Source organism: Macaca mulatta, chromosome 6 (assembly GCF_049350105.2).
Source record: "Macaca mulatta isolate MMU2019108-1 chromosome 6, T2T-MMU8v2.0, whole genome shotgun sequence".
Taxonomy (NCBI): Eukaryota; Metazoa; Chordata; class Mammalia; order Primates; family Cercopithecidae; genus Macaca; species Macaca mulatta.
The window spans coordinates 182,639,391-182,711,479 of NC_133411.1; the positions used below are offsets into that span (position 1 = coordinate 182,639,391).

General features: G+C 46.5%; 2 long non-coding RNA genes across 2 annotated transcripts; one reads left to right on the forward strand and one right to left on the reverse strand.

Moving 5' to 3' along the window:
• Nucleotides 1-10,613: 10,613 nt before the first annotated feature.
• Nucleotides 10,614-28,517, reverse strand: LOC106999043 (uncharacterized). The gene is made up of 4 exons (XR_001445666.3): nucleotides 28,151-28,517; nucleotides 25,025-25,081; nucleotides 15,289-15,393; nucleotides 10,614-12,825 (listed from the first exon to the last, which is right to left on the reverse strand). It is a non-coding gene; the product is annotated as an uncharacterized LOC106999043 (long non-coding RNA).
• On the forward strand, nucleotides 25,269-31,204 carry LOC114678974 (uncharacterized). The gene is made up of 3 exons (XR_013395007.1): nucleotides 25,269-27,008; nucleotides 30,171-30,307; nucleotides 30,997-31,204. It is a non-coding gene; the product is annotated as an uncharacterized LOC114678974 (long non-coding RNA).
• Nucleotides 31,205-72,089: the final 40,885 nt, after the last annotated feature.

Below are 72,089 nucleotides of genomic sequence, written 5' to 3' on the forward strand. Positions count from 1 at the left end.
TGGGCAGGAATCAGGTAACAAGACGTCTTGGATGTCAGGCTGAGGCATTTGGATTTTATCTTCAGGAAATGTAGACTCATGGGAGAAGTTTTAAGCATGTGGTGATATGGCAGGCTTTGTGTTTTAGAAAGTTCTTCTTGGGCCAGGGTAGAAGATGGGCTGGAGATAGGGTATCAGTGAGGAGCCTGGGACAGTCATACCAACAAGGCAAGGCAAGGTGAAGCCTGCACTGGGAAGATGGATGGGATGTGCAGGGGATAAATTCCCATATTAGAGGGTAGGGCTGGCAGGACTGGGTGTCTGAGGGGATGTGGGTATCCAGGGCAACTCCAAGTCCTCTAATGGTGCCATTTGCCAAGTTGACAGGATGGACACCTGAAGAGATGGAGGTTGAGGTTCAGATGGAGTGGCTCAAGCCTGTAATCTCAGCACTTTGGGAGGCTGAGACAGGAGAATTGCTTGAACCTAGGAGTTTGAGACCAGCCTGGACAAAATTTCTTCTACTCATCTATATAACTAATTTTTAAAAAAAAAAATTAGCCAGGCGTGGTGGCACACCCCTGTGGTCCCAGCTACTCGGGAGGATCACCTGAGTCCAGGAGGTCGAGGTTGCTGTGAGCCCTGATTGCACCACTGCACTCTAGGCTGTGTGCCTGGGTGACAGAGCAAGACCATGTCTGGAAAAAAAGAAAAGGGTTGGGAAGGAGGAGATGGTTGGTTTAGTCTGAAATCAAGGCAGGAGCCAGGATCCCATGGATAAGAAACCTCTCCATGCTGCAGTTCTCAGCAGAAGGTTCTGGAGGAGAAACGCCCAGATTGGAAGTACATGCGAGAGGCAGCTGTGGAACTCTAGTACTTCGCAATAGTTGCCATGGATGGTGGTCAATTGGGATGTTTTCAACAAAGAGGAAAAAAAAAATGCAGCTGACAATGGCCCAAATAAATAAGGCACTAAGATTCACTGAAGAAAAGAGTTCCAGGGCTGGAGTCAGCAGCTCGCTATCCCATCAGGGGACCCACGTTCTTTCTTTCTTTCTGCTTTGCCATTCTTAGCTGCGGGCTTTTGGTCTCCTTGCTAGCAAGATGGGTGGTGTGTTCTAAATTTCAATATTTCCATGAAATAGACCAGTGTTTCCTGAAGCATTACATTTTTCTGGGTCCTACCAGTGTATTAGCTTTGGCACTTGAGCGGACACTTATCTGTAATCCAGATGCAGACACAGTGTGGTGCCTTGCGGTCTTCTTGTAGGACCGTAAAGTATTCAGGAGTCAGCAGGGATATGTGGAAAGAGTCTATCGACGCCACATACACCTCCATTTGAATCTAGCCTTTCTGTGACTATTCAGGAGGTTGTGTCCCCTCTTTGAAATGTCCCTTTCAGTATCTCTGAAGAGTTAGGGACCGTGGGTGTCCAGAAGATGAATTTGTCAAGTGCCTGGCTCGGGCCAGCAGTAGCTCTCTCCTTTATTCTGTCACCACCCTTTCCCTCCATCTCATCTTACTCTTCATAAGGGTGTAGTTTAAAGAACATCCCAGGAGAGGGCTAAGTTCAGTCCCATGAAGTGAACTGCTAATGGGGAATTTCAGGTTGCGGCTGGTGGGGAGAGGCATTGGAGGTGGCTAACGTAGGGAAAATGTGGGCCACTTGGTTACTGCTTTTAAAGCAGCGTTTAAAACTCTGCTCTGTTCATGCAAGGCTCCCCGGTGAATAGAGTTTGCAATTGGGAAGCAACAGAGCGATTTTTTTTTTTTTTTTTTTTGAGATGGACTTTCACTCTTGCTGCCCAGGCTGGAGTGCAATGGCATGATCTTGGCTCACCTCAATGTCTGCCTCCCAGGTTCAAGCGATTCTCCTGCCTCAGCCTCCCGAGTTACTGGGGCTATAGACACCTGCCACCACATCCGGCTAATTTTTGTATTTTCAGTAGAGATGGGGTTTCTCCATGTTGGTCAGGCTGGTCTCAAACTCCTGACCTCAGGCGATCTGCCTGCCTTGGCCTCCCAAAGTGCTGGGATTACAGGCACGAGCCACTGTGCCAGACCACAACAGAGTGATTTTTTTAAAAAAGTGATAGACAACAACCTACGTCATCTTTGGGGTCAAGCTCTCAGAAATAGAGCCTCCCTTGCCCTCAGATGTCTCCATGCTTAACCTGGCAAAGCTATGAGTACGTGTGGAGTTCATCACAGGAGGAGCAGGAGACACTGTCCCGCTCTGCCCTGAGTCAGGCCGCCTGGTGTCCTAATGATTCACCACCGCCTGCCTTGGCCCCCTGCCCACCAGGAGGCCACTACTTTGGGACATTTTTATTTTCCTATGTGGGGAAAGATTGTGACCTCTGTGCTCTGCGTCTCTATCCATTCTGCCTGCCCCAGACAGAGGCAAATGTTCTCTGCAAAGCCCTCCTTTCTTCAGGGAAACTGCGGGGCTGAGGGGGCAAAAGAGGGGAATTCGAGCAGGTCTCAGGCATGCGGAAGCACAGATGATACAGAGGTAGGAACCTCGGGATTCGCAAGGTGCTCAACCAGGCACCATTCATCACTGCCAAAAGCGGCTGTTATGCAAACTAGCTTGACTGGCCTACGGGTTGGTTGAGTTTTAAACCCACGGATTGTACCAAGGCAAAGGAAATAAAAACATTTGACAGACTCTGGGTGGGGCTGTGTGGTTTACACAAACATAGAAGCAAACCATCTAGGGATAGAATGGGTCTCAAATGACAATAGTCACATATATAGTACATATAATACACAGACACATATACAATATATATGTGCTCAGCTTTTGGATATATATGTGGATATCCACTCTATGTATCTGTAAATGTAATGTAATATGTTCAAAATACACCACCATGGAAGGCTCCAAAGGCTGGAGACCAAGCCATCACCCTGGGATTGAAGACAATGTGACGGTTCATTCTCCAGAGTTACCCCACACCTGGATAAGGCACAGCTGGCTGTGGAAGTCATCCACTGAGTTGTGTCACACAGGGAAAATATTCATCCATCCATTTCTTCGTGGAGTCTACAGTTATGTTTTGAGTGTCCATTTAGCAATCAGAGGCCTGGCTTTGAATGGCTTCCCCAGGAATCTGGGGAAACTTGGGTGACTTATTTAATTTCCTTGGGTCTCGTTTTCCTAGTCTAGAAATTGATGTCTATTTCTTGGTCTGGAGAGGATAAAATGAGGTCATAGAGGTGCCTGGCATATAACAGAACGTGGTTCCTAATTATATGTAATACACAATCATGTATTACTTTTTGACACACTTTAGTTGGGCACATATTTTGTGCCAAGTCTTGTGCTAAACACAAAGTATATAGACCTGTTTGATTCATTCATTTCACAGATATTTACTGAGCACCTACTACGTGCTTGACAGACACTGTGCTAGGCTCCCAGGTTGGCAAGGGAGACAGACATTCAAAAAACTACAAATAAGTAGTATAGGCAGTTCCTCTCTCACTGACTGCCAAATCTTCAAAGGATTCCAGTCCTACAGGTTCATCACAGTTATTATTGGCCCCTTCTACAGATGAGAAAACTGAGGCTCAGAATTCTGGTGGAGAGACTTCTCCCAGTCCCCCAGTCTTAACAATGCATATCTACCGGGGTGCATTTCTCAAGCTTTGAGATAAAGACATCAGGCAAGAAATGGGCAAGAAAATGCACATATACCAGAGGTGTTCCTTCTCCCACGTCTCCAACGTGGGAAGAACATAATTTCGGGACTACTGAGGAGGGGGTTTGAGTAGCAGCAAGAAGTGATGTGGATGTATGCATGTATGTGTGTCTGTGTGTGTTTGTGTGTCTGTACCCATTTCGGTGAGTGTGTAAATGTGTGTGTATCTGTGCCTGTCTGTGTATTTGCATGACTACACGTGGAAGAGAGGCAGGTGTGTTTGTCTCTGTGTGTGTGTGTGTATTCGTGTGTGTGTATCTGTGAGTCTGCACATATGTCTTTGGGGATGTGTGGGTGGTCTTTTGTGTGCCTTTTGATATATCTTTCGGTGTGTCTGCGTGTCTCTCTGTGCCTGTGTGTGTGTTGGTGTGTCTGTGAATGTCTATATGGGTGTGCCTCTGTGGGTGTGTGCCATGACTTGTCCCCTTTTCTGTCCTCAGTTGCTTCTGTGGAGCTGATCTAGCTTGTCCTTCAGAACAAGGGGAACTGACAGCGTCAGTGGCTTGAGCTTTATCTCCCAGCCTGCCGTCCTGTCAGAGGAAATGAAGGGCGCTTGGCACAGTCTGCTCCGTAGGATGTCATTCTGGCTGTGACCTGCACATTCCGCTCTCCTAGGTATTTGTCTTTTGATTGCTTAACGAATACCTGCCAAAGATCAAGAGAACATGAATGTGGGTTTTTTTTTTTTTTAAGAATCATAGCTGCATGGAACATTAGCTGTCCATTTTCTTTGCTGTGAACTTGGGAGCCATGGCAAAGAGAGAGCTTCGGCTTTGCAGTGGTGAGAGCTCAGTCCAAGTCCCCAGCCTGCCCTTCAAAAGCTGTGTGACCTTGGAGAGGACAGTTCAGCTCTCTGAGCCAAGATTCCTTACCTTATAAGAAGGTTCCTTGGAGGGGCCAATATAACAGTAGATGAAAACATTTTCAGAAATCCACAAAGTCCTTAAATCATAGGATGTCAAGGCTAGGGGGCCCAGAGGGAGGACCCTGGGCTCAGATGTCAGGCAGATGTGGGTTTGGGTCCTGGCTTCTTCCTTTCCTCAACTTATGACACTGAGCAAGTTACTGGACCTCTCCGAGCCTCAGATTGTTCCTCTGTTAAATAGGACAGTATAATATATAAAGCACTGAGCCAATGTGCTGGCCAATGTGAGGGCCCCTAAAACGGGAGCTGTTAACAATTTTAATACCACAGAGGAGCTGATGGCAATATGAATGTCTGCCAACTTTCACACTCGCAGTGAATGTAGCAAATTAAACCTCTGCAAACGCAGGGCATAATGAATGCAGAGTGTGACAGAAGTGATTTACTATCACTCGCTTTTACTATTTCAAGATGCAACCTCAGCACAGTGTTCTTGGCATTACCACATTCTTGGCAAGCACCTTGCGTTTCATCTAGAACTCAGAGGCTGTTCTAGTTGCAGAGAGGAGCTGAGAACAAGGTGGCCTCTAGCCCAGAGTGGTCCAGGCCAGCTGGCCGGGTGGCAGATTCCCTAGTACCTGTCCCCAGTGTCTCCAACTAGATCCTTTCTACATGATGTTCTTCACCTTCAGCAAAACCTCAAATCCCCCTTGTCTTTGAAGATGCTGTTCCCTCTGCCTGGAATATCCTTGGCTGCCACTCGACCCTTCAGCCAATCTGGGCTTGGCTCCAGGTTCCTGTGCCCAGGCTAAGGCAGACGTCCCTGCTCTGTGTCCCCACTGCACCCTGGATTCACCCCACCGTGCATGACGTCCAGGGCATTTGAACCATCTGCTTCTGTGCCTGGCTCCCTCCCAGAGGGTGCCCTCCAGGAGGTCAGGGACAGGGTATCCAGCAGTCCTCGGTGGATGTTTGCAGAGCAAGCACACCAAGATCATTCATTTTTCTGCCCCCACCCCCTACACACCCCCCCTATATTTCACACAGAAATATATTCAGTTCATCTGAACTCATTCTGACAACCATTTGGGTTAATAGAAGATATTTCAGAGAGCTGTGCCGCCTCTGTGGCTGCTGATGTTGGTTTTGAAGCAGATGGGTCTGTCTCCCTGCATCTGCTTGTTTGCAACAACTGCACCACGCAGGCCAGAGGACAAAAGATTCTCCAGCCTGAGTGTCAGGGCTAGCATGTGGGTTTGCCGTGATGGCAGTGGGCATCCATGTGGCTTGACAGCCTCCGTTTTGGAGAGTGGTCGGTAACTCAGCCTCTGGGATTGGACTGCCTGAGTTGCAAGCCTCAGTTCTGCCACTTGCTAGCCCTATGATGTGGGTGAGATATTGAACCTCTCTGTGCCTCAGTCTACTCATCTGTAAAATGGGGGTGTGTAATAGTACCTACTTGCCCTGCTGGGTTTTTGTTGGAATTAAATAAGATCAGTTCCTGGTGTAGAAAGAATATTTAATGAAGTTTAGCTAGCATTACTATTGTGTTGCATTTGTACCCAATGGTAGTATCAGACCAGGACCTCCACTCTGACTGTAACAGAGATTGAGCGTCTGACTAGACACCCTTTCTCCATCCTCCCAGGGCCAGTTTCCCCTGCTAGAAATTGCAGGGCAATTTCAGGTGGATCTTTTTATGATCATGTAAGCATCCTCAAGGAGAGATAGATAGTCCCTCTCTGTCTGAGAAGTGTTCTTGCTTTTCTCTCACCTAATAGCAACCTGGCACACCCAGTTGGCAGTCTACTTGGCACTTTTCTTACCTCATGGTATAGTACAGGGATCAACAAATGACAGTTCTAGGGCCAAATCTGGCCCCTTGCCTGTTTTGTTAAATAAAGTTTTATTAGAACACAGTTCATTTATGTGTTGTCTCTGGCTGCTTTAGCAGTAAAATGGCAGTGTGGAGTTGCTATGACAGAGACCATAGAGCTTGAAAAGCAAAAAGTATTTTCCATCTGGCTCTTTACAGAAAAAATTTGCCAACCCCTTGTGTAAAAGTAAAGGATTAAGGGTTTATTTGGTTGAGCGAGACAGAAGCCTGAGCACGATTCCCACCGCTTTGCTCTCCCTCAGCCCTGACACTGGTTGGCCACCAGGTTACTTTGCCTCGTTCTATCTCATGCAACTAATCTCCCATCGCTTCCTCAAATGCCACTACCCCGTTCAGCCCTGTCCCAACTCCCATTGACTAGCACATGTCAGGGCTACCACCATCCTGTAAGGTGTCTGTGGGTGAATGAGACAGAGACAACCCTCTGGGCAGATGAAGCTCCATGTCACACACTGGTGTGCTGGGCAGAAACCCCATGACCCTGTCGATTATGCCCAGTGAATGACAGACTTTGCACCCATTGGCCAGGTTTATTGATTACACTGTTTCCTAGCCTTGAGTGTCTCCCTGTCTGGATGTCCCTCTCCTGCTCAAATTCCTTCACACCCACTGCCCTCAGGAAAAGCCCGTGCTTTTGTGTGTGACATTGAAGGCCTGTTGTGATCTGGTCTTTGCCAGCCTCATGTGTCACCACCTGCTCAGCCTCCACCACACCTGAGCACCACTCTACAATGGGGGAGCCCTGGACCCTAGGCCTCCATGCTTGCTCATACTTTGCGGATTGGTATATGGTTGTTCTTCATGAATTATTCTGCCCTTCTTCTTCATCTGCCAAATTCCAAGTCATCCTTCAAGCCCCAACACAAGCGTCTCCTCCCTGTGACACCCTTCCTGATTCTCTGGGAGGACTTGAGCACTCCTTCCAGGGTTCACTTCAGTTTCCACAAACCATGGCTCACAGCTCATAAACGGGTCAGAAAATTGGGGTAATGGATCTTGGCCAGCACCTTTTGAAAGATGAACTAGATGAGAAAATGTAAGAACACATCACTCTTTATTGTGTGGTTCCAGCATAGGATGAAGAACACTGGCTCTGAAGCCAGACTGCCTGGGTTCCAGTCTGGCTCTATAGTTATCGGGTGGTGCTAAAGTAATGGCGGTTTTAGCCGTTTTAAAAAGTAAGGCAAAAACCGTCATGACATTTGCCCCAACCTAATATTAGCAATGACCTTGGTAAGTGACTTAATCTCTCTGTGTCTCCAGTTCCTCATCTGTAAAACAATGATAATAACAGTACTTTCCTCATGGTTTCTCATGAAGATTAAGTGAAAAATGTATATTACATTAACATATATAAACATATAATTTATATCATACATATGTGAATGTGTGTGTATGTATGTGTGTGTGCATATAAATATATATATGTATCTTACAAGAGTACCTGTTTAGATAGGCAGTGCTATAATCATGTTAACTAGTATGTATGCACACGTGTGTGTGTGTGTGTGTATGTATGTACGGTGATACGTGTGTGTGTGAGAGTGAGAGAGAGGGAAGAGAGAGAGAGAGGGGAGAGAGAGAGGGGAGAGAGGGAGGGGAGAGAGGGAGGGGAGAGAGAGAGAAAGCAGGGGAGAGAGAGACAGAGTGGGGGGGAAAGAGAGAGACTCTAGTTTATGATAAACATTATCTGGAAGCCTCTAGTCTGGCTGGAATATATTCTGACCCATATTAAAGCAATTATTTGAACATATTATACATATTGTAAATTTTGCTTTTCACTCTCCTCCACTAGACAGGGAGCTCCTGGAAGGCAGCAAGTGTGTTTTACTTATCTCTGCATTCCAAGTACCCAGCAGTATGCTTCGCAGATGTTTCTGGAATAAATGAGAAAATGAGTCCTAAATCCTGAAGCCGAAGGACCACGGGGTCTCCTCCTGCAACTGCAGGGGCCAGGATACTCCGTTCCCCGCCTGCCTCCCTCCCCCTTCTCCTGTGAGACACACTCCAGGTTCGTATGGGATGCAGACGCCTTTCTCAGGATATCTGGTCTCCACAGTGAGAATACGTGATCACATCTCACTGCCAGGGAGAGGGAGGAAAGCACGAGGGACCCTCGAGCGAGAAATGGAGGCTCCAAACTGACTGGGAGGAAAATGGAAACTCCAGCTGACCTGAGAGATTTCTATAATGAGAGAAAACCAATTTAAATGCAAATAGCCTACGGTGTCGTTGGGGAAAGGCTCCTTGCTACAGAGAAAGGCTGGGAAAACAAACAGCCCTCGTCAGGAGGCTGGTTCACCGTTGGACAGAAAGGTTGCTTTATCCGTTTAGGATTAAAGTCTAAACGAGTGACAGAGTCACATGCACCGCTGGCAGCATTTCCCGGTGCTCCACGGTGCCCATTCTCATGCCTGAGAAATGGGTGTCCTCGAAGGGACCTGGCATTGGCCACCGACATTTCCCGAGCCCCTAGCAGGCGGCAGGTGCTGTACAAGGCACGGAGAACAAAAGCTGTACCATACACAGCTGCCTTGAGGGGCTCACAGCCTAGGGGGCCGTTAGACTCTGAAGTCGATTCTGGGCTGCAAAGAGAACTAACAGTTTATTGAACATTTACTATGTGCCAAGCTGAGGACCGAAAACTTTATGTGATGAAGGCTTATCAAATTCTGACAGCAACTCCATAACGAAGAGCCTATTATTTTTCCAGTTTTTACGGATAAGGAAACTGACGTTGCAGGGGAGTAAAAAACTTAGCTGCGGTTGCTGGGTTTCAGACCCAGGCCGAACGGCTCCGGGACGGTGGCTGGTGTCTCCTTGTGTGCTAGGAGGAGAGCAGCTGCAGAGAGGACCCTGGGGTTGTGCTGCCTGACCCTGGGTTCTCTCTGGACACTGGGTGCCCGTCCAGAGAAGTCCTCTGTAAGGCAGAGCTGCCCCAAATCAGGAAGCCCTGGGACAGGGTCTACCACTGGCCTTGGCTTGGGGTAGCAAAAAATAATACTGTTGGAGGAATCAGGACGAGTGAGTTGCTCTGCCACTAACCAGCTGTGTGACCTTCACAGTCACTCTCCCTCTCTGAGCCTCATTTGCCTATGTAAGATGAAGATTCTAAAATTATTTGGGGCTACAGAATTCTATTATCTTAGGACTCCAGCTGCCCTTGAAAATAGCCATTGCCCGGTTGATACAGCACCTCCTTCCTGCCCTTCTTTCTGCCCCACCTCCTGCCCTCTACCCCGGCTGGCCCATATCTGTTGCAATGGAGCACTTTAATTTCCGCCTTTGGTTTCATAATTCAAGAACAGCACCATCTGCCACATTAAATCCACGCTCTCTGCTTGCCTCCTTCTCAAAACAAGGGCTGGATAAAGGCTTCATCCGGTTTATTTCATGGATGGAACAAGAGCTGGCAAAACCAAATGGGGACAGCTTTGGCCTTGCAAGCTGCATTAATCCCCTAATCTTCTGGTAGGGCCCCAGAGCTCGTTCTGTCGTCCCCACTGCCTGCCCCAGCCAAAACATGCTGCTGCTGCTGAGAGATGACGTTTACAGAGACCTTTCTGAGTCAGGCACTGTCTTAAGTGCTGTAGATTCGTCTATTCACTTCTAACTACATCTCTGTGATGAAGGGGCTGACCATAATGCCCCCACTTTAGAGACACAGAGACTGAGGTCTGGGAGGCTTCAGAAATTGGCCAAAGGCCCGCACAGTCAGCCGACAACAAAGACTGAATGTGAACAGGCTGCGGAAATAAACACAGACACGTGAAGACAGCCAGCCTGAAAGAAGCCGGACTTCACAGCCAAGCTCTCTGACCATTGATTTTTGAAAAGTTGAGGCTGGGCACAATGGCTCATGCCTGTAATTCCAGCACTTTGGGAGGCCGAGATGGGAGGATTGCTTGAGCTCATGAGTTCAAGACTAGCCTGGGCAACATAGAAAGACTCAGAGACCCTGTCTCTACAGATAATTTTTTTTTTAAATTAGCCAGGCATGGTAGTGTACACCTGTAGTCCCAACTACTCAGGAGGCTGAGACAGGAAAATCGCTTGAGCCCAGGAGGTTGAGGCGGAAGTGAGCTATGATTGCACCGCTGTATTCCAGCCTGGTTGATGGTGAGACCCTGTCTCAAAAAATAAAAAAGTAAAGTAAAAGAAAACTTGAGGTCATATTTCTTTATTCAACATTCTTGCAACACATTTTTACTGAGCAGCCTGCTGTATGCCGTGTGCTACTCTCCATGCGGGGGAGTTCCCCACGAGCAAGGCCCATGGGGGTCGCTCTCATCAGACCGATCTAGTCCACAAGACAGGCACCAAGCCAGCAACTGAACAAGCAGGCAGGATCATTTTAGGCTGTGACAAGGTGTCACAAAGGAAATACAGTGGGGGGCATGAGAGAAAGAAACGGGTGATGCTCAGGGAAGCCTTCCTGAACGGGAGGGTCTCTGGGCTGAGGGGATTGCGCCTTACTGCAGGCTTTCCCGACCTTGGCACTGTGGATGCTGTGGATCCCATAACTCTTTGTTGGGAGATTGTCCTGTGCATTATAGGATGTTTAGCAGCATCCCTGGCCTTTACCCACGAGATGCCAGTAGCGTCCCATTTTCCAGGGTGATAACCAAAAAATGTCCCCAGACATTGCCAAGTGTTCCCCTGGAGGGCAAAACCACCCCCACTTGAGAACCCCAGAGTCACAAGACTGGCAAAGCAGCAACATGGGATGAAGGAATAGCCAGGCGGGCTGCAAAGTTGCTCAAAGTGTTTGAGATCCAGGAAGAAGGTCGGTTTGGCTGGAGGGCAATGGGCCAGGGAAGGATGGCAGGATCATCATGGCCACGTGCTCTGTAAAACTCTCCAGAAAGTGCTCAGCAAAATTCATGGAGTCTCTTGGCTGTGCCAGGCATTGTACTAGCTGTGCCCGAGGACTCAGCACATGCTCCAAGGTGATAATAGTCAGGGTGGCTGGGTAAGACAAAACAGCTGTCAGCCTCGTGCTATCCATGGTAACAGAATATTCTGGACTAAAAGCAAGCAGAGAAGCACTCCAAGGGCAGTGACCACGGTGTAAGAGACCCTGGAGAAGGCAATGTCTGGGCCCCTTTTTGAAGAGGAGAGAGCAGGCAGCTGTGGCCGTCACCTTCCCAGCACCTGCCCCTCCATTACCCATAGCAACTGCGCGTCCCCATGCCCAGCTGCGCACGGTTTTGGTGGAATTTCTAATCATGGTGCTCCATTAGACTGGCCAAGGGGCTGGCATGAGACCCAAGCTTGGCCGTCATATACTTTCTTCCTGGAATCAGGATATTGGCCAGAGAAACCCAAGGGCATTGAATGGCTAGAGTCAATTTTTCTAATGGAAGTGGAACAAAGCATGTTCTTTTGTTCTGGCATTATTTTTTGACTATCTCAACTCCCTAGGATGCAATTGTTTCTCTCTCTTCCTAGGCCTATTTTTTCAGCTTTTCCTTCCAAATCCCTTTCAATACCCCTCTATTTAATTCACCAGAGTGGGTTTCTAATGTTTGAAACCCCAGTTAAAATAGAAACAGCATAATGTGAACAGGGACAAGAGAGTGGAGGTTTCTAATTCACTGTGCTCATCACTTCACAATAAATAAGCTGTGTGTCCCCCTCTCTCCTAGTTACAAGCAGGGTGCTTCACCAAGGCCTGACTGTGTCTTTTTCTCTTCATTTCCACAGTGCCCAGCTCAGGGTTGACTTCTCCTTTGCACCTGCCATGGTTTGTAATTATGCATTTCTTTGTCGGGTAATTTGTTTAATGTCATCTACTCTCACTATGTTGGAAGTCCCAGGAAAATAGAATGCATGGAGCCCCATTTATTAGGATGGCCAACTGTCCCAATTTGCCTGGGGTGGGGTGGGGGATTCCTGAGACATGACTTCCAGGGCTAAAATCAGGAAAGTCCAGGGCAAACAGGAACAGTGTCTGTTCCCTACCAGTGTCTGGCATACGGGAAGCCTTCAAGCACCAGTTGTCCCAGTCACTCAAGGAATATATGTTGAGATGAACGGAGGCAAACTGCAGCACAACAGAAGGCGTATTCTTTCATGCAAAAACGTTTCTTCATGCCTGCTGTGTGCCAGGTAACCAGCTTGTCAGAAGCAGAGGACTCAAGGAAGGAAATCCCAGCAGCCAGGACTGCCATAGGATTGTAGGTTGAAATTGTGTTGCATGGGGTCTTGAGCATCAGGCTAAGAAATCTGCGTGCAGCACCCAGGTGAGGCAGGTCCCCTCTGACTTTGGAGAAGGGAGGAGATGCGAAAACAGAATAATTTAGGAATGATGCATTGGCAGCTCCTCCCAGAGACTCTGATAAGGAAACCACTGCAGGAGGAATCCGCGGGGCTACTGAAACAGAGGACAGAACCTGAAGTTAGCAAGTTATTTGGTTGTTTCTTTCCAAATTCTGCACTGGGCAGAGAGAAGGGTTTAGCAACTTCCTTTTTCATCTCAAGCACAGCCATCTGCTAGTTCAACAAGCAGAAAATCCACCCCCAGGAAACGTGAATTTATTTGTGGGTATGTGATGGATCCTACATCTTTACTCCTTAGGAAGATTTAGCTACACAACCCATGCAACGGGGCCATCCCCTTGATAGGTTTCAACTCTGTTGCTCAGCAGGTGAGAACACGTGTATGTGCAGCTGCTATAGACAGCGTTTTTGTCTGCCTGCCCCTAACCCAGTCTTAGCTAACCCCCAGGCGATGGTATTAGTAGGGAGGCCTTTGGGAGGGGATTAGGTCATGAGGGTGGAGCCCCGTTGATGAGGTTAGTGCCCTTAGAAAGAGACCCCAGAGAGCGGCCTGGCCTCTTCTGCCATGTGAGGGCACAGCAAGAAGGAGCTGTCTGTGAATCAGAAAGTGGGCCCTCGTCAGATTCCGAACTACCAGTGCCTGATCTTCAACTTCCAGCTTCCAAAACCGCGAGGAATACATTTCTGTAGTTTACAAGCCACCCAGTCTATGGTGCTATGTTATGGCAGCCTGGATGGACCAAGACAGCAGCCAAACGAACTTTTGGATGGGGCCTCACAGACTTTCAGGGCCTGGAGATCCTCCGAGAAGAACATCTCTCTAATTCAGCTCCCTCGTTGCAAAGCAGGGAAAGAATCTTATTTGCATGATATAATAAGCAAGAAGCGGGGGCTGGACTGCTCTCTCTTTAACTCTTCTCAATAAAGAACTGAATCATGTAATAGGGAGCCCCTTGCCCCTGGGGAGTAGGAGAAAGTGAAAAGACAGGGAAACAAATAGATTTCACCGTGTGGTAAGAGAGTTTTTCTCCTGTGAAAATTCTCTTTCAATCCTTCTCATTACACCAAGAAGAAAATCTCACTTTGATACTAATAGGTCTTTAACACCTCCCTCAAACTTTAACACCTCTCCAAATCTCCCTTTCAAATGGGAATCAAACAGGCCTCAAGCCCAGAGTCTTCCACAGGCAACCCTATTCCTCTAGAATGAAATATTCTAGAATTTCATAGTATCGTTTTATTTTCTTGGTCTATCTTTTTATGGATAGCTTCTATTTGTAGCAGGTGGGATTGGCTTTCCATCTATGGTAGTAAGTTTTCCTTTTGAAGAAATGTATTTTAAGTTTTAAATGGGAGACAAGTTAAGGAAAAATAATGAGGGAGAGACTAGACCACATGGTATAGCAATAGCAAAATTATCAGTGGACCTTAAACCGTTGAAGTTTGAAAACAGGAGTGGAGGACAGAAGGATGGGGTGGTGACCCTGGGGCCACTCACCAGAGCAGGCTCCGCACATGTTATTAAGCAAATGTCAAGCCTGAAATTTAAAAGGTGGCTCTTTAAATGAATTAGAGTCAGAGACGCTGGAAAGTGCCAGGAAATTCTTCACGTGACCTTGAACAGACAGAAACCTCCTGAGATGAGAGAGTGCAGATCTATGATTTGACTTGGCAAAGGACCCCGCTGGTGAACAGGGGTGTCCCTTCTCTAAAAAATGATGTGCAGTGCATTTCTGTATGTTTCCTCTGAATAACCACTGAGGCACCGGCAAGGGGAGTCATGGGCGCAGAAGGGCAGCCGCAGCAGCCACCACCTATCGAGACCCCGCTCAGCTCTGCCTGTGCTGCCAAAAACCTCACCTCACCCTTTCAACAGCCCTATCGTGCTAATGCTAGTAGCCTCTGATGCTTATGGAGCACACGGTATATGCCAACACCTCTTCAAAGTGCTCATTCATTCATTTAGTCCAAACGGCAACCCGAGGAGGCCATCATGATTACTCCCACTTTACGGATCAGAAAACTGAGGTGGAAAGGGTAGGTCACAGCTAGTGGTCGAGGCAGATTCAAACCCAGACATTCTGGCCCCAGAGCCTACACTCCAACTTTGTGGAGGGAACTGACGGAGGAGGATGCACAGCTACTAAATTGTAAAGTTAGCAAAACCATCCTTCCAAAGGTAGCATTTCCCCCGAAAGCAAGCTATTGCATTAATTCAACAAATGTTTGTTGAGCATCTACTATGTGGGAAAGACCCTTCTTTTTGTTCCAGTCATCTGCAGCTGGGGGCTCTAGGTTCATCCCTGCCTTCCCCCAAGCAGGAGAGTAACCCCGTAGACTTCTTGTTAGGGACCCTGGGGTCTCTGGGTGAATCTGATGCAGACTCAGCCATCAGCCTGGCTGGGCCACAAAATCAGGAAGCTTGGACCAGTGCTGTGGAACCTTGATTCCTGTCCCAGTTTTGTCATTTCCTGCCTCAGCCTCTTTGCAGCTCCCAGCCTCGATTTCCTCACCTCCAAAATGGAGGTCTTAATTACAGTGGTCTGGCTTCACTCACAGGGTTATTGTGAAAATCAAAGGAGATTGCGCAGGGAAAAGCCTCTTCAAACTGGAGCTCCAGGTGATGGTCGTCATCTGTCTGTGTTGCTCTCTGATGAGTCCTCTAAAAATAGAAATTACTGTTTGTTTCCAATTACAGAAGTTCAAGAGTTACAGAATAGCACACAGATTTCTAAACATGGTTTATTGTCCCGCTACTTGTTAATAATCTCTAGTAACCTGTTGGTGTATTTCCTTCTGGATACATAAAGTTAAAGGCAGTTGACCCCTGAACGATATGGCAGTTGGCGTGTTGACCCCCGTCACAGTTGAAAATCTGCATACAACTTTTGACTCCCCAAAAACTTAATTACAAGTAGCCTACTGTTGACTGCAAGCCTTACTGAGAACATAAACAGTCAATTAACATATTTTGTATGTTATATGTATTGTATATGGTATTCTTACAATAAAGGAAGCTAGAGAAAAGAAAATGTTATTGAGAAAATCATAAGGAAGAGAGAGTATATTTATGTTCATTACACAGAAGTGGCTCATCATAAAGGTCTTCACCCTTGTCATCATCATCTTGAGTAGGCTGAGGAGGAAGAAAAGGAGGGGTTGGTCCTGCTCTCTCAGGGGTGGCAGAGGTGGAAGAAAAGTCACTTATAAGTGGACCTGTACAGTTCAAAGCTGTGTTGTTTGAGGGTCAGCTGTATAATGATTGCCTACTTAGAATCCAGTAGCTTTCCACAGCACTTGGAAGGAAATCCAAACTCCTTATCAACACTTCACCTTGACTTTCAGTCTCTGTGTCATTTGGCCCTGCTTGCCTCTCCTACCTCTTTTCTCTGTACTCACACATTATTTCTCTTTCGTTTTCCCCTCCTAATACACCAATGGCTTTGCCCCTCTAGGCCTTTGCCTCTTTGCCTGAAATGCTTTGGATTTCATGACTCTGGAAATCATGACTGGATTTTTTTTTTTTCAGTGTGCAAGTCATGGCCGAAATGTCACCTCCTTGGATAGTCTGTCCATCTTCATGCACACTAAACTAGTCCATCTTACATGCCTTTCTTCATGGCATTGTGTGCAATGCTCAGAAATTATCTTGTGTGTTCTTAAGTCTGTATGTTTATTGCCTGTCTTCCTCCAGACAACTTCCCACCCTGAACTTGTTCCTCTTCATATCCCCATTACCCAGAATGGTGCTTAGCTTATAGAACATCTTCATTACATAGTTAATAAGTGAATGAATTGGATTAATATACTTGTGAGCTGGGATCATACTATATTTAATGTTTATATAACTGATTTTCCCCTTACTATGATGTGACCACCTTGACTTTGAATGCAAGTGTAGCATTCCCTTGTATGGGTGGATCAAAATTTGTTTTTTTTCCTATTTTTTTGAGGCTGAATCTCACTCTGTCACCCAGGCTGGAGTGCAGCAGTGTGATCTCTGCTTGCTGCAACCTCCACCTCCCAGGTTCAAGGGATTCTTGTGCCTCAGCCTCCCGAGTAGCTGGGATTACAGGCACACACAGGCTAATTTTTGTATTTTTAGTAGAGATGGGGTTTCACCATGTTGGCCAGACTGGTCTCGAACTCCTGACCTCAGGTGATCTGCCCCCCCGCAGCCTCTGAAAGTGCTGGGATTACAGCCATGAGCCACCGTGTCCGGCGTGGATCGTAATTTTTTTAACTAAGCCCCCATTACTGACTAGGTGGGACATTTCTGATTCTTGGGTTTGTAAGTTAATATTACATTCTACAGTGACCATCTCTGTCCATACACACATTGTCTCATCTCTCATGAGAGATGTCCCATGACCATTTCCCTCGGATTAATTCCTAGCAGTAAAATTGTGGGATCAAAGGGTCACATCGTTTTAATCCTCTTTATATATATTACCATGGTCTGCAGAAAGGTTGTATCATTTCTGAGTTTGCTGTAATGACCCTTAGCTTGTGGGCTTCTTAGTGGAATGCTCTGAAGACCATGGAAATATCATTCTCCTCTTACCCGGGAGAGTAAAGGTTGAGGCTCTCCGGCAAGACAGACCATGCCCACTTACTCTGCAGAAACTTCCTCCCTTTCCAATAACAGGAACAACTCTCAGCTCTGCTGCTGAGGCCCAATGTGTGATACACAGGAATCCCCTAAGCAGTGATGTTCCGAAGCTAGAAGTCACTCCGGCCAGGCTGAGGAGCTTATCATTCTAGAAGCTAACACCAGCCAGCCAGACTGTGCCAGCTCAACCCTCCTCCTTTTGCTCTCCAAAGCACACCTTGCCTTGGTCACCTGACCTCCACTGAGCTCGGCCCATATTTGGCCAAGCCAGATGGGCCTCTGCTCTACGTGCCTTTGCTTTGTGACCTGCTCCACATCATTTTTCAAGGTCTAGCTTTCCTCCCCAACTTCATTTTCACATTCTAGAAAGCCCCTTTTCATGGTACAGGTCTCAGGGATCCTCTCCCAGCCCAGAACTGCCCATAACTATTATTACCAGCCTCTCCATCAGCATTTGACCGTCTCACCACTTTGTGCTGTTTATATACCTTCGTGCGTGAGTAACTCTAAATTTTCAACTGAGTGTTTTTCTCTCTCTGGGAGCTCACGCATAGTGTGACTGTCAGAACCTTTGAGAGAATCAGGGCTGGGATTGAGTCTCGACTCTGCCACCCACTAGCTCTGTGCATTTGGGCAGCACAGTCAAAGCTTCTGAGCCTCAGTTTCTCCATCTATAAAATGGGGGTTACTATAGCACGAATTTGAAAAGATTACTCCAAGCATTCAATGCATGCAAAGTACTTAGCGTAGGGCCTCCCACAGAACGATTATTAAAAAATCAGCAGCATGCCGGGCGCGGTGGCTCACGCCTGCAATCCCAGCACTTTGGGAGGCTGAGGCGGGCGGATTGCCTAAGCTCAGGAGTTCGAGATTAGCTTTGGCAACACGGTGAAATCTCGTCTCTACTAAAATACAAAAAAATTAGCCATGCATGGTGGTGTGCCTCTGTGGTCCCAGCTATTTGGGAGGCTGAGGCAGGAGAATTGCTTGAACCCGAGAGGCAGAGGTTGCAGTGAGCCGAGATGGTGCCACTGCACTCCAGCCTGGGCGACAGAGCGAAACTCCATCTTTAAAAGAAAGCAACAAAATGGAGATATTCGTCCTAATTTTGTTTTTCTAGACCTCTACAGAGACTGAGCCAGTAATGTGTACAATGCTAAAAGAAATATTTGCGGAATGGAATGAGCGGATGTTGTGTAAACACTCATTGTGCGTGTATGTATTTAGTTATACTAACTAGAACCCTGGGGGACCAGAACCAGTTACCCCAGTATCTAGAGAAGAAGAAAGAAATCTCTCTCCTTAGCTGAAACCTTACTAAGAGCTCAGTCCAGAGCTTGCTTGAAAGTAAAGATATGTCATCCAATTTAATCCCCACACCAACCTCACAGAAAGATCTTTTTATATCCCTATGCTAAGAAGACCTACCACTGATGGTGCCAGATCTGTGCAAGATGCTTTGGAAAAATGTAATTCCCTTTAAGCCCTCACACTATCTCAATGAGACAAGAATTATTATTACTGAAGAGGAAACGGGGTCAGGAAGTTTAAGTGAACTGCTCAAGGGTAAATGGGTAGTAAGAGAAGAAAGAAGATGAGTCAGGATTGAACAGAGGTTTACTCTGTTCAAATAAATAAAATTAAATTAAAACGGTTGCCCCTTCACCACCTGATTCCCTGACATTCTCACATGGGTTCAGTTGGTGCTTAATAGGAGCTGAACTGAAATCTCATGGTGATCTGTTAGAGACTTGGATCTTCTAATAGATGCTTCAAAGGGAGCAGTTTCTATTTCCGGTGCCTACGGAGATCTCGAGGGAGATTTCTCCCCACCCCTGCTCTGGCGTCACGATGTTCTTGTTTTTCTCTGGGCCCTGTGACTCAGCACATGGCTCCAGATGGCTTCCTGCATTTCCAGCCTTGTTGGCTGGGGTGCCCAGGCCCTGGTACAGTAAGCAAACCAAAACTAAGTTGCAACAAAGCGTCGACGTCTCCCCGTCCCTGCCCTCTGTTATGAAGACTTTGTGGTCCACAACTCATGGTGGCCGGTCCCTCCATGGCTGCCCTCCCTGAAAAAGTCCCCCTTCCTCCTTGCCCTGAGATCCCCACAGTTGGCCCCAGCGCATCTGATGCCTGAAGATGAGATCCGGGAGTGATCATTCTCCCAGCAACCAGTGAAAGGGCGAAGGCCCGGTTCTTTCACCCTTTGATCCATTATTGACTTTAGGCAATTTACTTTCTCAGCCTCAGTGATCAATTGGGGACGCTAATATTGTCTACTTCTGAGAGTTGTAGAATTAGGGTTGCCAGACAAAACACAGAAAGTCCAGTTACATTTGAATGTCAGATAAATGATGATTTTTTTCAGTACAAGCATGTCTCAAATACTGCTCACATTTAACTGTGTGTCTCATGATTGTATTTGTTAAATCTGGCAACCTTATGTGGAGTGTGGCCTGAGATAACAAAGGCACAAATGCTTTGTCACCTACGGAGAGCTGTGCACTTCATGATAACTTTTCCATGAGACGTATGCGTGTGCACCCACAGCAACCAGCTTTGTCTGGAGCATAGAACAGACAGTTTCAGGCAGGTGGTGGAGAATGTGTACCACCTGAGTCTATGAATTGAGATCCCTGGGTCTTGTTTGCCAATGGACTGATCTTCGGACATTTCACTTCTGAGCCCTCAATGCTTTCATCTTGAATTCTCTCAAATGCTTGAATTAAAAATATAGAAGCAACAGACACCCAAAACGTTGCCTATTACTGATTAACTGGCATGTGTCATAGGCCAAATCTCCTTTTGATTTTGTGGTTAAAGAAGAAACAAGTAGAATAATTTATAAGTGTAAATTCTTATTTATTACATCCTTTATTATGTAATAAAGAATGTATGTGCACAACATTTAGCTCTAATATGTTCTAACAGCCCTGCTTAACATAGAAAAACAAAGGGAACCAGCATACTATAAATAGACTACAGTGTTTATTTTTGATTTGGGGTGTCGCCTCCTACTAGAAATCTAAATTCTGTGAGAGGAAAGATTTTTGCCTGTTTTGTTCCCCAGGACTGAGAACAGTGCCTGGCCCAGGAAGGGTGGATATTTGATCAACTGAAACCAGTTTAACTAGCTACATTAAAGAAAAATAAATGCAGTGAGGCACAGAGGTTCATGCCTGTAATCTCAGCAATCTGAGAGGTTGAGGCGGGAGTATCGTTTGAGCCAAGGAGTTCAAGACCAGCCTGGGCAACAAAGCAAGACTCTGTCGCTGCAAAAAAATAAAAAAATTAGCCGGGTGTAGTGGTGCATGTCTATGGTTCTGGTTACACAGGAGGCTGGAGCGGGAGGATCTCTTGAGCCCAGGATGTCAAGGCTGCAGTTAGCCATGTTCATGCCACTGCACTTCAGCCTGGATGACAGAGCAAGACATTGTCTAAAAAAAGAAAGAGAGAGAAGGAAGGAAGGAAGGAAGGAAGGAAGGAAGGAAGGAAGGAAGGAAGGAAGGAAGGAAGGAGAAGGGTAGGGAAGGGAAGGGAGGGAAGGGAGGGAGGGAGGGAGGGAAGGGAGGGAAGGAGGGAGGGAGGGAGGAAAGAAAGAGAGAGAAAGAAAGGAAGGAAAGAAGGGAGGAAAAGAAAGAAAGAAGGAAAGAAAAGAAGGAAAGAAAGAAGGAGGGAGGGAGGGAAGGAAGGAAAAGAAAGAAAGAAGGAAAGAGACAAAGAAAAAGAAAGAAAGAAATAGGAGGGGAGGGGAGGAGAGGGGAGTGGAGTGGAGGGGAGGGGAGTGGAGGACAGGGGAGGGGAGGAGAGGGGAGGGAGAGAGGGAGGAAAAAAAGAAAGAGAGAGAAAGGAAGGAGGAAAGGAAGGGAAAGAAAGAGAGAGAGAGAAAGAAAGAAAGAAAAAGAAAGAGAGAAAGAAAGGAAGGAAGGAAGGAAGGAAGAAAGAAAGAAAGAAAGAAAGAAAGAAAGAAAGAAAGAAAGAAAGAAAGAAAGAAAGAAAGAAAGAAAGAAAGAAAGAGAGAGGCATGGGAAAGAAACCTTTCTGGAGCTAATCCACCTCCCTTTCTTGCTAAGGTAGAGTCAGAGCCCTAAGTTTTTAGAGCGATTTACACCACTTCCTAACGGGGTCTCCACTAACCAGCGACCCGGTCACTCAAGTGTCCAGTGACCTAGGTTGCTTCGGTATGCCTTTCTCCAAACTCCCCAAAGAGCTGCTGCTGTGTGTTTTCATTTTTTAACAAATGTGCCATTAGCTCCCAAGGCAGTAACGAGTGCCCAGTACCCAGTCTTTGGATTCCATCATTGGCTGGTGTCACCAACAAAAGAAGTGCAGGCCCCTGCAGGGACCCCTCGGAGAGCTCTTGGGGCTTGCCTCTTAGAAGCCACTCTCTGATGGGGAGCCTGACATTATCGCTGACTGGAAGCAGCTTGCCAATTCTTGCTGCTGCATTTGGGTCCCATCACCCCCGTGGCCCTCCTTCACTTTTATGTTTGTTCAGTGGTCACTGTTCCAGCATTCTCCCCGCATCGTTCTCAAAGCTGCCTCCTCTTCTTCATCCCCATCCCCTGCCCTACTCCAGGCTTCCCCATCTCTCCCAGGACTGTTTTATGTCCCTGCCTATAGACTTTGCTTCCCAAATCCATCTTCCCCACTGTCCCAGATAATCCTTTCGAGAACCATGTCTTGACAGCTGTTGACTTGTCCCACGGCTCCCATTCTATGAGATTTAGGAAGCCGGATGCTCTTCCTAAAATGTTTCCAAGTTTCTCTGTGGGAGATGGGTAGAGATGGGAGCTATATTCTCATGGACATTTCTGGCTTTGAGTGCTCGCTTCCACTGAGTTAGTGTAGTATAGGCATCAGTCACCTTGCATGCATGCTTGCACACACACACAGACAAACACGCACACACATATGCCTATCAGGTGCCATCCAATCACACATCACGCCCACCCAGATGTGGCTTTGGCCCCTTTCCCCTATTTTTCACACCAGAAAGCTCATGCTGGTTGTTTTTGTGAGCATCGGGCTTTCCTGAATATTCCTGGATGGAGAAATTCATATGTCAGCAAGATATCAACTTCAGTGTTTTCAATTATGTACTTTTAAATAAATATAACATGCATGGATTAATTCTCTTCCTTAAAAAATAGGGAGAAGGACAGGATAGAAAGAGATTTGTTAAAGGATACAAAATTACTAGATGGCTAGATAGGATGAAGAAGTTCTAGTGTTCCCTAGCATTGCAGGATGACTATAGCTAGTACATAATATAGTATATAGTTTCAAATAGTTAGATGGAGGATATTGAATGTTCCCAACACAAAGACATGATAAAGGTCTGAGATGATGGATATGCTAATTACCCTGATCTGCTCACTATATATTATATGTATCAAAACATCACTATGTAGCCCATGAATATGTATAATTATCATTTGTCCATTCCAAAGACAAAAGAGTTAAAGCATCAGAGATAATGCCGAGGAGGTGGACCAGGAAAGAGGAGCCTCGTTTCTTGACATCACCGTGGAGTCTCCAGCCAGCCCGGGACTGCTTACCTCTTGGGCTTCCTGTTGCAAGATATAAATAACCTGCTACATGCTGGGTGGCTGTGAGCAGGTTTTCTGCTCCCTGCAGCTGACAATGCTATCTGAGACACCCCCACCTGCCACTGAACCTCCCTTGTCTTCCGCCGTCACTTTAGCCTCTTACCAGTCTTTATTTTTCTACCTAGCACTTCATCACTGGCTGACAAGGTATTATTTTTGAATTGCTTACAAGTTGGTCTCTATTTTCCCATGAGAATGTAGGCTCCACGTGCAGAAGGAGTTGGTCTTCTACCCATGTTATCCGTAGGGCCTGATGCAATGCCTGGCACATAGCAGGTGTTTGATAAGTATTTGTCAAATAAATGAATGAATGCAAATTTGATCACCTTCCTCCTCTTTCAGAAGATAAAAATCCAAACTACTCAGATGGGTAAACAAGATCATTCCTGCCCTGGACACTACCTGCTCCACCCACCTTGTACCAAGCTCCATGTCTGTACCCTCTGCTGGGCCTTTGCACAGGCTGTTCTCCTACATGCATTAATTGAGCATCTTCTATGTGTCAGCTGCCATTTTTGGCATGGAGATAACTCAATGAACCAGCCGCTGTGGTGAACACCCGATGGAGCTCAGCAGAAAGGAGAGATGTAGGCCGGCAGTACAGTGTGGCCAGTCACAATACAAGGTGGGATACGGGGATTAAGAGCTCCTCAGTGTCTAAGTAGCAAACTCCTATTCATTTTTTAAGGTCCAGCTCCAATGTCCCATCTTCTAGGAAGGCTTTTCCCAGACCCTGTGTTGGAGCAGATGCTCCTGGTGCTCCCTAAGCCCCTTGGCCTTCTGCTGCCACTGAACTCAGCCCACTCGTTTGTCTTTGCCTGGGTCCTTGTGCACCTCTCCAGGCAGCCTGTGAGCCATAGGGCCAGGAGCCCTGTCTTATTGTATCCGTAGCCCCACGGCCCAGTGCAGGGCTAGACATGGCAGTTTTTACTGGGTTCAGCTACTGACTTGTCCCTTCCTCGGCCTGCTGTCCTCCTCTCCAGCCCCCTTCACTTGCTCAAGTTTCAGGTTTCAGGCTGACTCTGTCTCTCCTTTTCACACTCAGGTCCCCAGACATTTCTTTATCTTGTTCTGAATTAATCCTTCTTCTTTCGAGGGAAGCTTGGGGTGGGGAAGTGACAGCTTTCTCTTGGACTGGCTAGTAAAGTTTAGATGAAAGGCCAGAAAAAGGTATCCAAACTCTTAGCATTCTTTATTCCTCAGGCTAGGCCCCTCCTTCCCTCCTTGCTTTCTCTGTCTTGCATTGCTGCCCAACCATACTCCCTTCCCAGAATGTGACAGATTCCTCACGCCTCTGCACCTCTGCACCTGCTGCTTCCCTCCGCCAGAGATGCTGTTCCCCCACCATCGCTTCCTGATGAAAGTTGCCACACTCTGTGAAGCCAAGTACCCATGTTACCTTCTCAGTACAGCTCCTCCCATGTCCCCTTCCCCATCCCCAAGCACAACAAATCACTCCCACGGTGCTCTGTGCTTCCTTGGCTGTAGCTGGATCCCATGGCATTCTGGTGGCTCATCCATGGTCACATACTCTCAGATGTGAGCTCCTCATCACCTGGTCAGGGAGAAGTCTGTGCCCAGTCTCTCTTTGTTCTTCCAGTGCTCAGTATAGAGCTTGCCACACTATAGAACCACATAGATGACTGTTGCTTTGGGTGGCTGAGGTCTTAGGCAAGGGAGTGAGAAGGAGTGGCCACCCTTCCTGGTAACAGCACCTTATTTGCCTCTGGGGAACCATCTTCCCCACTTTCCATCCATCTGGCTTGAATGGGACTGACCGAGATGCAGGCAGGGCATATGACCTAAGGCAACCCCATCGGACAGCGCATCCCCTGACCTAAGAGACTGCTCAGTGATGGGCATGTCACCCAAGCCTGGCCCATGAGACCATGGCAACAAAATTAAAGATGAGCTTGGAAATTGAGTGGAGGGCAGATGAGGGCAGGAGGAAAAGGATAAACCAAAACTAGAATTTGTGCCCTTATAGTGTGTCCGTGAAGTCTAAGACATTTGACAGAGTCTGGCCACACTCATGGCTCTGTGTTTCCTAGGGACCAAAGGGTTCTTACCTCACAATCTGCTCTTGTTGTGGGAGGATCACGATTGGGCCTTATTGTTGGCAGTACCTAGAGTCGAAAGAAGCAAGACACGACAGTGAGCTGTGGAGAAAGAGCATGCCTTTTGGAGTCAGACGATCTGAGTTCAAGTCTTAGCTCTGCTACTTACTGGCTGCACACAAGTCCCTTGTCTTCCTGACGCTTGGTGCCTTCATCAGTGAGACATGAAAATTGATTTGTAAGATCACTGTCACAAATAAAACATGCATGCAAATAGCAGTTAGTCATCTATGGCAGGGATTCCGTTGTAATTCTGTGTTGGTAGTCTGTTACAATCATCTAAGGTAGGAGATGTGGAAGTAGATGAGGATGCTTAAGCTGTGGCACGGAGAGTAAGAATGGAGAGGAAGATAGAATAAATATCATCCAGGGAATATTAGTCCGAAATCTTCTGTTTGCAATTGACAGAAACCCCACTTGAAAGCATGCTTCACCGGGCGCAGGGGCTCACACCTATAATCCCAGCACTGTGGGAGGCTGAGGCGGGTGGATCACAAGGTCAGGAGTTCGAGACCAGTCTGGCCAATATGGTGAAACCCCATCTCTACTAAAAATACAAAAATTAGCTGGGCGTGGTGGCACGCGCCTGTAGTTTCAGCTACTCAGGAGGCTGAGGCAGAAGAATCTCTTGAACCGGGGAGGCGGAGGTTGCAGTGAGCTGAGATTGAGATCACGCCACTGCACTCCAGCCTGGGCAACAGAGCAAGACTCTGTCTCGAAGTAAATAAATAAATGAAATAAAAACGAAAGCATGCTTAAGCAACAAAGAATCAGTCCACACAGCTGAAAAGTTCAGAGATGCATGGCCAGGAGGCTGGATCTCTGCCTAGTACCCCGTTATGGTCCTGCTTTCCTGTGGGGTGACCTGATTCTCCACTGTGCACACGGAGGCTCCAGCTGCCTCAGGTTGGCATATTTGCACAGTGAGTAATCCCTATGGGAAAAGAGAGGGGCTCTTCCCCCAGCATTTCTTACAAAAGTCTTGGAACTGAGCCTCAATGGCCACTCTTCCATCATGCTCCCATCCTAGAGCCCACGGTGGGCACGAGAGATATTCTGATTGACTGAGCCTGGGTCCTTAGTGCTGGGGGCAGGGGGGTTGGGGGGCAGGGAGGACAGAATCCAACCTCACCTTAACTACATGGAGTGAGAGTGGAGAAGGGGCTCTCTGGGGTGCTGTCACTCAAAGACGTGGGGTATACCAGGCAAATATGAAAAACAGGTGTGTCTTTCAGGAGTTGAGCCGCTCAAGGGAGGTTTGGAAGTGGGAGGCCAGGAAATCAATGGAGTCAGCTTTAACCAGGTGGTTTTGAGCTTGCAGCCCCTGTCTTTGGTCTCCAGCAGGCCTCACAAGCATGACTCAGTGGTGAGGCTGCCGCACATGTGGTTTCGAAACCAACCTTTCCCCTTGGCCCCAGCACTGCGTTGGCGTGTCCCTGGGGCCGGCCCCAGTGCCTGCCTGGAAATGCCCTCGGTTTGGGCCCTGCCTGAGTCTCTGGGAAGGTCTTTGATCTCCTCACCCCAGCTCTTCTATTGGCTTCCTCCTCACCCTGGGACAAAGTCTGGCAATTGCTGAGAAAAAGGCCAAATGCCACCTTGCAATTTGCTGGGTCATCCTGGAACAAGTGCTGCTGGGGCTCCCTGTCCCTACCCAAGCAGAGGAAAGTTCAGGACCGTGGGCAGGTGCCCCCACCCCCAGAAATGAGTAGACCAGGAGGCTGGGCCCGGGGTGCCGGCCGAGACCCTAGTCAAGTGCTTATTTACAGTGATAAATGAGGTCATCATAGTTGCTAAGGTCAGTCCTCCTCAGGCATGTAAATAGCAAATAAGCTCATGATTGGAGAATACCCTTTGAGAGAGGAAGCTCCTGCATGCAGAAGATCTTTCCGGAGCACCTTCTGCCCTCCATGTCTGAGCTGCACACTGGAACAGAGAGGTGAATAAAATGTAATCCCTACCCCACACTGCTTGCCAGCGATGACAAGAGACAGACAAGTAGCAATCAGCCCACAGTACAGTACACAGAGTCTGTTTATAGGAGGACACTCTGGAGCTTGGGAAGTACAGAGGAGGCATAAAAGGTACAGCCGGGGGACAAGTGGGAGGGACCCAAGGAGCCAGGGACTAAGCTGGCACCTGAAGGAGAAAGCTGGTGGAGTGAAGAAAGGAGGGAAAAGGCATCCATCCTAGGTGGAAGCAGCATTTGCAAAAATGCAGTGGTTGCTTAGGGGACTGTAAGTGGAGCCCAGGGCACCAGCAGAGGCGATGGGAAGAAGGGAAATTAGAGGGAAAGATGGGACCAGTATTCACAAGTTCTTTAACGGGGGCAGCGTCAAGGTCTGGTCCAGATTCATTCCCTCCGGTGCGGATCATTTTCTCAAAAACAATTAAACAGAAACTCACGGAGAGCAAGTGTCTCCCTCCACAGGAAATGGTCTTAGCAAGGACTCGGCACTTCCTGGGAAAGCTAAAGGGATGTGTGACTTTCTGGGAAACCACATCCCAATATTTCCTGCATTCAAACCCCCAGAGCCCCCAAATCAGGCTCGTTTCTAGGAAGTCAAATCAACAGTGGAGGTTTGGACTGTAGCAGCAGCCAGGTGGAAAGACACAAGCCACACAGCCCTGCACACCCGGGCTGGCTGGACAAAGTGGCCGGGCAGATGCACAGGTAGGGAAGCCTGCAGGCACTGAAGGTGCCCCCAGAAGAAAGACAAAACCATCTCTGCTTGTCCCCTGTTTTTGTGATTTGAAACTTATCATTTAGGGGAAGGTGAAGGCCATTTGGTCGTATATTCCCAGCTGTGTGACCTTGGGACTTTCAGTTTCCCCAGCTGAAAAGGTGATGTGAGAATGACCCTAGGTCTAGCAAACCAAACACCTGTGCGAGGAGATGCCCACTCACTCTTTATTCCCAAGACCCTCCTCAGCAAAGCCCGGAGGCGCTCTCTCTCCCCACGCTGGAGACCAGCATGCTCTCCAGACAGCAGGCTCTCCCTGGCAGGGTCATAAACCAAATGTCTCAATATTAAAAGTTTTAAAGCAAGCTAACAAACTGCTAGATAAAGTATGTCATACCTCCTCACGTGATGGCAGAGCCTCCTGCTGACCTAGAAGGCCAGATCAGAATGGCTAGACTCCTCGGAGTTTCACATTGGCATGCGGCAGCTACTTTCCCCATTCTCCATGTTTTCCTGCACCGAGAGAAAAACAGATACCAGGCACTCAGCCTACGTGGCCGAGCTCTAACCAGGTCCCCCAAGCAGCTGCCCTTTGACCAGCCTTCAGGGCTGGAGCACCCACTGGCCATGTGGTCCACACTAGGGAAAATGGGAGAGGTCCAGGAGGCCTCAGAACTGGGCATGGGCATTTGGACAGGGAACCCTAGGGTCCTGGGAACCCAGCGTGTCCTCTGGAAGGGAGGCATGTGGGTTCCTAATGGGCATAGCCCTTTGTTCCCCAAGACTCCTGACTTGCAGGGAGGGGCAGTGTCTGAGCAAGACGTTCCAAAATGCAGGGCCCAGGGCTGGAGCCCCTCTTGCCCTGATCAGAGGGTGCTGGACAGGGAATCGGAGATGCAAGAATGTTAGTTTTTTTTTTTTTTTTTTTTTTTTTTTAAGACTGAGTCTAGCTCTGTCACCCAGGCTGAGTGCAGTGGCAAAATCTTGGCTCGCTGCAACCTCTGCCTCTGGGTTCAAATGATTCTCCTGCCTCAGCCTCCTGAGTAGCTGGGATTACAGGTGCACACCACCACACACTGCTAATTTTTTTGGTGTGTATACTTTTAGTAGAGACGGGGTTTCACCATGCTGGACAGGCTGGTCTTGAACTCCTCACCTCCAGTGATCTGCCCACCTCAGTCTCCCAAAGTGCTGGGATTACAGGCGTGAGCCACCATGCCCGGCTGGAAATCAGCTTTTTGATTTTGCTATTTCCAAGTGAGATCTGAAGTGAGGCCCACAACCTCTCTGGCCCTTAGTCTTCCCCAGAATCAAACAATTTAGTCTCTGCACTTCCTTCTGGCTCTGGCCGGGGTCCTAAAGCTGCTCCTGCCCTTCCTAAGGCCAGTGGGTATGGGTCATCAGCTTCGTAAAACCTTTCTGCCTGGTGCCAGCACCTCCAGGGCTACAATCAGCCTTGGTATTTAACACCTGGACTTCCCTCCCCAGCAGGCCTGGAACTGAAAAGCAAGCAAACGCGTGCAAACCTTTTATTTCTTCCACCTGTGACCTGGGATCCTGAAAGCTGTGGAATCCCGACAAGGCTCACCTGCCCCGGTGTCCAGGTCTTCCAGGCAGGACGGGCCTCCATCAGACCTGTTCACAGGTCTGGCTGGTTCTCCCGAGCTGGGTCCGTCATCAGGATCTTTAAAGAAAATCAATGAATGAAGCAAAATGAGAGGACAGAGGGCTGCTGACTTAGTGCTGGGAAAAGCTGGTATGGGCCTCTAAGTTCTGCAGTGTTCAGAGACAGATAAGGCCTTAGGCTGAATGTGGGGAGAGGAAGGGGACCAGCGGAGGAGGGGACTAATTATTACTGTTTAGTGAGTTTTTCCCGGTGCCATAGTATGTGTTGCTTTTTTTGTTTTTTTTCTTTTTTGAGACAGAGTCTCGCTCTGTCACCAGGCTGGAAGGCAATGGTGCGATCCCGGCTCACTGCAACCTCTGCCTCCCAGGTTCAAATGATTCTCCTGCCTCAGCCTCCCCAGTAGCTGGGACTACAGATGCGCAGCACCATGCCCAGCTACTTTTTTATTTTTTATTTTTGTATTTTTAGTAGAGGTGGGGTTTCACCATGTTGGCCAGGATGGTTTTGATCTCCTGACCTTGTGACGCACCCGCCTCGGCCTCCCAAAGTGCTGAGATTACAGGCGTGAGCTACCGCGCCCATCCGTGTTGCATTTTTTTACCTCTATTTTCTCGGTAATGTAAGGACCTCATAGACCTGTGAAATCCTGTCCTGTCCAAGGCCTCGATTTTGGGAGCCGACATAGGACTGCTCGCTTTTTATCTTGCCATGGAAAGACAGTGTAAAGCAAATATCCACTCAATTGTTTATTCAGTTGACAAACACTTATTGAGGGTCTACTCTGTGCCAGGCATTCTTTCAAGCCTTGGGATACAGCTGTGAACAAGACAGACAAAACTGCCTGCCCTCCTGGGAAGAGCCAGACCGTGGCCCAAGCAGGAAGTAAATCAGAGGTCAGATGGGCTCAGCGCTATGGAGGAAAAACAGGTCAGGCAAGGGAAAGGCACACTGTGGGCTTATGGCAATTTTCAATAGGGTGGTCAGGGAAGGCGTTCTTGAAAAGGAGACGTGTGAGTTAAGTTCTGAAGCTAGTGAGGCAGTGAGTCTTGTGGGTGGGGGTGGGTGGGGGAAGGACTCTAGGCTGAGGGAACAGCAGCACAAAGGCCCTCAGTCCTTTCCACTGAAAAAATCATCATCAAAGAAGGGAACTGGTGAGGTGGCGCATGCCTATAATCCCAGCACTGGGAGGCCGAGGCCAGAGGATTGCTTGAGGCCGGGAGTTCAAGAGTGTCTCTAAAAAGCATAAATTAGCCAGGCCTGGCGGTGTGTGCCTATGGTCCCAGCTACAGGCTGAGGTGGGAGGATCGCTTGAGCTCAGGAGTTCAAGGCTGCAGTGAGCTGTGATTGTGCCACTGCACTCCAGTCTGGGCAACCGAGTGAGACCGTTTCTGTAATAAAAATAGAATAATAATAAAGGAAGGATATAATCACAGAATAAGGGCCAGTCCTTCTTAAGGGAGGGCAATTGGTGACCTAGTATGTTGACATATATATACATGCATAGGGAGATACATTAATTTGTCATTAGTTTATGCTGCATAGGGTAAGAACCTGTCCCAAGTCAGTTTTCGTCTGCAGACCAGCATGTGGCAAGTTACTGTTATTGCGTTTTACAGGTGAGGAATCTGAGCCTCAGAGAGGGAGTGGGCTTTGTCCGGCATCATGACAGCGGAAGCCCACAGGCTAGGATTTGAACCCAGCTCCTGAAGACGCCAGGGCCTTGCGCCTGTCCGCTAGCCATTCCAGCCTGCTTCACAGCCACGCCTCCTGGCCCCTGCTCCAGGGCTCCACGACTACTGATTAAAAGAACAGCTTTACCATCTGGTTTAACCTGATTTTTCCTCCTCCTTTTTCTTCCCCAAACTGCATGCCCAGGAAGGAGGCTGGGGCAGTACGGACTGCACCTGAGCTGGGAGGACGGACGGGGTGGGCAGGCGGGCGGGGCCGCAGACTGCTCCTTTTGGGAGATCCATAGGCAACTGCTCGGCGCTATGCCTGCTGGGGCCTTCGTGCTGGCATTTGGCCCATTCAGGAAGTCTAGGCTAGGTGTGGCCTAGAAGACAGCATTGCCTCAAACTGACTCATGCCAGCGAGCACTGGCTAGCTACCTGCTCTGTGCCCAGCTCTGTGCCCAGCTCTGTGCTGGGAGCTTTGTGGGTTACTTCACCGAAATGAATCCCCTCAACAGCAGTGAAACGTAGGCAAGAGACCCATTCATTTGTTCATTCACTCATTCACACGTTCTTTACGCCAAACTTTGCTGAGCACCACTTCATTCCAGAGGATACTGCCTCAGGCTCTATGATGGGCCAGGCACTTGTGTTCTTATTTTAAAAGGTAGTAGATCAGGGTATGATATAGAGAGAAAGACTTTGAGGTCCATAGAGGAGTTTGATCAGAGGAGACCTGGGGAAGTTTGGAGAGGAGGTGGGATCTGGGCTGAGCCCTGCAGTAGCAGAGTTTGGGGTGGGGAAAGGGCATTCAGGCAGGGGTAACAGAGGCCAGGCAGCAGGATAAAGAAGAGCGTGTTTGGGAACCAAGTGTTGACTGACCCTCCGGAACAGGGTTACCCGCACAGGGCAGTGGGGAGAAGGGTGGTTAGGAAGGAGGCTGGGAAAGTGGGTTCCTCATCTAGTCTTTGTAAGTGGCTCCCAAGGCCACCCACCAACCTCTCTGACCCTCAATTTGCCATCCTGTGAACCAGATTTAATGACCCTCGTCCTGCCTGTGTTATAGGGAGGTTTTGAAGGTCAAATGAAACCCAGAGACTTTGTTATGCAGAGAGAGAGAGGTCACTTGCCCCTGGTTTTGCTTCTGTCCCAGGGGTGTGTGGGCCCCTGGGTTTCAATGGTTTCTTCAGGACTGGCCTCCAGCCACGCCTTGCCAGCCCTGCAACCCCCACCCCAGGTGCTCCTGAAGGTCAAGAGCGTGTCCTCCTCATTTGCATCCCGTGCATGGGGTAGGTGGTCAGAGCCCAAGTCAAGAAGTCAGCTTAACGGCAGCCTGATCCCCATTCAGGTGCACATTGCCCCAGTGCCCTTGGCAAATCACTTTCGTCTCTGAGCCTCAGTGTCCTTATAACGGGGCTGTTGTGAGCTGTGGGGAGCAGTAGGTGATACGGAGCTTGCGTTCAGCCCCTGTGAACGACTTGCCGGGACCGCTCTAACCAGGGACCTCACCACCCTTCCCAGGATATCCTGGAGCAGGAAGGCTCTTGCTGGTTCAATTCCCAACTGACAGTCAATTACTCACTCGCTCACTGTGTTCACTCACTCCATTCACTCACTCCTTCAACGAATGTTTACTGACCACCTTCCAGGCACCCAGCACAGCACTGAGTGCTTTGTTGTTGCAATATTTAAGACAAGGTTTTTAACCTCATCAAAGAACTTATAATTGAATTAAAATTGGCAAGCAACATGTAATTATGTGCCTCCTGGATGGGGCAGGTGGCAGTTGACGGAGTGCAGAGAGAGAAAAAGACACAGAAATGGTTAGGTTGGAGTAGGGTAGGGATATGCCTCAGGAAGACCTCTCAGAGGGTGTGGCCTCCAGCAGAGTCCGTGGAACTCAGGAGGGCGGGGAGTGGAAGGTGGGCATTCCAGGTAAGGGAACTACCTGAGCAAAGGTATGGAGGGAGGCATGCATGTGGCCATCAAACCTGCTTAGCTGGAAGGAACGGGTGGAACCTTGTTGTATAGCTGGCCAGGGCTGGGCAGCAGAAGGCCAGGAGACTGAGTACTTCCTGCAGCCTGGATTCCAGGGTGTTGACAGGAGGAGGCTGCAACACCAGCTAACTCAGAGGCTCTGAGGTGGTGAGGTGGGAGGGTCAGTGATGGGCTCTCCTCCCTGCCTGGCAGGCGTCCTGCCCCTTTAGATAGGACGCAGGGTGGGAAGAGCAGATCCTGCCTCTGATTCATTGTGTAGGTCAATACCCAAGTAGAAGTAGGTCACTGTGTTTCTCAGAGCCTTGGTTTCTAAACATGGAAAATTGGAGCGACTGGGCCAGATGGTCTCAATTGCCTTTCCAGCTCTGGGACTCTAGAATCTTCTTATTGTCGATCTTGCATCTGCCATGGCAGACCTACCCATCCTGGCTTCTCGGCAATCACCCTCCCCACCAACCGCATGGTTAGCTTGTGCGCTCATGCGTGCTTCACATGATCCTTCTCCTCCAACCTGACTCTGGAAGATTCTTGACCCTGGAGAGACACACTTCACAGCCAATCAGACGAATCCTTTGGAGAATTTAAACCAAGAGATCCAGGCCCTGGATCAATGAGATAGTGTTAGCCCTTAGATGCAAGATTATAAGAAGAAGAAAGACTAGTGTTTGTTGAGCTTTATTTCATTCTCACATCAACCCTGCAAAGTAAGCTCTGTTTGTACGCCCATTTTATAGATGAGGAAATCAAGTTTAATGAAGGACCATGTTTGTCAGATTATGGCATGCAGCTGGTTATGATGCATCCCAATTCTCTAAGAAAAAAGTTTAAAACAAAAATCAAAATATTTAGCTTTTAGTATATTTTAAGCTTGGTGTATATTAATATACATATTTAGTATAGTTGAGTATAGTACATATTATATATACTAAAAATATACTAAAAGCTAAAGATTTCCATTTTTAGTATATACACTAAAAATAATTGTAAGATATCTCTAGAGGAACCTATAGTATTTTGTTTATGTAAATACCATATACCATGGACTGAAATTCCAATAGGAAATTCTGAATAGGTTCTACTAACTCTGAAAGGAAATGTTTCTTGGAAACTGACACTGTAGATAGAGAATTTAAGGAGTGAAGTGAACATGGGTTTTCTATATCGGGAGGGGCCTTCCCTGAGCTCTTTCGAGCCTGTATCTACCATTAGCATCTGTTGGTTGACGTTTTCAACACAGGCCTCTTCTCGGCAATATGGACACACGGGATATATCGGTGGGGAAAGGAGCGATGTGGATGTAGTTTGTCTGCATTGCTGCAATTTGGCTGCAATGCGACTCCACCGGCGCCTGCAGTAACAAAGTTCCATAGACAGAATATGACCTGGGTCTTTATCACTTGACTTTCCTGCCTCCCCCACAGGTTGCTGAGAGCTGGACCAGATCTAAGCCCTGTACATTAAAATCCCAGGTGGGCTGAAGTTCTGGAAAAGCAAGAAGAAAACACTCAGAGACAATGCAGATCTGCAGAGAGGGTGATGGAGCATGTGATCAGAGAGAAGCAGGGCAGCACTCCGGGAGCCCCAGAGAGACACGGAGAGGACGCTTTCGTTCTCTGGAAGCCCCGCGCACGTTCTGCAGCCTCAGTTGTGAGATTGCTTTGAATCTTGATGGCCAGTTCCCATTCACGTAAACTTTTCTGAGTAAAAGTCATTTCTAGCAACCAGACAGTCCCTGATAAAGACCTCAGTGTTATGATGATGTCTATGTCCTACTAATTAAGATCCTGGGATATGCATCCTACTCCATAAACTTGACTACACAAGAAATGTTACACTATTTTATTTCCTTGAGGTCTAATTAAATCTGACCCTGACTCCAAGAAGCAAGTACTTCTTGCTGAGGTACCTGAAAAATTGATGTCAGTTGTGAGTGAGATGAGATGGGGGGCACCCCCTTATTTTATTTTATTTTATTTTATTTATTTTATTGAGACAGGGTCTCACTCTGCCACCCAGGCTGGAGTGCAGTGGTGCCATCGCAGGTCACTGCAACCTCTGCCTCCCAGGTTCAAGGGATTCTAGTGCCTCTCGTGAGGATCCAGTGAGAAAATGGACATAAAATCCAAAGTGGAGTAGCTTGGGACTACAGGTGTGTGCCACCATGCCCAGCTAATTTTTGTATTTTTTAGCAGAGACAGGGTTTCACCATGTTGACCCGCCTGGTCATAAGCTCCTGAACTCAAGAGATCCTCCTCCTGAGCCTCCTGAAGTGCTGGGATTGCAGGCGTGAGCCACCGCGCCGGGCCCAGGATCCCTCTTCTTCGGGCAGTGCACCATCTGTGAAGCCCCCACCTGAAATAGGTCTTCAGTCCAGCCTCGCAGACATGGCTACTGCTGACCTTCTCCTCATCCCTTCTGTGGGGGCCTCTATAGTAGGCATCTATTGTACTGCTGTGCCAGGGTCTCGCCTCCCTGAATCAAATGTGCCACTCAGCCACTCCTATTGGTCACCGAATTTTCCACCCCCGCCCAGTCCTGGTCAATCTCCCTGTCTCATTGCACTCAAAGGCACTTGACTCTCTCCCTCCCCTGCAGCATAATAACTCAAGTTCAGGCTTTTACTCAAAGCCAGAGGCGGCAGCCTGTCGTTGACTACCTTCTAGGTAGCATGGGGCTAGTTTGTACTGGAGGAAGGAAGACGGAGTATAGGAGCACAGAAAGGAAAGGCAGCACCCCACTGGTCATCATGACAATCAACTAGGGTGTTTCTAATGGCCATGGTACCCACTGCTTCTGGAAACCTCTCTTTTCCAGAAGGCCCTGGTGGCCATGGAACCATGGAACGTAGATCCCCCACTGACATTTGAGTGGATTCCTGAAGTTATTGCCTGCAGCACGAGATCCATTTGCTCCCAGCAGTGAGAGATGGAGAGGGAGCAACTGGGTCCTAGAGCCGGGTGGTCAGCGTGAGGCTCCAGCAGGATCCTGGCGGCTGGTGGCTTCCCCCACCAGCTTCTCCGAGAGCTGCCCCAGCCCACTGCTATTTCTCCAGGATTCTTCCTTGGGAGTAGCTCTATGATCATTTTTATTGGATGTGTCAAAATCACTTTGTTTAAGCTCAAATCTGATCTAGGTTCTCTGTTGAAATAAATTCCAAACATCTCAATGCAGACTTCAAGGCTCTGCAAAATTCAACCTCACCCTAAATTCAAGCCTCACCCTTTCTCTCCTCACATTCTCTTTGGGCTCCAGAATCACATATTTATTATTTCTCTCTTCTCCTGGCCTTTGGTTATCCTGTGTCCCCTGCCTGGCACTGGCACACAAGCTCCCCCATAGCCTCTTTGGCTGACTCCAGAGCCATCCTTCAGTGTTGGAGGGCAGAGGGAACGGTGGCTTTGAGGTGCCCAGGTCTGGAGTCAAATGCCTGCTCTGCTACTTGCTGGATGTGTGATCTGTTGTTCTCTGAGTCTCAGGCTTCCCATCTGTAAATTGATTATCACTAAAACAACTTCACAGGTAGCTGAAGTGAGGATCCGGTGAGAAAATGGACACAAAACACAAAGTGGATGTCAGCATAAAAACCTGTCTCTTCCATTCCTTCGACAAATATCCCCTCTTTGCACTCTACCCCCAGCTGAATAAAAGCAGAGTATAGTTTATGTAGCTTAAGAGGTGACTGACAGCTAGATTCTTGGTCAAGAGATTGAGTGACAGAGAGTTTGAAAGTGACAGGTATCATTTGTTAACACTCGCCATGTGCCCAGCACCATGTGGAATGCCCACAGATGTTACCCCGCTGAGTTCACACATCCCCTGGCAGGGAGGAGGTTTTTCCATTGGTCTGTTTTTATGAACGACAACAAAAAAGAGGCTCAACGAGTTTAACTGACTTATCCAATGTCACTGCAGTTAAAACACACACACACATCCACACACATGTACATATGTACGCTTATTTTTTATTTTTTATTTTTTTCGAGACAGAGTTTCACTCTTCTTGCCCAGGCTGGAGGGCAATGGCGTGATCTTGGCTCACTGCAACCTCGCCTCCCCAGTTCAAGTGATTCTCCTGCCTCAGCCCCCCGAGTAACTGGGGCTGAGGCATGCACCAGGCATGCACCACCACGCCTGGCTAATTTTTTTGTCTTTTTAGTAGAGACAGGATTTCTCCATGTTGGTCAGGCTGGTCTTGTACTTCTGACCTCAGGTGATCCGCCCACCTCAGCCTCCCAAAGTGCTGGGATTACAGGCGTGAGCCACTGCGCCTGGCCCACATATACACTTATATACACTCTTCCACCCCACATTCCTTCACAGTCTCACACATACTCACACACTTACACATACACACATGCACTCTGTCTCACACACTTTCACACACATACACATGTGAGGAAAAGGATATATGGGAGATTGGACCTTGGTTGGCTCAGAAAAAGTGAGAAGCCATGAATAGCAAAAAGAACGAGTAACACCCATCCAGTCCTAACCAAGGGTGGCAAAGCAGGCTGAATGCAGGAGTCCTGGCTCCTCTTCCTAGCACTGCTATGCTGAGGAAACAGTTTTGGGCATGATGATGCTGTTGTCTCACTGGGGCTTAAGGGGCTGCTTTCTCCCCTGAAATGCTCTTCCTCTTCACAGCAGTCCCAGATAATCAGAGGCTGGCAAAGAACATGTGCCCAAAACATGGTGGTGAGTTTTTATGAGGGAGAGGAATACCCCTCCCTTGTCTCAGGACATTCCAAACCTTCGCCTTATCTGACTTAAGCAGCACAGACACGCTCGGCGGATTGGTGGAATACTCCTTGGATTCCTACATTTAACCCTGCTCTCCCAGGCCCTGTGGCTCTGTTGATTGCACACACACCTTTCGTTTCCATGGGCCACAGGGTACATGTTACTTTTGGAAATGTTGTATTAAATTTGACAAATAAATGAAAATTTTAAAACACTGCCTGTGAATGCCTGTGAGCATTTTAGTGTTTCAGACACGTCCTCACTTAGAAGTGGTGATTAGGCTCGTGCCCAACAGGCTGGGCCATCTGCGGTGTTAGTCATCCTTCATTCAAAAATGTGTGTTGAGGCCGGGGTGCAGTGGCTCTCGCCTATAATCCCAGCACTTTGGGAGGCTGAGCTGGACGAATCACCTGAAGTCAGGAGTTCAAGACCAGCCTGGTCAACATGGCAAAACCCCAATGCTACTAAAAATACAAAAGTTAGCCGGGTGTGGTGGTGCACACCTGTAGTCCCAGCTATTCAGGAGGCTATGACAGGAGAATCACTTGAACCCAGGAGACAGAGGTTGCAGTGAACTGAGATCGAACCACTGCATTCCAGCCTGGGCAACAGAGCGAGACTCTGTCTCAAAAAAAAAAAAAAGTTTGTTGAGCACCTAGCATGAGCAGGACACCATTGTGGGCCTGTGATAACAATTGCATGCCAAACAGGCAAGGCTCCTGTATCCAAGGAGATGACCGGAGAGAGACAGAAAACAAGTCAGCAAACAAAGCAACGAGCCAAATCATTTCAGGCAGTGGTGTGTTAGAGACACAATACAAAAGCTTGTGCAATACCCCAAAGGATTGAAAGCAGGGACTCAAACAGACACATGTTCACAAGTGCACATAGCGCTATTCACAGTAGCCCAAAGATGGAAACAAACTTCCCGTTTATCAGCAGATGAATGGATGCACAAAATGTGGGTATCTACATTCACCTTTAATAAGAAAGGAAATTCTCACATAGGCTACAACATGGATGGACTTTGAGGACACTATGCCAAGGGAAATAAGCCAGTGACAAAAGGACACAACCCGTGTAATTCTGCTTATATGAGATTCCCGGAGTAGTCAAATTCACAGAGACAGAAAGCAGAGTAGAAGTGACCAGGGGCTGGAGAATTATTGTTCAATGAGTATAGAGTTTGTCTTTGGCATGAAGAAAATGACTGGAGACAAATGGTGGTGATCGTCACACAACAATGGGAATGTACTTACTGCCACTGAAGCATACACTTAAAAGTGGCTAAAAAGATACATTTTATGTATGTATGTTTTACCACCAAAAAAAAAATGACTTCTTTTTCAGATAGAGGCTCCCTTTGTTGCTTAAGCTGGAGTGCAGTGGCGTGATCTCAGCTCACTGCAACCTCTGCCTCCCAGGTTCAAGTGATTCTCCTGCCTCAGCCTCCTGAGTAGCTGGGACTATAGGTGCCCACCACCGTGCCTGGCTAATTTTGTATTTTTAGTAGAGATGGGGGTTTCACCATGTTGGCCAGGCTGGGCTTGAACTCCTGAACTTGTGATCCGCCCGCCTCAGCCTCCCAAAGTGCTGGGATTACAGGCATGAGCCACCGTGCCCAGCCAAAAAAATGACTTTTTTAAAAAAAGGTTATGTGCTAGAGAGTAACTGGGTGGAGATGGAGAGCGAGTGAATGCACCTGAGAAGGCCCCATTGGGAAGGGACATTGGAGCAGAGTGGAGGGAGGTCAGTCAGGAGAGCTAGGTTGCAGGGAGGCAGTTGCATGTGGGGCCTCGAGACCAGAGCAGGGAGCATGACTCTTATTCTAAGCAGTGCACAAATTACCAAAAGATGTAGCTGCGGGGTGACATAATCAAACTGACGCTTTTAAAAGCTCCTTCGGGTGAGGCATGGTGGCTCACGCCTGTAATCCTAGCACTTTGGGAGGCCAAGACAGGCGGATCACTTGAGGCCAGGAGTTCGAGAGCAGGCTGACCAGCATGGCAAAACCCCATCTCTACTAAAAATACAAAAATTAGGAGGGTGTGGTGGCTCATGCCTGTAATCCCAGCTACTCTGGAGGCTGAGGCAGGAGAACCGCTTGAACCCGGGAGGCGGAGCTTGCAGTGAGCTGAGATCACACCACTGCACTCCAGCCTGAAAGACAGAGTGAGACTGTCTCAAAAAAATAAAAACAAAACTAAAATAAAATACAAGCTCCCTCGAGCTGCTGTGGAGCAGAGAGATTGCCAGGGACTGACCATGGGAGCTGTGGGAAGGTGAGTGTGGGAGTCCAGGAAACAGGTGAGGCCCATCTCCTTCTATGTCTTCAGTCCACTTACCCCTGCCTGGGCACATGTTGGATCAGCAGGTCACATATTGGGAAAGGAAGATGAGGAAATCAGAGTGTTGAAATCTACTGTGCCTGTGTCATGTCAAAGGCTCTGCCCTGTTGGGGAATGGGGTGTGGCCCATGCTGCCCCTTGGACCTAAGCCTCATTCACTCAGCTTGCCATGGGAGATATTGGCACAGGGGTCTGTGGGCAGGGGCCAAGGGTGGGCAGGGTGGTGGTTTACAAGGGCATCAGCCTGAGGGTCAGCAGAGCTGGCTCAACCCCAACACTGATGCCAGCCGCACGCCTTGAGTGAAGGAGCTCACCTCCCTCAGTCTCAGTTTCTCCATCTGTGAAAGGAGGATAATAACAGTTCTTACATTGCAAGGTTGTTGTAAGGGTTCAACAGGATAATGTGTGTTAAGCTTTTAACACTGTATCCAGCTCAGGGAAAACTCTCAGTAAAGGATAGTTATCATAGTTGTCATCATCATTATTTTACTATTCTAGATCTAAAATATTTACTCCATCTGCCCTGGGCACATTAAGATCACAAGACCTTCCCATCTGAACTGGTAAGTCCCTTTGATTAATGAGATTGGCTACCATCTAATACTCTGGGAGCATCTTGGGGGCAGTGTTTGGATCTTCTTCATCATTCTCTTCTCCTTCAAGTCACACAGTAGGCATTCCTGTCTATGGTGACTGTACACCTTGGTTTTTATGGATAGCACTCAGAATTCCTGGAGTTACCTGTTCAGTGTCTGTGTTTCCTGCCAGAGGTGCTCCATTTAGGCGGGACCACCCCTCCCTTGGCCACTTTTGTGTTAATAGTGGACAAGTTAAGAATCCAGACTTGACCAGGTGCAGTGGCTCATACCTGTCATCCCAGCACTTTGGGAGGGCTAGAAGGGCGTATTGCTTGAGCCTAGGAGTTTGAGACCAGCCAGGATCACATAGGGAGACCCCATCTCCACATAATATTAAATATTAGCCAGGTATGTGGGCATGCATCTATAATCCCAGTGATTTGGGAGTCTGAGGTGGCAGGATCACTTGGACCCCAGGGGGCTGAAGCTGCATTGAGCCAAGATCACACCACTGCACTGCAGCCTGGGTGACAGAGTGAGATTCTGTCTCAAAAAAAAAAAAAAAAAAAATTCTAAACTTCCAGTATAAAGTCATCCCTTGGTATCTGTCTGTAGGATATTGGTTCCAGGATCTCCTTCAGATATCAAAATTCAAGGATGCTCAAGTCCCTGATATAAAATGGTTTGGTATTTGCTTATAACCTAGGCACATTCTCTCATATACTCTTTTGACTTTTTTTTTTTTTTTTTTTTTTTGAGGCGGAGTCTTGCTCTGTCACCCAGGCTAGAGTGCAGTGGCGTGATCTCAGCTTACTGCAACCTCCGCCTCCCAGGTTCAAATGATTCTCCTGCCTCAGCCTCCCGAGTACCTGGGATTACAGGTGCATGCCATCATGCCTGGCTCATTTTGTTTGTTTGTTTGTATTTTTAGTAGAGATGGGTTTTCACCATGTTGGCCAGGCTGGTCTGGAACTCCTAACCTCAGGTGATCTGCCCGCCTCGGCATCCCAAAGTGCTGGGATTACAGGTGTGAGCCACCATGCCTAGCCTCTCCTGTATACTTTAAATCATCTCTAGATTACTTATAATGCCTAATAAATGTAAATTCTATGTAAATAGTTGTTACATTGTTTAGGGAATAATCACAAGGAAAAGTGTCTGTGCATATTCAGTACAGACACACTTTTTTCCTGAATATTTTACATCCACAGTTGGTTGAATCCATGAATGCAGAAACTATGGATACCAAGGACTGACTGTATATCCAAAATAACTGAAAGAAGGGACTCAGACAGATACTTGTACACAAATGATCATAGCAACACTCTTCACAATAGCCAAAAGGAGGAAACAACCCAAGTGTCTATTGACAGTTCAGTTGATAAACAACATGTGGTATATCCATACAATGGAATATTATTTAGCCTTAAAAAGGAAGAAAATTATGATACGTGCTGCAACATGGATGAAAATTGAGGGTACTATGCTAAGTGAAACGAACCAGTCACAAAAAGACAAATGTAGTATGATTCCACTTCCATGAGTAGTCAAACTCAAAGAGACAGAAAGTAGAATGGTGGTTTCCAGGGCTGGGCGAGGGGACATGGAGACTTGTTGTTTAATACGTACGTTTCCGTTTTGCAAGATGTAAGAGTTCTGGAGGTTGGTTGCACAACATTGTGAATATACTTAACACCACTGAGCTGTACACTCAACAGTGGTTACGATGGTGAATTTCATGTTATATGTGTGGTTTTTTTTTAACTACAATTTTAAAAAAGAAAAAGGATCTGGACTTTTGAGAAGGGAAGCCTGAGTTACAACCTGAACTCTGATATAAATGGAAAAAAGAACGTTACCAGTCTCGTGGGGTGAACGTGAATCTTGCATGAGATACTAATATAAAATCCAGTGCCTGATACGTGGTATGTACTTAACAAATGTTGTATCTTTGCTTGTATTATCCTAAATGCTCAATAAACATCTGTTGAAATAAATGAATGAAGCAAATGTTTAAAGAGGCAACAGCATTCACTCTTCAAAGGAGGCTTTGTGTTGGGAGCTATTGTTGGGTCTCTCCAGTGCTAAATCCAGGAGTCCCTTCTTGACTGTCGGTGGCCTTTGTGGCAGTTCTTCCTTCTTTTGTTCCTGAAACCTGTTCTTCACCTGGCTTCAGGGACAGGACTCTCTCTTGGTTCTCCTTGTACCTCCCTCCCCTCAATGTCTCCATCTTCGTTGCTGGTCCTCCTCAGCTTCCTGACCTCTCAATGCTAATGTGCTTGGGACCCAGTGATTCCTTCTCTTCCCTTTTCTATCTGTACTTACTCCGTAAAAGGCCTCAGCCAGACTCATGGCTCCACATCCCATTAATGCATACATTAATACCATATATACATACATAATACAGCTCTCCACCTGGGACCTCTCCCCTGAAATCCAGACCATTATATATCCACTTCCTCCTTGATGCTTCCACTTGAATGTCTAACTCAACATTTGAATAAACAAATAGAAGAGATCCAATTTAGTACATCTAAAAAACAATCCTATCTCAGTAAACAACAACTCCACTTCCAATTGTTTAGACCAAAAATCTGGGAATCACCCTTACCTTCTCTCTCTCTCGCATGTCCCACATTCAATCTATCGGTAAGTCCCATCTGTTCAGCCTTCAGAATCTACCCACTTCATTCCACGGCTATCATCTCATTCCAAGCCCAAAACCGTTTGCCTGGATTACTGTTCTTGATTTGTGAGTGATCTCCTTGCATTTATCTTGAACCCCCTTCTCAACGTATTCCCGAAACAGCAAACGGAGTGATCCTTTAAAAACTGAAGATCATGTCCTTTCTCCTATCAAAACACCCTATGGCGTCACTTTCCACTCGGGGTAAAAGCAAAGTCCTTGCAGTGCATGTAAGTGCACATACTCTGGCACTGTCACATCTGTGACTTTAACTGCTATCATGGTCCCACTGGCTCACCCTGCTCCAGATTCTCTGCCTTCCTGTGGTTCTTTGCATATGCTTGGCAGGCTTTTGCCTCAGAGCCTTTGCACTCGCTCTCCAGGGCCCCTCTTCCTGCTGATATATCCATGGTATGCTTCCTCCATTTGTGCAGATCTCTACTCACAGACCATATTATTGGAGAGGCCTTGGTGCCCCCTCTATGAGGAGTCACATCCCTCCACTGACCTACCTCCTTGTCTACCCTTTACCTTGCTGTATTTGTCTATCACCATCTGATACATTATACGTCTCACTGACTGTTCTTTTACATTATCTGTTGACTCCCTAAAATGTCAGCTCTATGGGGTCAGGGACCTTGCCTGACTCTTGCACTGATGTTTCTCAAGAGCCCAGTGCCAAACACGTGGTAGATCTTCAATAAATATGTATCCAGTGAATCAGTGTGCTCATCTGCAAAGAGGCTGTGACCTGCATGAGTTTTCCAGCTGTAAGAGTCAATGAATGGCTGAGACTCACTGTGTTGCGTCTTTCCTAGAGGAAAGGGCATTGCTGTTGCAATTGCCTCACAATCAACTGTGCTGGGTGGATTTACTGGGTAATTGCATGGCATTGGCCCACACTACAGAAGTAGAACTTTTCCCCATTTCTTCAAGGATCTCCTGAAGAGCCTGAAGAGCCTGCCCAACAACTAGTCCCTCCAGCTAGCACCTTTACTAACAGGGATGCCATTTGGCGAGGGTGCCAGGGAGGGGTCCTGGATCCTCTGAGAAAAGGTCAGTACAAGTGCAAATGCTGGTCCCCCAGACACTGGATTTGCTGGTCACATGCAGCAGAATGAACAGCACATTCTTTGCAAGCAGAGAATAAACCTTCCCCCAAACCTCTCCACTTGAGCTGGGATTTTTCCTTCCTCCCCTATAGTGAGCTGGGCTTTGGCCATAGAATCCGGCAGCATTTCCTGATTCCCAGGCTTTTGTTTTGCATTGCCACGGAAATGGACCCCTGGACTCCCAAGACATATTCCAGTGACATTCATTCACACACCGGATTGCCCTCTCCAAGGGCTCAAACATGCACACACACATGCACACATACACACACAGTGACCTTGGTGTGATTGTTCTAATTGCCCTGTGACACCACAGACACGAGAATGAGTGGGTCACATGGCAGGTACTTAAGACTCACATGGGCCGCTCATGTGGCCCATGTGCAAAGAGGAGGGGGAAATAACCTCGATTCCCAAATGCGATAATCTTGGCAGGAATCTCTCTCGCTTTCCCCCCTTGCATTCCACTAAGAGACAAAACCAAAAGAGAGGCTTTCTGCTTTAAGGCAAAATCAAATCCTTGTTCTAGTTCTATTCAGTGGGGAGGGGGAAGATAAATACCTTGCTCTACTTCTGAGCCCGCTGTAATCTCTTGTCCCTCACAGCATGCCTGCTACTTCACATGGCCTGGCTATGCCGGGCTTCCCAAGCTGGTGAGAGCCCAAGCTCCTCACTTTAGAACGGACAGGGAATATGCCACCTAATGTTTGTTTTCTGCTTCTTGGGATCTTTGCAAAATTATCATAGAATGTTTTCTGTGGGTATATTGCTATATCAATGTACAACATACGCAAGTATATGCGTGGTTGGTGTGATATAGTCGAAGAAGGTGCTGGTGTCTGAGTCTTCATGCCTGTGGAGAGAATATGAGGCTGGGATGTAAACGTATAGATATGCACCGGCGTGCATGGTGTCTGTAGTTGTACACATGATCTCTACATATAGGCATGGTGCATGCATGCACATGTGTGTGTTTCTGCATGTGGAGTGTGTACTTGGACTACACGTGCACATACGGAACTCATCTGTAAATGCTAAACCATCCGTTGTCCCCCCGGCCCCACTTGCTGTACCACACAAGGCTCCCTCCACTGGCCTCCCTAGAGGACTTGCTGTTTAAGACGAGTGATCAAAGAAATTGTGGCTGAGTTTCTACCCCTCAAAGATTTTGTCGCAGGGGTCGGGGAGTCCAAGTGCAGCTGGCAGTTTGTGAGGACAGTGATGAGGGGAAATGAAGTGCCTTGGCACCTGGAATCTGAGGAGTTCTGCTTTTCTGCAAAGCGCTACACCTACTTACAGAGTCAGCCTGGCCGAAAGATCCAGCAACGAGATTCCTGTTTCCAACCCACACTCTCACCAATATGTATGCTCAGGCTCCTTGTGACTTTGGGTGACACAGTAATTTGATTTCTTCACTGAAAACACACACCCACACCTATTCCCCCTACCCCCCACCACACACACACACTCACCATTAACATTAGGATTGTGCTGCAAACTGTCCACAACCAACCTAGGAAAGAGGGCTCTGGCAATCACTACAAAAATACATATTCTTTTTTCCTTTAGATTTAAGAATAATACATGAAGGTTGGGCACAGTGGCTCATGCCCAAAGTGCAAATACCAGCACTTTGGGAGGCAGAGGTGGGAGAATCTCTTGAGCCCCGGAGTTTGAGACCAGCCTGAGCAACATGGCAAAACCCCTTCTCTAAAAAAAAAAAAAAAAAAAAAAAAAAAAAATTGCAAAAATTAGCCAGGCCTGCCAGCATGTGCTTGTACTCTCAGCAACTCCAGAGGCTGAGGTGGAAGGATCACCTGAGCCTGGGAAGTCAAGGCTGCAGTGAACCGAGATCGCGCCACTGTACTCCAGCCTCAGCGACAGAGTGAGAATCTGTCTCAAAAAGAAAAAAAGAGAGACAAAAAAAAAGAAAGACACATGAAAACACAGTATGTTCAAGGCCCCAAATGATAATGACTTATCTTTTAACATTTCATATCTTTAGCCAAAAATGTTGCAGTGTGACCTTGAGCTGTATATTAGGTTGAATCATTGAAATTGCAGGCACTCAACCATCTCTGACGTACAAAACTATTTCATGTGGTTCAATCTAATACATACCTTTTTGAGAGTCTGTGTATAAAATGAAGATATTAATCCATATCTAGCAGGACTGTTTTTTGGATTAAGTATCTAACAAATGCCAGGACCAAAGCTGATAGCCAAACCCACTGGTTTTCAAATGTATCTCTTTGCCACAGATTGATGGGAATGAGGTTCTCTCCTCTCCAGTCTGGTTGCTTAATTTTCCAACCTGTTACCCTCCTTAGATTCTGGAAGGGTCAAAGGCCTTTAGAATTTTTCTGTTTTATTCTTTCTTTTCACAAGAGCGCTTTCTTATTCTCTGACCTTTTATTTTTATAGCCTCTTAGTCTAATCTTAGGGATGTAATATGCAATCTTTCTTCCTTCCTTCCTTCCTTTTCTTTCTTTCCTTCCTTCATTTTCTTTCTTTCCTTCCTTCCTTTTCTTTCTTTCCTTCCTTCCTTCCTTTTCCTTCCTTCCTTCCTTCCTTCCTTCCTTCCTTCCTTCCTTCCTTCCTTCCTTCCTTCCTTCCTTCCTTCCTTCCTTCCTTCCTTCTTTCCTTCCTTCCTTCCTTCCTCTCTCTCTCTCTCTTTCATTCTTTCTTCTTTCTTTCTTTTTTTTTTGAGAGGGATTCCCACTCTATAATCCAGGCTGGAATGCAATGGCACGATCTCAGCTCATTGTAACCTCCACTTCCCAGGTTCAAGAGATTCTTATGCCTCAGCCTCCTGAGTAACTGGGATTACAGGCATAAGCCATCATGCCTGGTTACTTTTTTTTGTATTTTTAGTAGAGACGGAGTTTCACCGTGTTGGCCAGGCTGGTCTTGAACTCTGATCTCAAGTGATCCACCTGCTCCAGCCTCCCAAAGTGCTGAGATTATAGGCGTGAGCCACCATGCCTGGCCTCTGTAATATCCACTCTTTCTGAGCTTAATACTGTTATTGTTCTTGTTGGCCATTGTTCGCAGTTTTCTTCTCCTCCCAGTAATGTCTCTATCACCTTTGAGTTCCTTTTTCTCTGTTTTGTTCCAGAGGCTCTGTTTGATTGCCCAGTGTCTGTGGCTGATGTACGTATCTAAGAGCTGAAAAGCTGTTTAGAAGGTCATGAATAATCTTGTTGACTGATGAGCTTTACTATTGGATGAAAAGGTAATGATTTTCTCTTAGGTTGGCCAACTTCCCTAGAAAGCACTTCTCCAGTCTCCTGCTTGGGAACTATTACCCTGGCAGCCAGTGTCGGTCTCACTATTCAATATGAAACTTTCATTTAACACCTCTCTAAAATAGTCTTTTGCCCCTGTCCTAAGTGGAGCCCGTTGTCTTTTCTGGTTTATCTTTCCCAAATAAAAGCATCCAGTATTTTATTATGATAAAGGAGGAATACGTTCTTGGATTCACTGGTTGGGGAAGGAGTGGTGGTGATGGTGGTGATGGTGTGATGATGCTGGTAGTAGCAGTGTAGAGGTGATGATGGTGGTGGCAATGATGCTGGTGATAGTTGTGGTGGTAATGGTGGTGGAGATGGTAATGGTGATGGTGGTGGTGGCAGTGGTGATAGTGATGGAGATGATGATGGTCATCGTGGTGGTTATGGTGGCGGTGGTAATGGTGGTGGAGGTGGTGATGGTGATGGTGGTGGTGGCAGTGGTGATAGTGATGGAGGTGATGATGGTCATGGTGGTGGTGGTGGTAATGGTGATGGAGGTGGTGGTGGTGGTGGTAATGGTGATGGAGGTGGTGATGGTGATGGTGGTAGTGGCAGTGGTGATAGTGACGGAGGTGATGATGGTGATGGTGGTGGTGGCAGCAGTGATAATGATGGAAGTGGCGATGGTCATGGTGGTGGTAATGGTGGTGAAGGTGGTGATGGTGATGGTGGTTGTGGCAGTGGTGATAGTGATGGAGGTGGCGATGGTAATGGTGGTGGTGGTGGTGGTAATGGTGGTGGAGGTGGTGATGGTGATGGTGATGGTGGTGGTGACAGTGGTGATAGTGATGGAGGTGATGATGGTGATGGTGGTGGTGGCAGTGGTGATAGTGATGGAGGTGGCGATGGTGATGGTGGTGGTGGTGGTGGTAATGGTGGTGGAGGTGGTGATGGTGATGGTGGTGGTGACAGTGGTGATAGTGATGGAGGTGATGATGGTCATGGTGGTGGTTGTGGTGGTGGTGGTAATGTTGGTGGAGGTGGTCATGGTGGTTGTTGTGGTGGTGGTGGTAATGTTGGTGGAGGTGATGGTGATGGTGGTGGTGGCAGTGGTGATAGTGATGGAGATGATGATGGTCATGGCAGTGGTTGTGGTGGTGGTGGTAATGTCGGTGGAGGTGGTCATGGTGATGGTGGTGGTGGCAGTGGTGGTAGGGATGGAGGTGGTGATGGTCATGGTGGTGGTGGTGGTAATGGTGGAGGTGGTGATGGTGATGGTGGTGGTGACAGAGGTGATAATGTTGGAGGTGATGATGGTCATGGCAGTGGTTGTGGAAGTGGTGGTAATGTTGGTGGAGGTGGTGATGGTGATGGTGGTGGTGGCAGTGGTGAAAGTGATGGAAATGGCAATGGTGATGGTGGTGGTGGTAATGGTGGTGAAGGTGATGATGGTGATGGTGGTGTCAGTGGTGATAGTGATGGAGGTGATGACAGTCATGGCAGTGGTGGTGGTGGTGGTAATGGTGATGGTGGCAGTGGCAGTGGTGATAGTGATGGAGGTGGTGATGGTCATGGTGGTGTGGTGGTGGTGGTAATGGTGATGGAGGTGATGGTGATGGTAGTGGCAGTGGTGATAGTGATAGAGGTGATGACAGTCATGGCAGTGGTGGTGGTGGTGGTAATGGTGATGGTGGCAGTGGCAGTGGTGATAGTGATGGAGGTGGTGATGGTCATGGTGGTGTAGTGGTGGTGGTAATGGTGATGAAGGTGGTGAAGGTGATGGTAGTAGTGGCAGTGGTGATGGCAATGGAGGTGATGATGGTCATGATGGTGGTGGTGGTGGTAACGGTGGAGGAGGTGGTGATAGTGGTTGGTGATGGTGATGGATGTGGTAGTGGTGACAGTGGTGGTGGAGGTGGTGTTGGTTGTGGTGGTGGTGTTGATGACAGTAGTAGTGATAGTGAATGATATGGTTTGGAACTGTGAACCCATCCAAATCTCATGTCCAGTTGTAATCCCCAATATTGGAGGTGGGACCTAGTGGGAGGTGATTGGATCATGGGGGTGGAGTCCTCATGAATGATTTAGCATCATCCTTTCAGTGCCTTTCTCATGATAGTGAACAAGTGAATTATCATAAAATCTAGTTGTTTCAAAAGTGTGTAGCACCTCCCTGGCTTCTCTCTCTTCCTCCCGCTCTGGCCACATGAAGTGCTGGCTCCCCATTTGCCTTCTGCCATGGTTTTAAGTTTCCTGAAGCCTCCCCAGAAGTCAAGCAGTTGCTGCCATGCTTCCTGTACAGCCTGTAGAACCATGAGCCAATTCGACCTCTTTCCTTTATAAATTAACCTGTCTCAAGTATTTCTTTATGGCAATGTGAGGATGGACTAATACATTGATGGTGCTATCTTTTGCTTTAATGACCCCTACTGTTTTCAGTTCTACTCCTCACCCTACCTCAGAGCCACCTGATATCTCTAATTCCTGAGATGTTTCAGAGTTCTCTGGCTTCTCTCTTATGTGCTTTCTCCAGTTGCCAAAGGAATTAGTATTCACCCATCTGCTTTCATTTTTCTAAAAATTAATTGATGGCTTCAGTAAAGTTTCAGGTTAAAATAAATGTACAAAAATCTGTAGTATTTCTATACACCAATAATATTCAAGCTGAGAGTCAAATCAAGAACACAATCTAATTTAAAATAGCCACATACAAAATATAAAATATCTAAGAATACACCTTACCAAAAAGGTGAAAGATCTGCAAGGAGAACTACAAAACACTGCTGAAAGAAATCATAGATGATACAAACAAATCTAAAAAAACAGCCCATGCTCATGGATTGAAAGAATCAATATTGTTAAAATGGCCATACTGTCCAAAGCAATCTACAGATTCAACGCTATCTTTATTGAACTAGCAATATCATTTTTCACAGAACTGGAAAAAATTATTCTAAAATTCAAATGGAACCAAAAAAGAGCCTGAATAGACAAAGCAACCTAAACAAAAAGACCAAAGCCAGAGGCATCACATTACCCTACTTCAAACTATACTATAAGGCTGCAGTAACCAAAACAGCATGGTACTGGTACAAAAACAGACACATAGACCACATGGAACAGAATAGAGAATCTAGAAGAGAAGCCTCACACTTACAGCCATCTGATCCTTGAATAAGTTGACAAAAATAAGCAATGGGAAAGGGCTTCCTGCTCAATAAATGGTGCTGGGATATTTGGCTAGACACATGCAGAAGAATAAAACTGGAGCACTACTTTTCACTATACACAAAAATTAACTCAAGATGGATTAAAGATTTAAAGGTAAGACCTCAAACTACAAGAATCCTAGAGAAAAACCCAGGAAATACCATCCTAGGCACTGGCCCTGGGAAATAATTTATGACTAAGTCCTCAAAAGCAATTGCAACAAAAACAAAAATTTGACAAGTGGGACCTAATTAAACTAAAGAGCTTCAGCACAGCAAAAGAAGCTATCCACAGAAGAAACAGAAAACCTACAGAGTAGAAGAAAATATTTACAAACTTTGCATCTGACAAAGGGCTGATATCCAGAATCTACAAGGAACTTGAACCATTTAACAGGAAAAAAACAAACAACTCCATTAAAAATGGGCAAAAGACATGATCAGACACTTCTCAAAAGAAGACATACAAGTGCCCAAAAAACAGAAAAAAATAGTCTACATCACGAATCATCAGAGAAATGCAAATCAAAACCACAATGAGATACTGTCTCACACCAGTCAGAATGGCTATTATTAAAGTCAAAAAACAACAGATGTTGGTGAGGCTGTGGAAAAAGGGAATGCTTACACATTGTTGGTGGGAATGTGAATTAGCTTAGCCATTGTGGAAAGCAATTTAGAGATTTCTCAAAGAACTTAGAACTAGCATTTGACCCAGCAATCCCATTACTGGGTCTACATTCAGAAGAAAACAAATCATTCTATCAAAAAGACACACTCACTCACATGTTCATCACAGCACTTGCCACAATAGCAAAAACATAAAATCAATCCTAGTGCCCATCAACAGTGGACCGGATAAAGAAAATGTGGCACATGTACACAGCGGAGTACTACACAGCCATAAAAAGAATGAAATCATGTCCTTTGCAGCAACATGGGTGCAGCTGGAGCCATTATCCTAAGTGAATTAACACAGGAACAGAAAACCAAATACCGCATGTTTTCACCTATAAGTAGAAGCTAAACGTTAGGTACTCATGGGGATAAAGATGAGAACAACAGACAGTGGGGACTACTTGATAGAGCAAGGAGGGAGGGGTCAAAGGTTGAAAAATGAACTGTTGGGTCCTATGCTTATAACTTGGCTAATGAGACGATTCGTATCCCAAACCTCAGCATCATGCAATATACCCATGCAACAAACCTGTACATGTGCCCTCAAGCTAAAAATAACAGTTTAAACAGGAAAAAAACAAAACAAAACAAAACAAAACAAAACAATTTAACATGATAAAAAAAAAAGAAGAAGAAGATTCAACTTGGAAGAGAGAGTAAGTAGAGGAGAGAAATTTGTCTGCCAGGTAAACCTTTCTTCATTTGATGGAAGCCCCGCCCTTTTCATTACCCCCCACAACTCCTTCACCTGCATTCCTAGGTAGAAGACTCATTTTGTACCTTGTTTCTGCTGCTTCTAGTTAGAGAAATGCTGTGGGTTCCCTGGGTCATCTTTGAGCCTGCAATTGTTATTTCAGTCATTGTTGGATGACTCCGCAGTGTCCCATTTCTCCCTTCCTCCATCCCAGTAGGACCCAGTGTTCTCTCCACCCCATACAACGTGTGTGTGTGTCTTAAATAACATTTATTTCTATGTTATTGGAGGGCTCTCACCCGCCCTTAGCTTCAGAGCACGACTGTGTATGTCAATCAGCACATTCTGCAGTCTTTGGTTCAGGGTAGGCTTGTGTTGGGGGCTACATTTTGTGTATCCCACACCCCCTGCCAAATTCATATATTGAAACCTCAACTCCTAGTACCTCAGAATGTGACTATATTTGGAAACAGAGCCTTTAAAGAGGTAATTAAGTTAAAATGAGGTTGTTAGGGTAGGCCCTAATCCACTTTGACTGGTGTTCTTATAAGAGGACATTTAGACACAGAGAAGCACCAGGGATGCTCACACAGAGGACAGGCCATGTGAGGGGACAGCGAGAAGGTGGCCATCTGCAAACCGAGGAGAGAGGCCTCAAAAGGAACCAACCCTGCCTATATCTTGATCTTGAGCCTCTGGCTCCCAGAGCTGCAATAAATAAATGTTATTTAAGCCCACCCCTCCACCACACACACACACACACACACACACACACAGAGACATACACACACACACGTACACACACATACACACACACACACATACACACACATACACATACACACACATACACACACACACACACATACACACACACGTACACACACACATACACACACACAGACACACACACATACACACACACACACATATACACACACATACACACACACATACACACACACAGACACACACACATACACACACACATACACACATATACACACACACATACACACACACAGACACACACACATACACACACACAGACACACATATACACACACATACACACACACGTACACACACACGTACACACACACACACATACACACACACACATACACAGACACATACACACACACAGACATACACACACACATACACACACGTACACACACACAGACACATACATACACATACACACAAATACACACATGTACACACACATACACACACGTACACACACACAGACATACACACACATACACACACGTACACACACGTACACACACATACACATACACATACACACACACACATATACACAGACACACACACACTTTTTTTAAATAAAAGAGTAATTGACCTGCCTAATCTCCTATTCTCCTTATCTTTGTAAATTTAAACCTTTCTTTATTCCATTATCATTGTCATTTTAGTGTGGTTTGAAGAAGAAGCAGATATAAATGAATGGGTGTGATTTTCATTTTAAAATGTAAGTTCCCCAGTGCCCTTTTTAAAACACAGATTTTGCTCTTTTCATCTTATTTCCTGATTTTTTTTCCCTATTTAGTTTATTTTTAATATAAATAATAGGTTCTATCTCCAAGCACATTGAACATTCCAAAATGCGGTGAGGCATATGAGCTTGCCTCTGTCCTACACACATTCGGACATCGGGGCCTGGATTTCTCAGAGAGTGAAAGGGACCTGGGCCACTTCAATTTTTTTGTAGTTTATTTGAGTATATGTATTTTAAATGAAGACATGCTGAAACAAAATTTAGAAAAATTGAGATATATTTTACATATTTCCATTTACCAAATGTATGCTTTCAACACTGAAAAAATTACAAAGCAGCATAATTATGCACTATTCACAAGATAATTACAGGATTTATTAAAAGTATTAATTCATAACGCACAGGCAGAGTGATACAGTAATGTGATGCAAGCTTAAACCAGTGTGGTGAATATCTTCCTTGAATTCAGTCTCAATTCATTTAGAGATAATATCTGCCTTCTAAATGTTAGGATTTCCACTGCTATGGTGGCCATGGTTTAAGCTTCTGTCCACTCCTCCATGCACCCCTGCCTCAACCCAGCACACACACCCCTGCCGTGAGTTGGGGCCTGGAACAGCAACTGTGCAACTTCCCCTAAAGGCAGTGAGAGCAGAATGGCAGGAGCGGGGAGAAAAAAATTGCCCCTGTGCCCTGGGCCAGGGGGGCCCAGCTGGCTCTGCAGCATGCTACGCTGCAGCACATACTTTCTGCTGCCCAGGCCCAGGTCCTGCACACGATCGTGTCTCTGGAACAGAATGACCCCTGGGCCCTGAAAAGTGGAAGAAAGGGAGTTAGCTGACCAACATGGTTTGCCTCCCTTTAAGATGTTCAGTCTACCAGAGACAACCTCAGAAGGACTTGGAACCTCAGTGGATTCCTTTTTTTTCAACCCACCTTAACATTTCAAGAAATACGAAACAGGAAAAAAAACTCATCCACTCACCATCTCACTCCTCACCAGCCAAATAAATCATCCATTTTTATTTTTGCACGTTTTCCTCCTGTTTGTATCATCATAGGCAGATACACACACACACACACACACACACAGAGATTTATTAATCTGGAAATGAGCAGATCACTGGCTCTGAAGTCAGACAGACTCGGATTCTAATCTTGTCCCTCTACCTTAACAAATGCATGGCCTAAGGTATGCAAATGTCTCTGAACTTCAGTTTTCATTGTACAAGGGGAGTAATAACAGTATCTACTTCTTAGGGTTATTGCAGAATAAAATAATGTGGCATAATATATGGAAAATGCCAATGACAATGCCCACTGCATAGTAGATGGTTAATAAACAGTAGCAAAATTATTTCCATTGATCTTGTAATTCAACAAACATTTAGGAAGGCTTCATCACGTGCCAGACAGCAGAGGATAAGACAGAGTGTCTGTCCTCCAAAAATGCATCATCTGGGGCCAGAGGTGGGGACATAAGCAGACAGTGAGTGTGTGGTATACGAAGGACTCCCATCACATGCGTGCTGGCAGCGATGAGGCCCGAACTGAGTCGGGCCAGGAAGATAGAAAGGAAAGAGCAAATGGGTCAGGATTTGGTTAACACAGGCCGTGGATGGTCGGGAGAACTTGCAGAGACACAATTTGGTATTCTGCTTTTTTACACCGAACATCAAATTACAAGCACTTCTGATGTTGCTACATAATCTTCCCGTCATTTTTAATGACTGCATAATATCATACTGCTTCGAAGTACTGTATTTTCCTTCACCTTTTCCCTGTCATTTGATTTTGAGGTCACCAATTTGGAGCTATTATAGATACTGCTATGGTGAACATGCATGTGACAGTTTTTTCTTTCAGGAATTATTTCTGCAAGATAAATTCTAGGTCAAAGGTTATGAACATTTTTTAATAGCTCCCACAGCTCACTGCCAAATTGTTGTCAAAGGGTTCACACACTGGATAGTACCGTCATTTTATGTATTTTGTCAGAACAGGTAAAACGGGTCCTTCAACGTTGTTTTAATTTCCATTTCTTTGATGAGTTGTTTGGCAGGGAAAACTGAATAAAATGAAGATCTGGGATGGATATAAGGGCAGGAGAGTGCAGGAAACTGTGACTGCAGGTAGTGGATTTGAGAGGGGTTTGTCTCACTAAGATGCAGGAAGGGGAGGCCTACATGCTGACACTAATTGCATTTCTTAATTGCATTGTTTGTATTTTGCCTCTCGTCCATGACTGACTAAATGAATAATTAACACCAGAATCATCACCACTGAATGCATGTAACAGGGAAAAAAAATTGTCCTTTCTAAACCTGACTGCCTTTTTAGAAGGGTGGTGACTGTTAAATAGGGACCCTTTCTGAGCACTTTGAAGGGTTTGGAAAAGGAGCTAAAACCAGAATCACATTTGCGGATCTCCCATCATTGACTGGCAAGTTGATGGGTTTGTTGCTGTTGTTATTTGCCTGAAGCCTGTCTGTCAAGGGCTCAGGGAAGCAGGCAGGATGAAGGCCACCTTAGGGTAGAGAAGAGGGTTCCACTTAGAGGAAGTCTTGGGCTGAGAAGAGGCAAGAAGGGGAGCTCTGGTCCTTCTGCTCCCCTGAGAAGTTTTGCAGAGAAAATGGTGGTGGGGGGATAAAGAGATCAGCTGTATGTGAAGCTGTTTTTCCTAGATCAGGGAGGAGCCTGGAGGAGGTGTGGTGGACACATCCAGGTGGGAAGAGGATTCTGAGAACATGGGACACGGTGGCGGAGGTGGGCAGCCTGTGGTAACTCCCCTGGACCTGGAGAGCAGCCTGCATGGCTGAAAGGGAGTGTGGACAAGGCCATGTCCAGCAGGTACAGGGTCAACATACAGCATTTTCAGAAAGAAACAACTGGATAAATGAGCCTTAGGCAGTGTGCAATTTTCTGCAAGTTCCCAGGCTCCCCAGTGAGGGACATTCAGACACTGAGGAGGGCTGATGGTGAGTAGACTTCAGAACCAGAAGCCAATGATTGGGACCATGGATTTCAGCAATGGGTGACCACACGATGTCCCAAAGGCCAGTTGAGACCCGTCACCCTCAGACCAGAACAGGAAATCCACAGCAGGATGGACACCAGGAATAATACAGAGGACTCCTAGTCTTATAAGCTCCCATCCACGCTGACACCAACTGCTACTTCATGCTACCCACATTTGGGAGAAGATGCTGAAATACTCGGGATCACAAAAGGAAAAGAATTTGGAATTCCTGGGGAATTCTGGAAAGCAGGGAGGAAGTAACAGAGATCGGAAGGGAGAAGACAACATAAGAGTCAGCAAGATGGTGGAAGGCTGTGTACTCTAAGGTGATCCTCCTTCCTTTGTCCCTCCAAATATTCAGTAAAAGCTACTCAGCCAACTAACTGCTTGTTGTCAGTTGATAATTTGTAAAAACTAATAATGAAGCCTCAGTTTCCAGCCCACATGGATCTAAATTAGGCATCAGATCAGCATGGAAAAAGCTGGAGACACTGGGGACCTTGAGGACATGGCCCTGGAGAAATCACAAAAATGGATGGAAAGGGGCTGTGACTTTCAAGGCTGTGACACTGCTCCAGCCCAGAGATGCCCATCTCTCTGGGGACAGTCTCTTGAAGCAGTAAGTAATGTGGGCTCTGGGCCAGGTGTGGTGGCTCATGCCTGTAATCCCAGCACTTTGGGAAGCCAAGGTGGGTGGACTACAAGGTCAGGAGATCGAGACCATCCTGGGCAACAAGGTGAAACCCTGTCTCTACTAAAAATACAAAAATTAGCTGGGCGTGGTGGTGTGTGCCTGTAATCCCAGCTACTAGAGAGGCTGAGGCAGGAGAATCACTTGAACCCGGGAGGCGGAGTTTGCAGTGAGCCAAGATCGCACCACTGCACTCCAGCCTGGCAACAGAGCAAGGGTCCATCTCAAAAACAACAACAATAATAATAATAATGTGGGCTCTGGCAACATACAGCCTGGATCTAAATCCCAGTTTTGCCACTTAGTAGCTGAGTGATATTGGGCAGATCACATGGCCTTTCTTAAGCTCCTTCCTTTATCTCTAAGAACAATCTCTACGATTATTCTGGGAATCAGATGAGGAAACAACTACAAAACAATTACTATAGGGGCCAGCACATGGCAAAAGCACTGTTCGCTAGCATGGCAAAAAGAAGGAAGACAACCACAGTGGAGATGGTGCTAATGATTGTAGTACACACTCTTAGTCTCCTACAGATTGTCCATTCTCCCCTTTTTCTTGCTCACAGAACCATGCCCAGCCTCAGTGATAAATCACTATGAGTCTGAGCCAATTGTGACAAATATTTTCCCAGTATCCCTTAAGGCCACATGACACAGTTTTGACCAATCGGGCTTAAGAGGAAGCTTATTGTGGGGGCTTTGGGAAAGCTTTGCTTACCTGGTGTCTTAGTCCATTTTCTGTTGCTATAACAGAATACCATATACTGAGTAAATTATAAAGAAAAGAAATGTATGTAGCTCACAGTTCTGGAGGATGGGAAGTCCAAGAGCATGGCATGGACCCTGGTGAGGGCTTTGTTCTGAGTCAAAATGTGGCAGGAGACATCACATGGAGAGAGGGCAAGAGACTGTGTGTAGGTTCAGGTCTCTCTTCCTCTTCTTATACAGCCACCAGTCCCATCATGGGGGGCCCACCCTAATAACCTTATCTAGTCCTAGTTACCTCCCAAAGGCCCCATCTCTAATCAACATATGAATTTAGGGATTAAGTTTCCAGCACATGAAATTTGGAAGACACATTCAAACTATATCACCCAGGAAAAATAAAAGAAAGGCAGGCCTGTCTGTAATAATACCTTCCCTACAGCTTCATCCTGCCTTGAACACAGATGTGATGTCTGGTGCTATGAGGGCGTCTTGTGACTCTGTGGGACAAGCATGATGGAAGAGGCCAAGGGAATCAGAGTCACTGGCCCTGGCATTAACAAGCTGCAAAACCAAGGCTATCGTCTGTTCATTCTAGATTTTTTGTTATAAATAAGAATAAACTACTGGGCCTTGTTTTTAGTTACTTACATCCAAAGGCATTTTTAACAGATACAATGCTTACCTATCTCCAAGAAGCAGAGAAGTCCCAGTGGACTTCCAGTTGGCATGTCTATTCTGACCTACTAAACTCATATAGAATCACTTCCAGTTTCCCAAAGTGTCACAACATCCACACCCCTAAAACGTGGGTCCAGGAAAATCATTCCACTTTGCACCATTAGAATTCAGTTGACAAAGTGAGGCTGAGTTATTATCTAAAGCAATAAAATAAAATTTCTGCTTCTAGAGAAATCAGTGATGAAGAAATGGTTACACGAGAAAGGGGAGGGGTTGAGTCATAATCAATACTATCCTGAAAAATCCAAGCACGTGTGCTTCCCACCAAGAAATTACCACTATAACTACCAAATTTCCAATTATTCAGTTGATCCCAATTCATCTTAATCCGTACTGTTCTTGGTTTGTTTTGCCTTCCCAAGGCCCAAAGTAGCTATTCTGTAAGCTTCTTATGAGTGAGGACCAAATCCTAGTTATCTTTGCAGCTCCTGTGCCTAATATGGGACCTGGCACAGATTAGGAGCTCAATCCAGAATGAATGAATGAATGAATGAATGAGAGATTAGGACAGAGTATTTCCAAGCCAAAGACTTCAAGCCATCAGTTGGGCTGAAGTAGAAAAAGAAGCCGCATAGCCAAACAGTTACAACCATGGGAGCTTGAGTAAAGAGAACCCAATTCAAATCCTGTGTCTGCACTGTCATACGCCAGCTGTGGGGTCTGTTCAAATCACTGGCCTCCACACCTCGGTTTCCTCTTCTGTGACATGGGGCAAGTTACAGCACCCTCATCAGATTGGCTATGAGGGTCATAGTCATTTAGCAAGTGTTCACAGAAAGCACTCAGTGAAGCGCAGGTGGTGGTGGTGTTACTACCACTTTATTTCTATTCTGTGTAGAGAGCATCAGGATCACAGGGAGGGCTTGTCACACGCAGAGCTCTGGGCGCCACCCCCAGAGTTTCTGATTCAGTAGATCTGGGATGGGGCCTGAGAATTTGCATTTCTCACAGGAACCAGGTGATGCTGCTGTTACTATTCTGGGAACTACACTTTGAAAACCACTGGCCTAACTTATTGCTATGAAGTCACAGGGCAGGCTGTGCTTGACACAAGGCAGAAAAGGAGAGTAAAGAGAAGGAAGAAAGGTCACACACTCACACACACACGCACAAACACACACACACAAACTTCCAAGTTCCAGCACACAGCTTCCCAGCCTGTGCTACTATGGCTAGATAAATGTGTATCCAGAAATTGATCCCTCATCCCTCAGCGGACACCTGAAGATAGTTGTATAGGCTGTGTGCAAAACAAGGGCATCCAGCTTCAGCTTCAAGAGCAGTGGGCTGAAATCCCCAGACATGATGCCTTTTCCTAATATGCATAAAGCCTCTGAATATCCAGCCCTTAAGGGGGGGTTTCTTTTGGAATGGTGAAGAAGGTGGGGCGATGGGCACTTGGGGCATCTGGCCTGTTGCCTCTGGCCCCTAACAGGCTCGACTATTTACCCTGGGACACCATACGAGTATGGTCATTTCCTAGATGTGCTGTGACCTAAAAAATTTGGTGAATTGCACTGTCCAGTACTGTAGCCACTAGGAACATGCAGCTACTCCAATTTGAGATGGCCTGTAAGTTTAAGATAGATGCCAGGTTGCTAAAATTTAGAACAAAAACAAGAAACTCATTCATAATTTGTTTTCTATTGATTACATGTTGAAATGCCAATGTTGTACATATATTTAATATGCTACTGAAGTGATTTTACCAGTTTCTTTTTACTTTTTTTTTTTTTTTTTTTTGAGACAGAGTCTTGCTGTGTTACTCAGGCTGGAGTACAATGGCAAGATCTCGGCTCACTGCAACCTCCGCCTCCCGAGTTCAAGCAATTCTCCTGCCTCAACCTCCTGAGTAGCTGAGATTTCAGGCGCATGCCACCATGCCTAGATAATTTTTTTATTTTTAGTAGAGATGGGGTTTCATCACGTTGGTCAGGCTGGTCTCAAATTCCTGACCTCATGATCTGCCCGTCTTGGCCTCCCCAAGTGCTGGGATTACAGGCGCGCCTGGCCTCTTTTTACGTTTTTAATGCAGCTGCTAGGAAATGTAAAATTACAAACGTGACTTGCATTATATGTATGGACGATGCCACCCCAGGAAGCTGACATTTTACAGAAATCATTAGTGGCCTGATCTGTCAGCACGGGTGGGGAGTGTGTGTGGGTGTGTGTGTGTTGGGGGGGTGTGTGTGGGGTGTGTGTGTGTGTGTGGGTGTGTATGTGTGTGTGTGGGTGTGTGTGTGGGTGTGTATGTGTGGGTGTGGGTGTAGGTGAGCTGCTGAAGGGAGGCAGCACAGACCCAACAGTAGACCAGCTACTTGGACTTGACCCTGTAGAAGACAGAGAGTGAGTCAGGCATTATGAGAAGCAGATTGGCCCAATTACATTGCTTAAATAACACCTCAAAGCAGAGTCAGGGAGGGACTAGAAGGTCTCACGATAAACAAAGCATCAAGAAGCTTTGTGGTGGAACAGAAAGAGGACAGTCACTAGGCTCAGACCAGCCTAGTGGCTAAGAATGTGGGCTCTGGAGTTTGAGTCCTAGCCCCCCCACTAACTAGCTATGTGAGCTCCAGTAAGTTACATAACAACTCTGTTCATCTGTACAGTAAGGGTCTATATCATTGGGTTGCTAAGAGGTATCTTAGTTTGGGCTGCAATAACTATACGGTTGATGCAAAAGTAATTACGGTTCTTGTCATTAAAACTAATGGCAAAAACTTCAATTACTTTTGTACCAACCTAATAGGTACCATAAACTAGAGAACTTTATTTCTCACAGTTCTGGAGGCTGGGAGCCTGAGGTCGGGGTGCCAGCATAGTTTGGCTCCAGGGCCCTGCTGCAGGCTGCAGATTGTTACTGTGTCATCACAGGGTGGGGAGAGGCAAGAGAGCTTTCTGGAGTCCCTCTTATAAGGGCACTGATCTCTTTCATGAGGGATCCACTCTCATGACTCAGTCGTCTCCCGAAGGACCCATCTCCAAATATCACCACATTGGAGGTTAGGATTTTAACATACAAATCTGGGGAGACAGAAACATTCAGTCCATTGCGTGAGGCGTAAATGTAGTTACATACGTTAAACATTTGAAACAGCATGAATGGCCCCTCTTGGTCACATGCTCCTCTCTGATTTTGCCAGGAGGGTATGGTCTTAGGATTGGATTAGCCTGGGTCTTGTGCCCAGCCTCCGTGGACAGGCTATCGTGGTCTGCTAACCTAAGAAGTGGAGAGGTGAGGAAATGTGTCGGCCGACACAAACAACAGCCACCCCCGCCTACTTCACCCTCCCGGCCCTGTGACCCTGGGCAAATGACTCAATAGATCAAAAGACACTCAAGTTATGCTTCTGTCACAACTTCTGAGGGAAATCATGAGAACTGCACAATCCCTGCCCCATACAAGGTACCCAACAAATGTTAATCCCTCCATTGGGCAAATGGAAGGCAATGTGGCCATCACTGGCAGCGAAGACTTGACTTTTGGCAGAGCCTAGTCAATTACCCAAGCTTGGGAGCTATCCTCTCTGGGGGTCAGATCATACCTCAGACTTTCAAATCAATGTCAACAGGAAGTTCAGCTGGAACTTTCAGGCCAGGGTCTGGTGAGTGGGCCTAGGCCTGGCCTCTGTTTAGCAAACATCCCCCAGCCTTCCTCTTGGAAGCCTTCCTTTACTCACTAAGCAGTTTTGGTCCAACCTGTTTTCCTTTTGTAGCTGGGATTTTGTAAGAGGCCAAATTCCAGGCTGGGGCAGGATAAACAAGATCGCATGGCTAATGATTGGTGAGTCTGCCTGGAATGCAATTTGCTGCAGATTTTCAGTGAAGGAGATTTTATCACCCCCTGGACTGTTTACAGGGAGGTTGTTAAAACAGGAAGGAGGTTCCAGGCTCTGCAGGATGGCTGCCTGGCATTATTTTTCTGTACCCTCTTTTAAGGAACAGGGGCACCTGTTATGAACTAAAAATTCTCTGCCTCAGTCTGCTTTACATGTAAAATCCCCTTGGTCTAATTTTGTAATTTGTTAGATCCCCATTCATCTAACAAATTATAGCTTACAAAAGATTCTCAATTCTACCACTACCCTAGTTTGGCAGGTGGGGAAATCCGAGCTCAGAGCGGAGAAGTAACTTCCCAAGGACACACAGCCAGGAAATGGCAGGGCCAGGATTAGAAAATTTTCCACAAAGTGAATTAGGCAATAATAGTGTTTGTGCTCCATCTTCTTCATCTGCAGCTAACCCTTCCCTCTGGGTGGGGATACTCGACTTGAATATAGTCTGGTGATGAAGGGATGAGAGGAGGGCCCCTTGTTCCAATGTGAATATTACCACAGTAGAGAAAGATTTTTCTTTTAACCCAGCTCAGAAGTTTAGAAATTTGCATCCTTGACCTCACACTGTCCCTTCTCTGTTCAAACAAACCCCTAACCTCTCCAACTGCAGTGTTGGTGGCCCTCTTTCTAAAGGGATGTTGAGATAGACAGGTCAGTAAGGAGATTCGAGTCCGGTTCCTGGAATGGCAGCAATCCTGACGTCTAGACGGCCTTTGGCAAATGACTAACTGTCCATCTCTGGGCCTCAGTTTTCTCATCTGAACAAAGCGGATGTAAAGTCTAGATGAACTCAGAAATCCCATCCATGCTTCTGAATGCTGCAGCTCTGCCACTGAGGAGCAGGGGCCCGGGAAATGCCTGACTCTAGTCTGCATCTTGTGGCCCTGCCTTGCTGCCAGCATCCACAGGTCTCCCTAAGCCTCTGGTGATTGGCCCCGGCTGCCCTGTCTGGTGAGCTCAGTGCAGCATTCGTGAGAACTGATGGTGGAGATAAAGATAGGCATGCTGAAATGAGGCACGCTCTGCCTCTGCCCCCACACAGCCCTCCTCCCTCGAGGCAGCTGTGGACCAGCCTGGGGGAGGACTGGTTGCCATCCTAGAATGAACAAAACTTGGGGTGGGCAGATTCCATTAGCTCATTCTCCAGATTGTTCTGGCTGGTCATTGTTTCTGCTGATTAATTCCCAATTAGCACTGAGGAGCACAGCTTGGGTTTGATTCTGCCAGTTTTCCGGAGCCAGTTCTCAGCTATTTCTGGCTTGGCCAGACCTGCGACCTTCCTGCTTCCATACTAGCTGCAATTCAGGAATGGCCTCAGGGCCACTTACACGTTGCCACCATCAATGACAACACCGTGAAATTGGTCTCGTTGTTGCCATTTCACACATGGGGAAACTGAGGCTCAGTGAGGTGAAGAGGTTTGCCCAGCTTCCCACCACAAGTAATTGGAGCAGGTGAACGCTGCCTTGCAGATTTTCAAACATATCAGTCTTCTAGTCCAACCCTGGTCTTCATGTGATTCTCTTATGGCACCTAACTCACGGCTTTGCCATTACAGCAGTTGAATCATTTGAAAACAAATTCTTAATTTAATAAAATCAATAAATAAACCTCAGGGCTTGTCCTACCAATTGAAACCCCAGCTTCTGTGACATTCGGGCAATTTCTAAGCTAACCAGAGAATCTCCTGGTCATGTTAGAAATAAGCAAAGCCATTTGGGTTTTAATAACATGGTGAGAAAATAGTGTGACTTTAAAGTCTTTATTAGCCCTGGAATGCATTTTCCAAAGCAGGAATTAGCTGACACAGGCAGAGTGTCAGCTGGAAAAACAAGGTCTGGGTTAGGTGGCCCAGAAAAAAACCCGCTTTGGTGCCCAGAGCCTCCCATTGATTTCAATTGCTGGTTAGCATAGGCCAGCAGAACGATTGTCCCATCGGTGAATGTGCCATTAGAAATGACCCCACCAGCTAATGGGGGTTTAATAGTGGCTTGCTTGGTTCTTGGTATGGTTCCTGTTGTCATTTTTAGTAAGAAAATTACCTGTCTGTCATTCCCTTTAAACTTGCATGGTAATAATTAACCAGGCCCCAAAGAGAAGCTGGTTACCCTTAACCTTGGCTAGATGAAAGCTCAGTGACCCATTAAAGTCTGTGAAATCATTTAACTCTGAGCAGCTAGGGAGGTAATGTTGTAGCAGATATTTGGTGGAAAATGGATGTAAGAACTCACATTGGTTCATTATCTCACAATTTGCAGAGCTCAAGGTAACCTTGAGGTCATGAGCAAGGAATCTCACTTAGGTATCAGCAAACCATGGCCCACTGGCCAAATCTGGCCCACCCCAAACTTCTGTAAATAAAGTTTTATTGGAACGTAGCCATCCCCGCTCATATACATATCATCTGTGGCTGTTTTTGTGCTATAACAGTAGAGTTGAGTAGCTGTAACAGAGACCATATGGCTTGCAAAACCTAAAATATTCACCCTCTTATCCTTTGCAGAAAGAGTTTGATGACCTCTGCCATAATTCACAAAGGCCAAATTTGAATTCCGCATTAACCCCTTACTAGCTATGTGACCTTGGGCAAATGGTTTCATCCCCATTTTCTTCTTCAGTGTCTTCATCTGTTAAGTAAAGCTGATAAGAGCACCTATGTGGTAGATGCTACTAGAGCTCACCAACAACTTTTTCAGCGCACATACTCTTCTGAACTTGGGCATGGACTGTGAACTTGGACTATGTGACTTGCCCTGACCAGGAAATATAAGGGGAAGTGATGTACATCACTTCTAGATAGAAGCATTCATTGCTGGTATGGGTTCTCCATACTTTCTACATTGCCGTGTTGACCAAGGAGGCAGTCCAGGTGCTTTGAGTGTTGCAACTACAGGATGGCCAGCTTGGATTCCCAAGTGATTACAGTGAAGACAGATCCCCTCAACTCACATAGAATATTGAACATGAGTGAGAAATAAATCTTTGGTATTTACTTCAGCAAAGCCTAGCTCATGCCAACAAATTGGCTTACTTCATAAGGTTTTTGTTATCTGATGAGTTAGGTGTTTTAGATGTTTAGACTAGTGGCTGATACTTAGTTAAGTACACAGTTAATGCTAGTTGAAGTTACTAATAGTATGTCAATTATTATTAAAATGTATATTAGTTCTTATTTATTATTTCATTTTCAACTTCGTAATGACTGTGAGGTAGTGACTATTAACTTCATTTATTCAATGAACATTTATTGAACACCTGTTTTATATGGTTATATGCTTGACAGTAGGGTACAGAAGGTGAGAAAGGGACACTTTCTGTCCAGAGAGCAGAGGTCCATCTAACACACACTTGAGAGTGTAGGTCATATTAAACAAAGGCATCTCTGAGTTGAACCTTAGAAGTTAAGTAGGGGTTTACCAGATGAAGAAGGGAAGGAAGGGCATTATAGGCAGAGAAAACCGTCATATAAAATGATAGAGAGGCCTGAAATTCTGTGCTGCTTTGGGGGAACACTGAGCAGACTGGTGTGATAGAGGGACAGGATGTTGGTTTGGGATGTAGCAGCCAATGTTGCTCAGCCACTCAGCAGGCATTTGCGATCCACTTCTCCCTCACCAGCCTTACCCTACAGAAGAAAAGCCAGATGTGTGCTTCATCAGCTTCCCTTGCAGCTAGAGTGGCCACGTGGTATGGTCTCACCTAAAAAAGTGTCAGAAGTCTTCTGGGGAGCTTCAGATTAAAGTAAAGAAGTACATGAAGAGAGTTTGTCACGGTCGTCTGTGGGTGTAATGCCTGGAGCCATGGCAGCCCCCTTGAGATAACAAGGGGAAAACCAAGAGAACTGGAGAGACATGGACCCAATGGACCATCCAGATATCTGGACACTGAGCTACTGCTGAAGCCACGCTGCAAGGGTGCACCCCTCAGACTTCTCAGTAAGCAAACAACAGACAGCCTTGCGATTTAAGCCACTGCTCATTTGTTATTTGTTCCACGAATCTTAACTAATGAAGGAATTGTGAGGAATGAGACTGGAAGGGTTAACAGGGCCTAGATTACGCAGGGACCTTAAAGGCAATTGGGGTAAGTGAAGGATTTTACGTAGGAAAAGGAAGCTCAGGTTTAAAGAAGGTAAGTCACTACCCAGAATCCCACTGCTAATCGGTGTCAGAGCTGAGATTTACACAGAGATCCTCCAAGTGAAGTCCAAGTCTCTTCTACCACCGTGTAGGGCAATTTGCCTCTACAACCAAAGGGCCCTAGTCAGTCCCCACAAGAGGATTCTCTTGGCCTATGGGTCGTTTCTAACTACAGGCTGGAGAAGTTGAGATTTGGCCAAATCTTACTTATTTGGAATCAGATCTGTGATCTTCAGAAACCAGAAGCCTTCAGGAAGTATGTAGGGACATGGGAGAAGGTGTGAAGGTGAGAGATGGTAGGGCTGAATTGAACTTGGGGAAAAGACTCACAAAGACACAAGGCATGGAAGAAATTACAAACAGAAGGATGGTGCCAACCCTTCCATCATCTTGGTTTCATTGTCTGAGAAGAAAGTGGGAAGCCCAGCATCCTCTCCTGCCTCTCCAGGGTCTGCACCTACCTGACTCCATTGCACCACAGGCATCTAGGAGACTCTGAGCTCCTCAGGGCCACTGCAGTGCCTCACCCAACCATTCTCTCAGAGTCAGGCTCACTGCATGCCACAGAATGGGTGCTTAGTCAGCATCTGCCTTGTATGGACTGAAACTTGAGACCAAGTGAAACTAGGGTGAGCTCACCTCTGGGGTGAGCACCTCCTCAAAAGACAGGATCACAGGTCATCCCAATTTTTCTCTCTCCCAGGTTCTTTCAGCCGAACAGACCCAGCCACACATCTGTTCCCCCATCAAAAACCACAAACTTTTCCATGATTCTATTTCAGGAGATTCAACCTAGTTTAATAGTTCAGAGAGCTAGTTCTGAAAACTAAACTGCCTGGCTCTGCCACTTACTAGCTGTGTGATGTTGGGCAAATAGTTTAACATCTCTATGTCTCTGTTTTCTCATCTGTTGCATTTGGCACCAAGTTCGTGTGGACTGTGCTTGTGAGGATGAAGTGAGTTCATTCATAGGTAGTCCTGACATACACCAAGCATGTGACAAATGCTGTTGTCATTATTTATTATTAACCTGACGCAGTACCTTGACCCTCACGCTGAGCCCACTCCAGCTTATAGTACTCATAGCACATACATCTCACAGAGGTGTCCCCAGAATTGAAATCCCTTTTTTGCCCCCAGCAATTTGAAGCCCAGCATTCCCCTATAAATCCTGGCTTAGCCAGCCCCTCAGGACCCAGGTAGGACCAGCCTGACCCCACACTACCCTGTCATCCCCGGGTTTGCCCCCCACCTCCCACCCTCTCTGTGAGCTCGTGGGTGGGGAGCTAAGGGAGGGCAGTGTGCCCTGGCAGGCCTGGCCACGCTGAGCCTTGTTTGTGTATTTCCACCTTCATGCTTCAGTTGCTGCCACCCCTGACTCATCAGTTAGTTAACAAGCCCCAGAACTGTTCCTCCTCCTTGGGACATCTCATCACACAGCCCATCTAGCCAGTGAGAGTGTGGGCTCCACCGGGGTGCTTCTGAGGGAGAAGTTGTCTGTTCTTCTGTGCTTCTGCCCTTCCTTCCTCAATGCTCTGAGACCAACTCAAAAGCAAAGGCAGTCTTTCTTTTGCAATGTGTGCATGTGTGTATGTGTGTACTCGTGTGTACTCGTGTGTGTGTGTGTGTGTGTGCGTGTAGGCTTTTGCTCTTCACAGAAAGAAATCATGAGCCATCTGGCTGGCTGATAAAGAAGGTCATTATTTTTAACAGTAATAGCAGTAGCTCACATTTACTGAGCATTTACTATGAACCAGGCAGTCTGCTGAGCATTTTATGTGAATTAACTTGTAGAATGTTCCAAATAACCTTGGGAAGTCAGGTGCTTTTGAGAATCACTGTTTTACAGACAATGAGAGTGCAGCTTAGAGAATAACTTGCCCAAGTCATGCAAATACTAGTAAGTGACAAAGGCAGGATCTGACTCTAACCTGTTCCACTCCAAAACTGTTCCCTTAATTGGTGCTTTTAACTTTTTGGTACATACACATCACTTCAAAAACCTTGCTAGAATGCAAGTGCTGATTGAGTAGATTTGGGTTGGGGCCTAAGATCTAGCGTTTCTAAGAAGCATTCACATCATGTTGATGCTATCCGGTCTGAGCAGACACTTTAAGCCATGTCAATCTAGAACACCCTATTGCTCCTCCTGACCTGTTAGGATGACTGCAGGGTGTTCAGTTAAATTCTTTCCCGGAAGGGATCTCCTGAAATAGAATCATGGAAAAGGTTTGTGGCTAGAGTCCTGGGTTTGAATTTCAGCAACCATTTAGTTATCATAACCTTGGGTAACTTCTACTTTTAGAAACTCAGTTTCCTCATCTTCAGAATGAAGATAATAGTGTCCACTGTTACAGGTGATTGCAAAAGAGTCCATGGGAAAATGCCCATGAAAAAGGGCTCTGCAGACCATACCAAAAGTACAACTATTAAAGCCATTCGTTGTTAAAGAATAATAAAATTACTATAACAACTCCCGATTGAATGGGCAATGGGGAGGGTCTTATGTTGCCGTCATTCCAGTTTTCATTCATTCCCAAACTGTTTTTAAAACCATCTACCTGATGACCAACAGTAAAGGGATTCATCACAGTGTTTTATTGCACTAATAAGAGACCTTCATTACCTCAGTCCCTGAGCCCTACAGAACCCTCTGTGCAGTGTTTAATACCCACAAAACGATTCTCCCAAGCCCCTTCCACCTGTGGCAAAATAGATGAAACAGGGTTGGATCTCCCCTACCTCAAAAAAAGAGATCACAAGGAGAGCAAGAAGACCAAGCACATCTGATGCCCACCTCTGAATTCCCAGCCATTGAGGCTCAGCATAGAGAGCAACAGATGGCTGCAGTAGATATTGCTAATCTGGCCAAATGACAGATTAGCAGAATTTAGGTATTTCTCATTTGCTCCCTTGCTTTTTCCTCTACAATAAACTAAATGCAGTGAGCTACGAATTATTTGCTATTCCTCCCATTAAGAGGGGAATTCCGTTTCCCCTCCCCTTGAATCTAAAGTTGCCTTTAGACTTGCTTGGTTTATATCAATATAATGTGGCAAAAATGACATTTTAGGGCTTCCCAGCCTAGGCCTTAAAATGACAGACAGCTTCTACCTTCTCCCACTTTGAAGCCAACAGCATGTTGTAAAGAAGCTTAAGCCAGACGGCTAAGGGGTAGGAGGGGACGACGTGGAAAAGGGCCTTGAAGATCAGAGGTCATCCTTGGCATTGCAGCTGCAAATAAGCTTCTAGTAGAAGGCAGCTCCATTAGTACCCTCAGCTACCCCTTATGAAACAAAAGAACCATACCAGCTAAGCCCAGGCAACCCATAAGATTGTGAGAAATAGCACATTAATTGTTTTATGCCCCTGTGTTTTGGAATGGTTCATTATGCAGCGATTGATAACTGAGACACTAGACATTTTTTGAATCTAAATTTTCTTTCTAATCGTCTCTTCCACTAATACATCCAAAAAATATGTCCTGTGTGTTAAGACAATGGCTGGCAGCATTGTCCCCACAGCAGCAGCAGAAGCACCACCGAGAAGCTTGTTAGAAATGCAAATTATAAGGCCCACCTCAGACCTGAAGGTTCAGAAACTCAGGGATAGGGCCCAGCAATCTGTATTAACAAGCCTTCTGGTTGATTCCAATATAACACTCAAGTTTAGGGGTCACCGGGCTCAGCCAGTGGTTCTCTATCTTGGCTGTGCACCTTGATCACCTGTAGTCTTTAAAAATACAAACATGCACAGGGCTTACCCCAGACCTACTGAATCAAAGGAGGCCTAAGTATATGTGCTATTGAAAGCATTCCTTGCTGATTTTGCTATGCAGTCATGTACTGTGGAGGAATTCAAGACCCTCATGATGTTTGGGCCCTGTAGACCTGTGCTTTTCAAGCTTGAATGCATGAAGGATTTGCCTAGGGATGTGGTGAAATGCAGATTCTGATTCAGTAGATCTGGGGTGAGGCCTGAGATTGTGCATTTCGAACAGACTCCCAGAGGAAGGTGATGCTGTCAACCTCATTTAGAGCAGCAATACTCTGGGGAGTCACCATCTTCTCTGAAGGGTAGATGTCATAAAAAGTAGTTTTATGTTACACATTCACACACACAAACACACACATCATCTCTAAATGCCGTAGCCAGGAGTAGCGCTGTTGAGGCAGCTTCAATGTCCCTACTGCACAGACTTTAAGGAAGACTCCCTACAGGAGATGCCATTTGAGCTTTGCCTCAAAAGATAAAAAGGATTTTGTCCAACAGACATGGAGAAAGATGTTCCAAGGTGAAGAGAAGAGCCTATGTTAAGGAAGTCCCAAAGAGCCTTTTAGTGTGACTGAGCTCTATCCTGGTGGGATGAGAAAAGGGAAAGAAAGTCAGAAACTGTTTGTGGCCAGATTATGAACAACCTTGAACATCAGGCTAAAAAAGTCCAAACTTTATCACGTGAGCCATGGAGAGCCATGGAAGTTTCTTCAGCAGAGGAATGATGTCTCCGTGCAATCAGAATCAGGTTCCCACAAAAGGTAGAAGGGTTGCCCTGATTTCTCATCTTTGTCACGACTACAAGATTTATGTCAGAAGAGGGAGAAACGCCAGAAAGACGCAGAAGCCTAGAATTAACTGTGCAGGCCTGTATTATGAAACAGGTGGCTCGTCTTCCTTGAAAGAGGACAGTTCTCCAATCTTTTTGAGGAATTGTTCCAAGAAAGAGGAGCAATAAAAGACTTCCACTCCCAGAGAGCATAGCTCTGCTCACAGGTTCCAGTAAGTAATGTTCTCTGTACCACAATGAACAGAAAAATGTGCGTGATGGAATGAAAATCCGCACTGCCTGGCTACCCGTGGGCAGCCTTGGTTACTATGGAAAATTCCTGATTAAAGTCAGCAGAAGAATTTCCTAGCTAACGACTATTATTAATAGGAGCTTCAGCCTTGCGCTGACATTCAAGATTGGGTTCTTTAATATGTCATTGCACAAGCCAGGTGATTAAACTCCTATGTTTTTAAAAAGCAAACAGAATGCACCCACCTTCTGTAGGCTGACTACCCTTTTTAATAACCCACGCGGTCCTGCGCAGTTAGTATGAGAACA